The following is a 72089-nucleotide window of genomic DNA, read 5'->3' on the forward strand; positions in this document are numbered from 1 at the left end:
CCGGTAATTGATGGATACCACTTCACACGAGTCCTGATGGACGGCGGCAGTAGTTTAAACCTGATATATCAGGACACAGTCCGCAAAATGGGGATAGACCCAACAAAAATCAGCCATAGCAATACTACCTTTAAAGGAGTAACGCCAGGCCCAGAAGCTCATTGCACGGGCTCCCTGCTACTAGAGGTTATATTCGGCTTTCCCGATAAGTTCCGTAGCGAAAAGTTAACCTTCCACATCGCTCCGCTCCAAAGTGGCCATCAAGCACTACTCAGACGCGAAGCTTTGGCTCGCTTTAACGCAATACCACATTACGCTTTTCTCATGCTTAAGATGCCCGGTCCACGTGGCATCATTACAGTAAATGGAAATATTGAGCGCTCCTTGCGCGCGGAAGACCGTGCGGCTGCCTTGGCAGCCGCACAATAGACGGCCTCACCAACTAAAGCATCTGACAAGTCGTTAAGACCACGAACACGGTTAGATGAGTCCGGTGGAGCTATATATAATTGATACAAGTTTGATGGCTATACCACTATAACAATACAAGGGGCTCAACACGTGTATACAAGTGCCAATTAGGCTCAACTTTACTCATCTTGAACTGTACATGGTTTATTTAGTATAACCTACCTTTTGCACGACAACTTTTCAACTAAGTTCCTCTCTTTTATAGATGACCATCGTGCTACACCCGTCCAGGATACAGCACAACGGAGACACAGGCGCAGACGTGCAGCAGGGACCCGTTCCAAGGATTCTTTTTCAGATTAAGACCCTGCGTAAACCTTTTTTACTGTCTCTTGTTGATACACATCCCCCGGATTCTCAATACAATTGAGAAGGATGCTGACGTATTGGCATGTGGCCACGTCATAATATTGCACGTACCAGGACACCAGGGGCTTATTACAAAGGGCACTGTTTAGCCCGGTTTACATCATAAAGACCGAATACCTTAGGAAGTGTTCGGCGTCGCGAGTTTGGCCTTATATGCATCAGCTCCGAATCATGTCTATGGTCAAATGTTGGGTTTGCCCGGCTCCTGTGTTTTGTTGCCTTACGTTCCGCTCTATCGACTAAGGCGGCACCAGGAGAACTACTGCGATTGTGCCCTGGTTCATCCGGACGAGCACCTCAGTAGAGAAAGCCGAAAATTGACTATCATGATATAGCGTGAGACTGGTCAACCACTCGATGACCTAGCGGAATCTTCAGGATTCCTCCGCCTTAACAAAGGGTCGTTTCCCGGCCAAGCATGTATGCGCCCCGAATTCGGATGAGCGCGGAGCCACCAGGGGCTATATAGTAGCCCCACTGTCAAACTCCTCTGGCTAAGTGAAAGTGTTAAAGCATTATAGTCCAATTGCCTAGTTCGCTACGCTATCACCTCCTTAATGGACCAAGACGTTGGATCAAGTGTGAACATGCGTCTTCTGCGAGCACCCCCGCATTATATGCGTGGGGGCTGAAGCCTTCGACTGCCATCTTTCAGGTTATATACATATATACATAAACGGCCGCACAGGAGGCATCATAGTACTTTCGGGCAAAAGTATAAATACAGCCTTGATAAACTCAATAAAACATTGTTTTTACAATGGGAATACATGTCACTCAAACATAATATTCTTCGAGCACTGAGCCTCTATCGAACGAGCGCCTTCAAGAAGTTCTTCAAAGTAGTGCTCAGCAGCCACTCGGCCTATGGCCGAACCCTGTGAAGCAACAGTGGCGGCATCCATCTCCGCCCAGTATGTTTTGACACGGGCAAGGGCCATCCGCGAGCCTTCTATACACGCCAACCTCTTTACAGCATCGATGTGTGGCACAACACCAAGGAATTGTTGCGCTAAGCTAAAGTAGCTATTCGGCCTTGGCCCTCCCGGCCACAGATGATCCACAACGGACCTCATGGCAAGTCCGGATAATCTATGGAGCTCGGCCCACTCGGCCATTTGCTTATTCAAAAGCAGCGGACGGGCTGGAGCATGAAACTGTGACCAAAACAGTTTTTCCACTTCGTGATCTTTCTGATCCTTGAAGTACTCGGCTGCATCAGCAGCACTTGCAGCCAAATCCACGTAGGCATCCGCAGAACTCCATAGCCGGTCCAGAGGTGCATACTTCGGATCCCCGAACTTAGTCCGCAACAAGAAGGGCTTCCCAGATACAATATCCACAGCTTGATGCAGCTCCTCCTTCGTCGCTCTAATTTTGGAGCGGGCTTCCTTGGCAGCCACCCGGGCCTTTTCCAGGTCCGTCGCCTTCGCCCGGTTTTCTTCTTCAAAAAGCTGGTAACGGTCAGCAGCATCTTTTAATTCTACAACCATCTTGGCTATTTTTTCTTTGCTCTCGCAATGCGCGGCCTGTTCGGCCCTTAACTCTTTGGCTGCCTTTAAAGCGGCCGCATTGCTACTCCTTGCTTGCTCCTTAGCTCGGGCAAGCTCCGCCCGAAGGGTCTCCACGGTGGCAGCTCCATCTGCAGTCACAACATATTAAAGATACTGGCATCATGCTGCTCTTGCCCTACCTGCTCTCAGGGTGTAGAAGATACGAAGCACTTGCTCTTCCTATGTAGAAAAGCGAAGGAGGTTTGGATAAGGCTAGGGTTGGATATGATTATTGAGAGAGCTTGTGAGATTGATCGTGCTGGAGAGGCAACATTGGAATACCTATTACTCCTTCCAGATCAAGTCCTGCGCATTATGGGCCACGAAAATGTTAGAGAAATGATAGCTATCTCAGTTTGGTATCTATGGTGGGAAAGACGGAAATTAGTGCACCAGGAACTAACTCAAAATGCGACTCAGATCTCAATCGGGATCATAGCTCTTACATATAATTTTGTAAATGCATCATCTTCAAAGGCGTAACTCCGCCTATGTTGTCTCAACATAGCCGGTCCCAAGCCCGGGTAAAGGAGGAGGGTTGTGATAGGCTTGGAGAGCCAATGTAAAAACTCAGCCACTCTTATGGAGATGAAACCCAAAATATTTTCGTTGGGGCGTAACCCTCTCAGCGACGCGCTACATCGGAACCCGGGTGTGGTGGAAAATGGGCAAGGGCCGGGCCGTCACCCCCAAGGTGGCGCGCTGTATCTTGATCCGGATACGATGGCAAGTGAGCGAGGATCGGGTCGTCGCATCCTTAGTGGCGCGCTACATCGGCGCCCGGATGTCGTGGAAAATGGGCAAGGGTCGTCGCATTTGACTCGACGAATGCGAAGGGTAAGGAAGCTAGCCAAGCCTAGGAAGATTCGCTTAGGTAGCTGGAACGTAGGGTCTCTGACGGGGAAGCTTCGGGAGCTAGTTGATGCAGCGGTGAGGAGAGGTGTTGATATCCTTTGCGTCCAAGAAACCAAATGGAGAGGACAGAAGGTGAAGGAGGTGGAGGATACCGGCTTCAAGCTGTGGTACACAGGGACGGCTGCAAACAGAAATGGCGTAGGCATCTTGATCAACAAGAGCCTCAAGTATGGAGTGGTAGACGTCAAGAGACGTGGGGACTGGATTATCCTGGTCAAGCTGGTAGTTGAGGACTTGGTTCTCAATGTTATCAGCGCGTATGCCCCGCAAGTAGGCCACAATGAGAATACCAAGAGGGAGTTCTGGGAAGGCCTGGAAGACATGGTTAGGAGTGTACCGATTGGTGAGAAGCTCTTCATAGGAGGATACCTCAATGGCCACGTGGGTACATCTAACACAGGTTTTGAAGGGGCGCACGGGGGCTTTGGCTATGGCATCAGGAATCAAGAAGGAGAAGATGTCTTAAGCTTTGCTCTAGCCTACAACATGATTGTAGCTAGCACCCTCTTTAGAAAGAGAGAATCACATCTGGTGACTTTTAGTAGTGGCCAACACTCTAGCTAGATTGATTTCATCCTCTCGAGAAGAGAAGATAGGCGTGCGTGCCTAGACTGTAAGGTGATACCTGGAGAGAGTGTTGTACCCTAGCATAAGCTGGTGGTTGCTGACTTCCGCTTTCGGATTCGTGTCCAGCGGGATAAGCGTGCCAAAGTCGCTAGAACGAAGTGGTGGAAGCTCAAGGGGGAGGTAGCTCTAGCGTTCAAGGAGAGGGTCGTTAAGGGGGGCCCTTGGGAGGAAGGAGGATATGCGAACAATGTGTGGACGAAGATGGCGACTTGCATTTGTAAGGTGGCCTCGGAGGAGCTTGGAGTGTCCAGGGGAAGGAGAAGCGAAGATAAGGATACCTGGTGGTGGAATGATGATGTCCAGAAGGCGATTAAAGAGAAGAAAGATTGCTTCAAACGCCTATACCTGGATAGGAGTGCAGACAACATAGAGAAGTACAAAATGGCGAAGAAGGCCGCAAAGCGAGCTGTTGGTGAAGCAAGGGGTCGGGCATATGAGGACCTCTACCAACGGTTAGGCACGAAGGAAGGTGAAAGGGACATCTATAAGATGGCCAAGATCCGCGAGAGGAAGACGAGGGATATTGGCCAAGTCAAATGCATCAAGGACGGAGCAGGCCAACTCTTGGTGAAGGACGAGGAGATTAAGCGTAGATGGCGGGAGTACTTCGACAAGCTGTTCAATGGGGAGAATGAGAGTTCTACCATTGAACTGGACGACTCCTTTGATGAGACCAGCATGCGTTTTGTGCGGCGAATCCAGGAGTCTGAGGTCAAGGAGGCTTTAAAAAGGATGAAAGGAGGCAAGGCGATGGGCCCTGGTTGTATCCCCATTGAGGTGTGGAAAGGTCTCGGGGACATAGCGATAGTATGGCTAACCAAGCTTTTCAACCTCATTTTTCGGGCAAACAAGCTGCCAGAAGAATGGAGACGGAGTATATTAGTACCAATCTTCAAGAACAAGGGGGGTGTTCAGAGTTGTACTAATTACCGTGGAATTAGGCTGATGAGCCATACAATGAAGCTATGGGAGAGAGTCATTGAGCACCGCTTAAGAAGAATAACAAGCGTGACCAAAAATCAGTTTGGTTTCATGCCTGGGAGGTCGGCCATGGAAGCCATTTTCTTGGTACAACAACTTATGGAGAGATATAGGGAGCAAAAGAAGGACTTGCATATGGTGTTCATTGACTTGGAGAAGGCCTATGATAAGATACCGCGGAATGTCATGTGGTGGGCCTTGGAGAAACACAAAGTCCCAGCAAAGTACATTACCCTCATCAAGGACATGTACGATAATGTTGTGACAAGTGTTCGAACAAGTGATGTCGACACTGATGACTTCCCGATTAAGATAGGACTGCATCAGGGGTCAGCTTTGAGCCCTTATCTTTTTGCATTGGTGATGGATGAGGTCACAAGGGATATACAAGGAGATATCCCATGGTGTATGCTCTTTGCGAATGATGTGGTGCTAGTTGACGATAGTCGGACGGGGGTAAATAGGAAGTTAGAGTTATGGAGACAAACCTTGGAATCGAAAGGGTTTAGGCTTAGTAGAACTAAAACCGAGTACATGATGTGTGGTTTCAGTACTACTAGGTGTGAGGAGGAGGTTAGCCTTGATGGCCAGGTGGTACCTCAGAAGGACACCTTTCGGTATTTGGGGTCAATGCTGCAGGAGGATGGGGGTATTGATGAAGATGTGAACCATCGAATCAAAGCCGGATGGATGAAGTGGCGCCAAGCTTCTGGCATTCTCTGTGACAAGAGAGTGCCACAAAAGCTAAAAGGCAAGTTCTATAGGACGGCGGTTCGACCCGTAATGTTGTATGGCGCTGAGTGTTGGCCGACTAAAAGGTGACATGTTCAACAGTTAGGTGTGGCGGAGATGTGTATGTTGAGATGGATGTGTGGCCGCACGAGGAAGGATCGAGTCTGGAATGATGATATACGAGATAGAGTTGGGGTAGCACCAATTGAAGAGAAGCTTGTCCAACATCGTCTAAGATGGTTTGGGCATATTCAGCGCAGGCCTCCAGAAGCTCGGTGCATAGTGGACGGCTAAAGCGTGCGGAGAATGTCAAGAGAGGGCGGGGTAGACCGAATTTGACATGGGAGGAGTCCGTTAAGAGAGACATGAAGGATTGGAGTATCACCAAAGAGCTAGCTATGGACAGGGGTGCGTGGAAGCTTGCTATCCATGTGCCAGAGCCATGAGTTGGTAGCGAGATCTTATGGGTTTCACCTCTAGCCTACCCCAACTTGTTTGGGACTAAAGGCTTTGTTGTTGTTGTTGTTGATCATCTTCAAAGGCGTCCATGAAAAAGGGGGGTTGGCAATGTCCTCCTAGGGGATTTGTGAAAACTCAATGTTGACGCCTCTTTTGATCATGACTTGCTGGAGGGTACGATGAGGGCAGTATTGAGAGACGACTAAGGTAGGTTTATTGCAGGAGGGAATGGAAAGATAGACCACTGCGCAGATGTTCTCATGGCGGAGGCCTTAGCTCTCAAATTTGGCCTAAATTTAGCGCAAAGGGCGGGATGTAATCGCCTAATCATCAACTCGGACAAGCTGGAGGTGATTGAGACCATGCAGGACGAAGGACAGTCAGCGGGAGCGGCGGCGGCAATCTTCGATGACTGCTATCACTATGCTTGTGATTTTATCATGTCTAAATTCGAACATTGTAATAGAGAGGCTAATAAAGTAGCACATGAACTTGCTAGATTAGCTAGATTTTTTTCTAATTTCGGATTGGTTTGAGGAGCCTATTAGTGAAATTGTAACGCTTCTCACAAACAATGTATTGGTTATTGCTAATGAATAAAATCTCGTTTTATTTCAAAAAAAACTACTGTGCATCGGGCCCTAGTGGCCCCAGTGCACAGCCGGCCCAGCCCATTCACGCCTCCTCCTACCTCCTGTTCACCTCGCTCCCGAGGACGCCCATGCGCCGTCCAGCACGCGGATGTCGCGCTGCCGCCCATCCCGTGGTTGACGAGCTGTATAAGAGCCCTCCCTCGACGCCCCTCTCTCTGCCATGAACCCTAGCTCCCTCAATTTTCCCCTCTGGCACCGTTTTCCATCAAATCGAGCCGCGTCCGAGAGCTCCCATGGCTGCGCCATCGACGTTGGCGCGGACATCGGCCTTCCCTCGCCTATCTAGTAGGTCCAGGAGATGCGCACCTTCACCCTCTTCGTCTATGACAAGTCGCGCGAGCAGGGACGCCCTCACGCCACCATGTGCTCCCTGGTGAGCACCCGCGCCGATTCCCCTCGCTTGCCCCCTCGATTCGTTGCGGTAGCCTCCGTCCCTGACCTCGTCGGAGCTCACGAGTACGTGTGTACTTCCGCTGCTCCCAGTCGAGCCCCGTGCTCGCCCCGCCGTGGCCTCACGCACGCTCACCTGTGCGTCGCCGCGCCCTACTGCTCCACGCCGTGCGAGCTCCGGCTGAGCTCGCGGTCAGCCCGACCGCCGGCACGCGCGTGGTCGTCCCTCCCGCTGCTGCAGCCGCCCGCATGCGCGCTCGCCGCCCTGGCTACGCCTCACGCGTGCCCAGCCGCGCGAGCCCCGACCGCTGTTGCCCGACCGCATCGTTCCCCCATGCCAGCGCCTTCCCGTGCCCGCAACTGCCTGACGCTGCCCGTCGTCCCCACGCCTCCCTACTCGCGTACCTCGCCGCCTAGCGCCGCCACTTCCCGCTGGTCGCCGCTCCCATCGCTGGGCGCCCGTGCCCCCTGTCACCTGCGCCGCCCGCTTCACCTTGCCGTCGCTACAAGCACGGCCTTGCCTCCCCTACTGCAGCGCCCCCGCATGCTTGCTCCTCCTCTATACTGTACTACTGCTAGCTACTAGCTAGCTTTTCTAATTATACACTAACTGACCCTCTGGACAACCCATAAACAGCGACTAAACGACTTTTAACAGGAGTAAAAATAATATGAGTTGGTAGTACACTTGACAAGGCTCAAATGTTTCCATTGGACCAAATCCGTTAGATACATGGATTAAATCCTACTAGCACAAATGTCCGTGCGTTGCAACGGGAGAAAAGTGACGGGCTGCTAATGACAAAAACGATTGACCAATTGAAAGTAGGGTTCTTCGGGATGCCGGTACGGGATATGTGATATTTATTCTCGTTGTCCCAAGTCCTAACCTAAATCTGACCATAGGCTCCTATATTTTCAGAAACATTGTGCATCATATGAGCTGTGGTATTATTTGAATCTTGGTGCAAAAATTCAGACCAATGTATTCTACCTACTGTTGCTTCTCAGCTTCAACATCATTTGAGCTAGGCAAATTGAGCGTTGTTACCATGCTTAGAAAATTACACCGACTGAAGAAATAGCAATGCAATGTACATCAGATTGGACAAAATCTAAATTTATACATATACTTGCCATCCATTGTGATATATGTGCTGAAGTTACCTGTACCAACATAGAAAGAAACAAATAAAACAAACTGCCATAGTACCACACGTCTTCCCATGCACATGATATGCCAATGCATTTGTTCCACGTAGGAATGTTGATGCATTTGAGGGTAGATTTGTCATGTGAAACAACAGTCAAACCTTTTTTAGGAAAAAATGGGACCTTTGAAAAGCTTACACTGATTTTACCTTTTTTGCATTGTGCAATAGATCCAAACAACAGTATTTTCTGCATCCTTTCAAAATTTAATAGGTTTTATTGTTATTTCTGTCAAATTTGAATATAGATGCTAGTGTAGTATAACTATCACTCAAACGTTTGGCTATGTGTAAGGCGAAACCTGATCGAGTTACATGGTTCAGTTTAGCAACTGAATTACAATGAGCAATCTTTGTTCCTCCATATCTCTTGATTTTTCCGTAACACTCTAATTTCACGCCCGGGAGGTGGCGAGCTGCGGGGTATAGAAACTGAGAGAGGCTAGTTGTGGTGTGCAATGGTCATCTGGGGACAGTGGCTGATAAGTGGGGGGCGCCGCATGGGGTGGTGACTAAGGGGCAGGCACTCGGAGGGTGGGCAACCTTGGAGAAGTAGGCGGGATAGGGGCATAGGCGGCAGAGGCATGTTGTGAGGGGCAATGGTGGAAACCATTTGGATGGAGGTGGGGGCTATAAAATAAAGAATGGGGAGGAGAAGATGGGCGGCTGGAGCGCCGCCGTCGTCGTCGGTGAACCACCGCCCTGCCGTTGCGCGACGTCGTCAACTGAGGCCCTCTGAAAGCCACGAGTTCAAAATAGACAGGAGCAAATATGCAACTTTGCAGTGTATTTTTTCTCTAAATAAAAGGGTGGTTGTACGATGAATTTCCTGAAAGAATTTGAATGTGAATCTGAATATACAGAGAAGCAAGTACATGAGCTAAGCATCTTGACTTGATCTCCGGCCAGATGTGCAAGCAGCACAAGCATGCGACAACACATAAAACACACATACATAGAACAATTTTCTGGACACATGAAGACTCCTAAATGCTTATCAATTTTAGGAAAAAGCATATTTCCTTCATGCCACTTATTAACATGACATTTCTGGGGGTGAAATGAGACACCAATAAAGGGAAAAAGAAATAAAGATAGATATGTCATATGTGACAGATAAAAGTGCTGAACATCATGTTAACGAGGAAGCCAAGATAAGGTATCTAACTGGCTACCTATCTGGAGGGAACATAGTAAAGACTAAAGATAATCAATACAAATGTTGTTCAACCATAAATTATGAGGAAACAAGGTCTAGTCTTTTGCATAGCATGAAAATATTAGTCAGAATATCTATACAGATACATGTAAACCTGAAGGAAACACATTTGTCTAACTAAAATAAGACAAATAAGATATGCTTACTGTAATTGCATTCCCAACCAAGTGAAATACTACGCCTTGCATGCCTATGAGCTCATCAAAACGCACATCCTCGGCACCATCCATGTCATCTAGACCATCTAACATATGCTCAACTTGGCCTATTAGAGTTATTTGGATGTTTGTCAGAAAGCTTCTTCACCCAGCTAGCAAGTCTTCAAATCAAGCATGCAAATGTAGATTCTTTTCCTTTACAACATTTCATGCGTGATCAATAATCTATAGTCCGATGATCTGCTTGCCAAAAATCAAATATCAAAATTAATCGCAGGTTAATTAAGCAGTGTAGGAGTAAAGCAACAGACCTATCAGTTACACAAATCGTTTCAGGTTTTCAACCACAGAAGTGTACAGAAAACATCAGAGATCTCCAGACAAATTGTCATTGGTAAGTCGCTCGGTCTACCATATGTTTAACACTAACTACTTCTTTCTGCGCCAAAAAGAAAAACAGTAAATGCAATTCTGAATTCAAAGCTCGTATACTGATCCAAAATTGCAAATAGATATTTGATCTACAGGAAACACATGACCACAAACACTAATAATTGGCACAGATCATCTGAAGCGCAACATTTTCTGATATATAAGATGTACATGAGAAAAATTCCCCACTGCATTATCTAACCACGTATAAGACACTACTCCAGACCATCAGTTACAGAAAGTAAATTTTGCAAAATTGTTCGTACATACTTAGTCTTGACACAGGATTCATTAGTCATATAAATAGGAATTTTCAGGTTGGGATAGGGCGTAATTAAAAAGCAGATGAGATGTGAGCTTGGCTTCAACAACCATGAAGATATATCAGGAAATTGCAAGGTTTGCTTCAGTGAATACTTAAGTGCAGAACCGACAGATGGAGTTCCGACAAAGTCTGGACCAGGGGCGAACGCCGGGTGGTGTGCCGGCAGCTCGATCCTCTCCTCCCTCCCTTTTGCGCCGCACCAGGAGAGGAGCGCCGCGCCCCTCGGGCGCCTGCACGTCCCGCCCGGCAGTGGCTTTGACGCCGACGAAGTCCTCGCACCTCGGGGGAGTGGAGACAGAGATATCAAGGAGAGCCGGTGGTATCCTTGGTCCTTGCACACGGCAGTGCGAGGAGATGGCAGAGATGCTGGGGGGAGTCGCGCGGTGGCGAGGTTAGTCGCCTCGGCGGGGTCCTCGCCCACGATCAGGACGTCCACCGGCGCTCCATCGTGAATATCGGCGGCCGCTGTGCTCCAGGGAAACGGTGGCTAGGGCTCCTTCAAGGCTATTTACCGGCGGGGGAGGACTACAACGGCGATTGGGGACGGAAGATGGTGGCGAGGGCTGCCGGAAGCGGCGGCATGGCGGCGAAGGGAACCCTACCGTCAGGGCGTCTCGTGTCCTCATACAGGGGAGAGAGGGCCTCTGCAATCTTTTTTTTCTGACTTAATAACAGATGAAAGCTTGTGTAGTGCGGGTTGATTATCCACAAAAGCAGGGTCTTTTATGCAAAACTGCAGCGACAGTGAACCCGACAAACTTAATCCGTGCTTTATTATTATTATTACTAGCAAAAGTGCCCGTACGTTGCAACGGGAGAAACAAATTATCACACTTAGCGCCCCATCCTTGTTACCACTTATTTTTTTATCCTCATTGTCGGTCACGCTGTCCACTACACGGCGAACGTTCCACCTAAGCTTGGAGCTAATGAAGAATCGTCTACATACACAGACCAGCGAACAGTCGCGTTTGAGATCCCGGCCACATCCGCGCAATCTAATGATTGCACCTTGTGTTTGTGCTATCCATATTTTACATCGTAGCAGTTCAGTACCAATCCGTAAAGGACACAAAAAATCTTCAAATTTAACTTTAGTTTAAAACAACCAACACCTTTTTTTGTGGGGTAAAACGATCAACACCAAAGAACAGGGGAGGTTGCGAGTTTGATTTATGTCACGGTCAACTATTTTTGCCTCATCTTCTAAATGGGCTGGTGGGTCTGATTTGTTGGGCCGGATCGCACAGACAGGTTGGGAGGGCACTTTTTTTCATTGGTGGAATGTAACACAGACGAACGGGGCAGAGGCCCGACGGCCCAGGACAGACGATTTTTAGAATAGCCTAGCTGAGTATGGAGAAACGCTATTGACATACCAAATGGGAGGCCAAATAATATTATACCTCCATTTATATAAAAAAAAATAGCATATATGCCCGTATGTTACAACAGTAAAAAAAAGTGATATAAATTTAGTGAGGATTGTATGCACAAACATAACATTCAATGTGTTATAAAGTTGGCGCAAATTTAGTAAGTATCATAAGTGGGTCTGCTGCAACCGAAGAAAAAATAATGTGAATTTAGTGAGGATTGCATGTAGGAAAAAAATGCCACATCATTTTTATTCATAAGATATGGATGAGGCCAGTACACCTGTCATTGGTTCAAATTAAATTCCATGCCAACCAAATATGGTGCCCACAAATCCTGCACGTCCTATCCATTTGGTAGGGATCCTCCCTCAATCTTTCTATAATTACCGTATATTTCCTTATTGTGTATTTCTTCTCTTTCTTTCCTTATATATCAAGCATGTCATGAATCTCAGTGGCCACCCGGTTAATTACCACATAATGACTTTATATTTCCTTTCTCTCCCTTCCCTTTGGCCTTCCTTCTTTATTTCTCATGCAATATCCACGCCTTATTCTTTTCTTTATTTCCGAAGCAGCTCGATGCCTGACAACCTAAGAACGTATATAAACTACAAAAAACTAATATAAAATAGTAAGGTGGGACTATTTAATAATATGTAAACAATTATGAAAAAGCCTCCAACCTGCTCCTTGTCCGTCCCATGGGCCGCAACACCCGTCTCGGCCCAGCATTCCGTGCCCATCAAGCATCCAACTCCCTCAGCCCGAGTATGCTTGTTTCCTATTCTTTATGTTAAGGAGCCAGACGCCCAAATAGGCACATCCATGAGCCTAGCTAGACTGGTTTGCTATCTTGGCATCTTCACGGCAAACCATGGTTCGAATCCCAGTTTTCTTATCCCGACTTTGTTTTTCTATTTAGATTCAGACTAAAAGCGTAAAATCACAGAAAAAGGCGTATTGTGACGGTGAACCCACGGAGTCAATCCATGCTTTATTATTAGGGATAGACTAGCACAAATGCCCGTGCGTTGCAATGGGAGAAGAAGAAAAAATAAACATACTTTCTGAACCCAATAGCTCAAGACCCTTCCCCCTCTTCCTTCTCCCACGACCGACTGTCAGACATGGTAACATTAGTAAACTCTTTGAAATCTTCCACATTGCCGCATGAGAAACAACATGGAAAGATGTGTTGTGCAAAAACATAACCGTGAAAGGAATTTGTAAGTGTATTGTAGGTGTGTGCAATTTAAATCCATCTGGTCGCGAGTATCTTTTCACATATTTGTTGACGTTGTTTAGTGATGCCCCAAAAATAGCGCACTATAATGAAAATAGTAAAGTCTTAGTACAACGTTCTTGCTTCACTATGGGGCAACAAATATTTCCATGAACCAGTGTTGGGTAGGTTTAGGGAATGGGTAGCATAGCATTATTTGTGTTGAACGATATTAGAAGCATTTTTTGCAGGGTAATGTTATTAGAAGCATTTTTTGCGGGGCAATTATATTAGGAGCATTGTACAAATATCCTCCATCAGTGGCTAATATAACAAAGTAAAGTGCGGAGTTTGTGTCGCACACAACAGGGAGTTCACCTACTTGTGCTTTGGTGACCAACATTGTAAGAGTTTGTGACGAGCGCTAGCGGGTCGAGGAGAAAAATAAGAACAAAGATTTTTTTTTGGAGACCGCCCTCTTTCTTTCCTTCCTTATTCTGCCATACGACATGAAATCCCCCCTCCTCTTTTCACATGAAATCCGATCCCTCTTTCCTTCTTTATTTTTCTTTCTTTTCTTCCTTATCTGTCAAGAGTCATGAAATCCCTCCTCTTTCCTTCTTTATTTTTCTCTCTTTCCTTCTTTATTATGAAGGACTTATTTCCTTCTTTATTGGTTCCCGAGATGGCTCCTTGATACCGAGGAAACTCATGAAATCGCCCTCCTTTTTCCTTCTTTATTTTTTCTTTCTTATCTTCCTTATTCTGTTAAGAGACATGAAATCCCTCCCTTTTTCCTTCTTTATTTTTCTCTTTTTCCTTCTTTATTATGGAAGGACCTATTTCCTTCTTTACTGGTTCCCGAGATGGCTCCTTGATACCGAGGAAACTCGAAGATGTATATAAATTACAAAGATTGAGTTTAAGGTAGCGGTATGGGACTATTTAAAAGGGTTTAGAGTTCGATTCAGCCCACCATCGAATACTTTTCTGCACCAGGCTTTGGGCCAGCTTTGCCTGTTCGGTTGTGTGGCTTCCCTCGGCAGGGTGGGCCGGAATAATGAGGCGACCGAAAATCCTCCTTGCGTAGTAGACTAAATGGGTAATCCTTGTTTTTCCAAACATACAATGGGCCAGCTGAGTTGGTTGCTCGCTCTACGCACTTTTCTAGTGAGCCGCGTTCGAATCCTCAAAATACAACTTTTTATGTGTGGCCATTTTTTAAAGAAGCGACAGTAAAAAAAGAGGATGTGCTGCGCCCAACCCTGAAATTTTGTACAAAGTGATATATATAAATTTCCCTAAAAAAAGTGATATATATATATAGATAGATAGATTAGTACCACCTTGGATTTTGGAAAAAATATGAACGTGTTGAAAAAAAATTGAAAGCGTAAATTCACAGGAAGAAGCGTATTGTGACGGTGAACCCACAGAGTCAACCTGTGCTTTATTATTAGGGATAGACTAGCAAAAGAGCCCGTGCATTGCAACAGGACAGAAAAAAACACACGCTCTTAACCCAATAACCACGACTAGAGACCCTGATAGGTAGACGTTCTTTATTTTAAAATGGCATCACATTTGTGTCCCCGACGGTGGTCTCAATGCTCACACAACGAAAACGCATTTGAATGTGGTCAGTCCTAAGGCATCTCTTTATCTCTCACACACACACGCGCGCGCTCGCACGCACACAATCGGTCGGCATAAGATGAGAAAAATGTTGCTTTTTCCTACGAGGTTTTTCAGAGTTGTGCATGTGTGGTTATCAATGTTTTTTTCCTCTCTTAATCTAGTACAAATGCCCATGCGTTACACGGGACGATAAATGTGGCAGAACTTACTTCATGGGTCCTTTTTTGCCACTTGATATATCTACGGGTCTTTTTTTTATTCTCATTTTTTCATATGCGGCCAGCACAGTGCCGTTGTTGTGGAGAGCGAGATAATTTTTGCTGTTGTATCTTTTCTGAGAAATACCTAGACTTCTCAGTTAAAATTGCTATCTAACTTATTGAGTTGTAATATCTTTGTGGTTTATTTTTTTGGAAATTGGACGGTACTTTGTGTTCTCCTATTTGTCTTAGATGGATTGATCATGCACGTCGCGCTCCGGAGCGAAAAGTCAGGATTTATTGTAGAGTCGGGATTTGAACCAAAATTATGTGGTCATTTTTTTTCTTGTCGAAGTTAGATCAAGCCTGCTAAACTCTGTAGCCTGCTTAAATTAAGTGTTTTTATGAACATATTCTCGTTTAGCCCTTGAGAATTAAGTAAATATACTAATCCAAAACATTAATTTTTTCATCAACACCATACATGTACGTACACTCTACAGTGACGTTAGAGGGAAATACAAAGCAACTTGAATAGACCATGCAATATATATATCATTCAAGGATCTTTGACTTGGTGGAAAATATAATAGAAAAAGGACATAGATTTTCGAAAAAATGCTCCTGGCAAAGTTCAACTCAATAAAAAGGGAAGTTGAAATAAGAAGGTTTTTTTAGGGTTAGTTGAAATAAGAAGGTACTTTAGGATGGAGATAGTTGAAATAAGAAAGTCCAACCACGTAATTTGAATTGACCCCGTATATTTTCGAGGGATGGTGTCACCGACCTAGCTAGCCACTTGGGGGCCTGAGACTAACCTCACAGGAAGCCCGCCTAACCCACGATCCCCTCCCAGCGCCGTCACACACGCACAGAGGGGCCAGCGCCTCTCGATCCCGCCGCGCTCGCAGCCAGCTCCGCGCGCGTTCGTCACACCGGCGAGGCCGCTGCCCCTCCAACCTCCACTCTCCCCCTCCTCTCATTCTCTGCCCGGCCACGCAACTCCTGCTGCCTCTGCCCATGGCTCCGGCTGGGCAGCTCCGACTGCCTCTGCCCGTGGCGCCGCTGCACGGCTTGGCCCCGTCCGGCACCACACCGGCGCCCTGTCCGTCTCGTTTCCATCTGGCCAGCTGGCCATGGCACCGCCGCTGAGGTGCACTGCCACCCCAAGCCTGCTCTGTCGCTCCTCTGGGTTCGGTTCGGTTCGTTCCTCCCTTGATTTCCGTTGCCTCTTGTTGAATCACCAAGGCGCACGTATATGAATCGATGACATCAACTGTAAAGTAGCAATGTGGGATTATGCAACGAGGAGCGAGAGAGATCAATAAGAGAGGGGAAAGCAGCGGCAGATTGGCAGAGACAGACGACGGAGTGGTTTTTTCTTTCTCTTCGGGGTTGATTCCTATATGGTCTGCGGGTTGAGTCTGAGGCCCAAGTGGCAACGCTTCAGGTCAAGGCCCAGGTAGTAGTGCGGACGACAGATCATGTTCGTATGAAAATTTTGTGACATGGTTCCCCGAATTAGTACCACCTCACATATATGTTTTAAATTCAAACTAAAAGCGTAAATTCACAGGAGAAAGTGTATTGTGACGGTGAACCCGTTTTAAATTCAAACTAAAAGCGTAAATTCACAGGAGAAAGTGTATTGTGACGGTGAACCCACGGAGTCAATCCGTGCTTTATTATTATTAGGGATAGATTAAAAAAATAAACTAGCACAAATGCCCTTGCGTTGCAATGGGAGAGAATTTTTTTTAGCATGCACTCAATTTTTCTAAGAAATATATATGCAAGCACAACCCCCATGTTTCGCTATGAAAAAAGTGCTAGTTACCTTGTCCACCTAAAAACAGAACTCAAAACATCCGACTGCATGGCACGGCAACATCAGAACGTTGCCACCCAGGGAGGCGTTGCAACGGGATATTAATATCCTTGAACCCACGTATCTAAACAGATAAATATCAAGCCAAATAACTGTTACAATGAACCGCTAAATTCTGGCATGCAAACGGAAGACAATGACAATCTCCATTTATCAAAGAACAAAAAATTGTATGAAACTAAAACAATAAATTTGGTCTCATACTATGAATAATTCATAATACAACAACAACAACTTATCAGGTCAAGGGTATAAATTATTTCTAGTGAAGTGCAGAACCCATGTGTGATTGACCTTACAAATATGATAATTCTGGTAACAAAATTGCTTGTCTTTTCCATATGCGCCAAAATGATCCTTGATAGAACACATGGATATAGTTCAAAAATGAACCGAGGATCAAAAGCTTGTGGATTGACCCGTTTCAAATTTAGTATGAACATGAGTAAAATAATTATAATAATTTATGACTGGACTGGAAATGTGATCTCCTCTGTGGATCACACCTGCAAAATAATGATATAATGTACTTGAATCTAGGAAAAAACTTATATGTAAAATTTTAGATGAGACCAATACCAAGCTGTGCATGTCTAGTTGTCCTCTTGAGCTCCATCTCAGCTGCAATCTCTGGACCAACTCAGTTCTTAGCAATCAACAATGAGCGCAGGCAAGTCACTATGACAACACATGAATGTCTCACAACAGATGCATCCAATAATTCAAACCGGCAGTTAAGCATCACTATGTACATTGCCGATGAAGACCCTAATACAGTGTTGCTGATTCAGAAAATAAATATGCAAAGCCGATGCTACTATTTTCAGGTATATACACATTACCAAATAGAGGTAGATTCATCAGTGAATATGTGAGTCCTTGATTGCACTGTCATCAAAAAAGCTGCTCATTGCCCATGTTTGTCTCCCAATTAGCTACAAACAGACAATAAGGTCAACTAACAATGCACATTTTCATTGAGTTAAAAGCATAGCCTGCAAAATGAATCAGATGCCAAGATTTCACTATTCTTTAGTGCATTGAAGATCAATGGAAAACGCAAATCAGCAAAGGCCTGCAATCATGGTATTTCATTCAAGTCTGTAGCATTGTGATCAGGTCTGCAGTTATGGTATTCCATTCAGGTTTGTAGCATTGAGATCATTGTCGTGTCTTGGTAACCATCATGATGTACAACCCCGGAGATGTCAGCCGACAATACCAGCATCCATTGGAAATCTGTAACTATGTATCAGCACCTTGTGCACGTGCATGCCTGTAAGACAACTAACTCATGGGCTTCTTACCTGTTGTTCCTGATCGTTCTTCCTTGGACTTCAGTTTGGAATATTGACGACGTAACAAATCAAAAGCATTTCAATCCATCTCATCAATCAGCTTATGTGCTAACTCAGAGCGCCCAACCTTTTCAGGTCACTGATCAGTGGACGGTGGATATATAAATCAAAGGCTGGTGTAACTTACACGCACTTGGACTCGGGCATCGCCTTCAGGTCATGGTGAACACCGTCTGGTCCAGTCCGATCCCTGACCAAGCCATTGTTTGGATCGACAGGTGGGCTATGTGAGCGAGTGATGTGAGGAAGCGGACGACGTGCGCGAGTGCCAACGTGCCCGACAAATTAACTGACAACTGAAACTTTGATGAAACTGATGAACTGAATTTTCTGAATCTGATGAAACTAAATCTGACGAAACTGATGAAACTGAAACTTTCGAATCTTAGGGAACTTCAGGACAGCATAGGTGGCGCCGTAGTGGCCTCGTGCGAAGGCTGCTGCAGCCTCAGAGGGAGCTGCACGGGAGAGGGGCAGCCGAGTTGGTCGTCATCCCTTGTCGTGGATCATTGGAGCTGCGGGTCGCAGGTGGCGGAAGAGCATATCCGGGGCTGGGAGGAGTAGCCGCGGGTCGCCGCATATAGGGCGCGTCAATCCTGTACGGGCATCCAGCATACCCAATCAGGATTAAGTCACGAACCCGCAATCCTGATGAAGTCAGATCTCTCGATAATAGGCTGCCCGGTGTGATGCAAATGCTAGCAGTATGTGTACTTCTTAAATTAAGTGAAGCAAGTTCATACAATAATTAGAAGGTTCAGTACACTTTTCTGTTTCAAATTGTTTTTCTTGTGATGCGGCAAAGAAATTCTCCTACAGTTGCAAAAATCATTATTCATAGTTTAATAGTAATAATGTTCAGGCAGGTACAAATTTAGGAAAAATACCACATGAATCTGAATTAAACCATACATGATTCACAATCGCATCTAAGTACAAAACCAACAGTGGTCCTCCATCTAAGCAATCCACGAGTACACTTGATCTCAAGATTACTAACTAAAACCAAGTCTCGCAACAGTAAGAGAAGAAGACCATGACCACCAGTATCAAGTGCTGAAGAATCGTATTAGGTGTTTTACAATTACAGATAGTCGAAGAGTAGTCAAGTGGAAGCAAAGAGGAAACCAAAGCTTGCTATTCAGCTCATCTCCAGCAACAGCGGCAGCAAGGTGGCGTCAATGACGGTCAGGTCAAGTTTTGACGGACTTCAGGCTCTAACGCGTCGTGGCGTAGCTTCGAGGGGATACATACCTCTCGTGTAGCCATCACAGGACTCGGCGGGCGTTCTTGTTCCTCCGGCGAACTCGGCGCTTGTTCCTCCGGCGAACTCGGCGCTTGTTCCTCCGGCGAACTTGGCGGCGACATTGGATGTTTGTTCAAAACTTGCAATTTCGACAGGATGATGGAGATTATGGTCGAAGGGCAAAACCTGATGGAGATTCCGGCCGAGGACCCTTGCTTCTTATAGCAGCCAATCAAATCCGGGGCGGGCACTACATCAATTTGTGTTGGAGAAGGACACGGCCGGCCTCCAATTTTCCATCCAAATCACGATAGGAGCAGCGGAGGTTGACAAGGATACCACGGAGGAGGCCAGAGAGGACTGGCGGTCGGTGCCGGCGGCCGGTGTACCATCCTCCATGAACGCCCACGGCGTCCGCCTTCTCCTCCGCCTCGGCTGTAGCCGTGCAGCAAGCCCACGGCGTCCGCCTTCTCCTCCGCTTCGTCTGTAGCCGCAACCATGGCGCCGCCTTCTCCTCCGCCACGGCTAGCCGTCCGACGAAGGCGCCGCCCCTCACCTACTCGTGCTCCGCCATCGCTGCCGTCGCTGGAAAGGGAGCCATCGCTGCCGTCGCTGTCGTCGCTGGAAAGGGAGGAGTTTTGGATAAGATGAATCAGGGACTGCGGACTGAATATCAAGCACACGTAGGGTCTTTTTTGTAAAACCGAAGCGTTTTCCCAGATTCACTCAAGAAAGGACTGTGGGTTCTAATTTCGAAAAGCAAAGGGACTTTTTTATAAAAACGCCACGACGGTGAACCCGGAGACTCAATCCGTGCTTTATTATTAGGGAGAGATTAGGGAAAAATGAAAATCACAAATTGCTATGTTTTGTTAACAGAAAAACAGAAACTGAAATGCTGCAGTAGCACTTTTCCAACAAAGTTTTGATCAAGCAAATGGATGCTAACATAGCCGCACTTGTTACTGTCATCTAGATCACAGAAAATTGATCAAGATTGATATAAGTCACTACTCCATAGGATAAGTAGAACAATAGCTATAGCCTCCGGAAAACAGCTAACTGATGTTTAAAACTGTCGAATTCTCAGACTTAGCAAAATTTTAGGGATTTTCATAATATTGTTTAAATCTTTGAAAAATCATAGAAAAATATCCGTAGCTCGGATGGAAAGGTTTTATACATGAAAGTTTCTCAGAATGACGAGAGGAAATCGAATTCGCAGCCCGTTCATCCGCCACACATCCCTAGCATAGAGAACATGGTACAATCCCCCTCCGGTTTGTCTATCTGAAAACGTCAAACACCGGGAATACTTTTCCGGATGTTTCCCCCCTTCACCGGCATCGCCTAGTACCGCGTTAGGGCATACCTAGCACCGTGTATTGCCTCATTATGTTTTGTGATGCTTTGTTTGCTCCTTATTTACTGTTTCTTCCCCCTCCTCTCTCGTTAGACATCGAGACAGATGTCGCTGCTACCCAGTACGACTACGGTGTTGACGACCCCTCCTTCTTGCCAAAGCAACCAGGCAGGCCCTCCCCTTGATCACCAGATATCACCTAGTCTTCTCTCTACTGCTTACATTAGAGTAGTTTAGCATGTTACTGCTTTCCGTTTATCCTATCCTGATGCATAGCCTGTCCTTGCTGCTACTGTTGTTACCTTTACCTGCAATCCTAAAATGCTTAGTGTAGGATGCTAGTATTCCATCAGTGGCCCTACATTATTGTCTGTCTTCCATGCTATACTATCGGGTCGTGATCACTTCGGAGGTGATCATGGGTATATACTTATATACATACATGATACATGTGATGACTAAAGACGGGTTGGCTCGTAGAGTACCCGCGAGTGATTCCGGTGTGGGGGCTGAAAGGACGGGTGGTTCCATCCCGGTAGTGGTGGGCCTGGGTTTCCGACGGCCCCCGACTATTACTTTGTGGCGGAGCGACAGGGTAGGTTGAGACCACCTAGGAGAGAGGTGGGCCTGGCCTTGGTCGGCATCTGCGGTTACTTAAAAATAACACGCTTAACGAGATCTTGGTATTTGATCTGAGTCTGGCCACTGACCTATACGCACTAACCAACTACGCGGGAACAATTATGGGCACTCGACGTCGTGGTATCAGCCGAAGCCTTCGTGACGTCAGCGGCTGAGCGGCGCACGCCGAATTGGACCGTAAGCCTGCTCTTGTATTAAGGGGGCTAGGTCTGCTTCCGGCCGCCCACGCAACATGCAGGTGTGCAATGGGCGATGGGCCCAGACCCCTGCGCGCATAGGATTTAGACGGGCGTGCTGACCTCTCTGTTGTGCCTAGGTGGGGCTGCGACGTGTTGATCTTCCGAGGCCGGGCATGACCTAGAAAAGTGTGTCCAGCCAAAGGGGATCGAGCGTGTTGGGAAATGTGGTGCACCCCTGCAGGGAAGTTTATCTATTCGAATAGCCGTGTCCCTCGGTAAAAGGACGACCCGGAGTTGTACCTTGACCTTATGACAACTAGAACTAGATACTTAATAAAATACACCCTTCCAAGTGCCAGATACAACCCGGTGATCACGCTCTCATAGGGAGACGAGGGGAGGATCGTCGGATAGGAATATGCTATGCGATGATACATGGTGAACTTACCATCTACTCTCTTCTACATGCTGCAAGGTGAAGGTCGCCAGAAGCGTAGTCTTCGATAGGACTAGCTATCCCCCTCTTATTCTGGCATTCTGCAGTTCAGTCCACATATGCTACCCTTTTCCATTTGATACCAATGCATACATATGTAGTGTAGCTCCTTGCTTGCGAGTACTTTGGATGAGTACCAACGGTTGCTTTGCTCCCCCCTTTTCCCCTTTCTATACCCGATTGTTGCGACCAGACGTTGGAGTCCAGGAGCCAGACGCCACCATCGACGATGACTCCTACTACTCTGGAGGTGCCTACTTCTACGTGCAGACTGCTGACGACGACCAGGAGTAGTTTAGGAGGATCCCAGGCAGGAGGCATGCGCTCTTTCGATATGTATCCCTGTTTGTGCTAGCCTTCTTAAGGCAAACTTGTTTAACTTATGTCTGTACTCAAATATTGTTGCTTCCACTGACTTGTCTATGATCGAGCCCTTGAATTCGAGCCCTCGAGGCCCCTGGCTTGTAATATGATGCTTGTATGACTTATTTTTATTTGTAGAGTTGTGTTGTGATATCTTCCCGTGAGTCCTTGATCTTGATCGTACATGTTTGCGTGTATAATTAGTGTACGATCAAATCGGGGGCGTCACAAGTTGGTATCAGAGCCGACTGCCTGTAGGAATCCCCCTTCCACACTCCTTGGTCGAAGTTGAGTCTAGTCGATGAAAATTGTTTTACTAACATGGCTGTGCGGCCCATGGGCTCACGTCGCCATTGGGTGGTATTAGGATCTTTTATTCCTCGTCTATGCTCTGGGACTCTGATCTCTCTTCTATTCGGGTTAAATGATTTTGCTAAAAACAAAACTAACTTTAGGATCTCGTTATCACTTTCACCTGGAGAGCACCTTATTGCCGATGATCATCTGCTGCACTAGAAGATTCCTAAGATACTCTATGATGTTCTCTTGAGACTTTGCGCTATCGCTTTTGCAATTCCCATCCATCGATAAACCTCTATGGTTAACCACGTACACTTGCCATCCATACAATCATTCCTCGTTGATCTCTATTGTTTCGAGAATACTTGTGCCTACTGCCTTGCAGTTCTTTGCCACATGAATACCCCTATGGATAATTCCTCGCACTTACCGAGTATCCGCTCATCCCAGTTGACTCAAGTATTTCACAAAAGTCTTCGAAATACCATTCGATCTTTCAAAAATCCTCAACTGCATATTGCTCTTGAAATTCTTGCTTCATTATGATTAATCCCATAATTCTGGTAATCTTATTGGCATCGCTTTTCCTTATAATTTTGAGTCCGTTAATTCAATATGTTGTGAATGCTCGCAATCCTCAATCAGATCCTAGAATTCATCCTCCCGGCTCAGACATCATTTTAAACATGAGCTGGATCTCGACCAATCAAATTGCCATCGATTGTACCCCTAAGCCTACTCAGCTTATCCACCCTTAATCAGAGTGTTTGCTTTTGATCCCTTGATTTGCAAATCATAATTATTTTGCATTTGAGCTTTGAGTTAGTCAGTTGTTTCCATAATCTGACCTACTTGCATTCTTTCTTCCTCTGGTTGAGTACCGATGCTCACATCAGATCCCTTGTGGACCACCAGACCCTTTGTTGGATTTTATCTGACAGTGTCCTTCATATTGAATAACCTTGTGAGCCTTTCCCTGGGTAAATAATGCCTTTGGTAAATGGTATCCTCTGCTTTGTGACCCATGCTCTACTTTCGAACTTGTATTATTTACTCCGCAGTTTGTGGTATATGTTCCTAAGATGCCCTGATGGGTTGAACCTACGCCTTCCCTAATCCGTGTGAACCCGGAAGATTTCACGGGTCATACTTATCTGGTATTGCACCAGGTAAAAACTTTCAACAACTAATGTCATTTTCGAAATATGAGAGGTGAATGAAAGGTTATGCGTTGAACAAGTGGGAGTCGACCTTGAACCATGTGTTCATGCCCATGGACACGATGTATACCTTATCATGGAAGCTTCTCTTAAAATCATTATCCCCTTGTTATAAGTTCATCTTGTATCTGTGGACGTGGTTCCGACCATGTTTTTCCTTGATTCCATTTCTTGTGCAAGTTTGAGCACTTGTCTTCTGTAGAGAAATACCCTAGTCCAACCTCTACTTTGATCTGTCGTCGAGTATTACCCCCCTGGTATCTCGAGATTATCATGGAACTGGATAACTTCTTATGAGTTCTTCAACAACTATTATTCTTGCCGATTCCAATTTTCCATGGGTTCTGAGTTGTTGAACACTCAAGAACACCGATAAGTGAATCGATTCCGCACTCTCATTCAATAACTCTTAAGTAATTTTTGTTGCTTACGAGTTAATAATCATATAAGTCATTCCTAGCCTGATCGGCTATATCATTAGCGTGCTAAATTTTAACTATGCTACCTGGTCCTTCTTCCCGAAGCACAAATTTTGATGATGAGCTAAGCTTACGTCGCTCTTCCTCTTCATATCGCTTCACATCGAACAGCAAGCTTGATTTTGAGTTGGAGACATATTCGTGGTTCCAATAATCCTTCGCTACAACACTCCTTTTGCTTGATGCAGTCGTTGTTTGATTGCTTCTTCGTGGATCCTCTCGACAAAAAATTGTCGTGATCATCATCAACATTTGGAATCCTTCCAGAATATCTTTCAAATTCATGATGACAAGTACCATCCTTGCCCCTCAATGATTTGTGTTATCATCAGTAACATTATTGCTTTCCCTCCAACACAAACTTGTTCGTGTTTTGTGTTATACCTGGAGATCCTTGCTATCCAGAAATTATTCTTCTTTACCTTGGAGTATTACCATCTTTCATGTCAAGAATGTTGTGAGAATTTCACCACCTTTTATGAATTCTTGGTAGAAGTGATACTTCTTGCCATTTCCGTTCATTCCTTGGTCTCCATGTTGTTTCTAACCAGAAAACCGACAAATGAATTATGATGTGCGACTTCAAAGTTCTAGCAACCCTATTGCTTTGAAGTTAATGGTCTATATTTCATTCTTAGACCATTGGTTATCGAATCGCCATTCTAACATTGATCATTCTACCTAAGCTCATATTTCGTGTGCACCTTTCAACCAATGTTTAACTGTGTATGTTTTCCTCGAGCATACCTCATTACATCATTTGATCTGACAAATGTTATCTCCTTGTTCACATAAGTGTGGAAATCCATCTTTTGAAAATCTCAATGAATTGTCGCTAAGTTCATTAGCCACCTCCTCATCCTCTCCTTGGTTTAATGATGAACTCATGATTCGGAACTTGCTTCCATAATTCATTATCGAGAATCTTGCAATGCCATCTCATCAAATTGTGTTACACCCCTTCCTTCTCAGGCATCATGAGTCTGAGGTATCCTGACACCAATCAGACCTGAAACTCGGTCAGATATGATGGTTGGAACATTTTCCAAGAGTCATAACATTGGTCCTTGAATAACCCGGTAAGGTGATGTCATGCCTAGCAGACCTTGATAGAGAACCTATTGTTATAGATTCCTTCTCAGCAAGGTTATCCATTCTTCCATGGGGAAATTGTAAGACTTATTCTACATGTTATTCCTGATGGATCCTTTGTGTTTCCAAAGTCTGATCTTCACCTGTTGACCATGTCAATGCTATCTCGAAGCATGTCTATGGTATTCTGATTTTCAACAAGAACATTTGAAGCCCAATGCTAAATGTTTCCTGCTCAAATATCCAAACACCGTTGTATGGGTAATGTCATGAATTTTGTCTCCCCTTACCTAAAGGGTTTTCTACTTTATATCATGTCGTGGATATCATGCCCTACTTGTCCGTGGGAAGGATATACCCATGAAAAATATGTTTAAACACATTTTCCTTTCCATTGTTCTATTTAATCTGATGATCACCTTTTCCTTTCCATTGTTTTGTTTAACCCTCTGGTGATTTATATGGTCTAAGCAGTAATAATTCGTTGCTTATGTAAACACCCTGTAGTACAACCTTGTCGGTAAGACCGTGTTGCTATTGTTGATGACATTTCGGTAACCACCGATGGACGAGAACTTAGCCTATTGGTCCGCCTCGTTTCAACGAGCAGGAAAATGGTTCACTTCGTCCCTCGCCCTTGATACCAATGATGCTACCAACATAACTAACCAGTTATTCTCTGACATGCCTTTCTATCATGACCGTGCAAGATGTCAATGCCCTTCCTTCTTTTAACCCACATGGTGGGCCCATAACCCACAGTTCAACAGGATCGAAACCTGACTCTCCTGTACACTCCTGTTTCTAAAGTTATTCCTCATGCTTGGCTTCGTAGGTAATTCACGAGCCACCTTCCAAGAGATCATCAATTCTAGTATCAGACATAATACTTATTCTCGTTGCTCTGGACCCCTTTCACACTTTGTTTCAGGCATCGAATGATTGCCTACCCGATTGAAGCTTCTTATTGCACCTCCTTACCTTGCTCTTGACGTCTTTCTTGGATGTCAACTCAAGAGGTGCCTCTATGCCACGTTCAGTGAGATAGCCCCCAGGTACCTATCTTGTGTTGAGCTCCGTCCTTCCCGAGTCTCTCCCCCTTACTCCACCCTTTAAATCTCGGGACGAGATTTCTTATAGTGGAGGAGAATTGTGACGCCAGGATAATTAACCTACAGTAACCCCCCTAATGGTGGTCATGTCATCGTGATTACTATGAAAATTTCCATTTGTTCTAAAGTCCAAGTCAAAATCAAATTTGAAGTCCAATTCAAATAATTTCTCTAAACGGTAAAACAAAAATGTCTGTTGGGTTCAAAATATTCACTAAATAATTATCATATAAGAACCAACATTATTTGAGTATCTGAAATGCCATTAACCTATTTTGACTTGGACCAGTAGCATTTAATTTATCAATTGCAATTTAAATAAATGGTGAAACTTCTCCAAATAAATTGAGACCTTGTGTGCAGCTTCAGAATCCTACCTAGTAATTACGCGCAAAGTTCCACCTATAAATAAATTCATTTAGTAGTATCTCAAAATAATGCAAAACAGAGATGAACTAAAGAAAAGCAGAAAATAAAACAAAAACAAAAAGAGCCCAGCTAACTACTGTGCATCAGGCCCTAGTGGCCCCAGTGCACAGCCGGCCTAGCCCATTCACGCCTCCTCCTACCTCATGTTCACCTCGCTCCTGTGGACGCCCGTGTGTCGTCCAGCACGCGGATGTCGCGCTGCCGCCCATCCCGTGGTAGACGAGTTGGATAAGAGCGCTCCCTCGACGCCCCTCTCTCTGCCATGAACCCTAGCTCCCTCCATTTTCCCCTCTGGCGCCGTTCTCCACCAAATCGAGCCGCGTCCGAGAGCTCCCATGGCTGCGCCGTCGACGTTGGCGCGGACACCGGCCTCCCCTCGCCTATCTAGCAGGTCCAGGAGACGCACACCTTCACCCTCTTTGTCTAAGACAAGTCGCGTGAGCAGGGACGCCCTCACGCCGTCGCAATCGTCCATCCCCATTGTTGGCCGTTGCTTCTACCTCGTCGTCGACCCGCCGCTGCCTGCGCTCCCGTTCATTCGAAGAGCAACTATGTGCTCCCTGGTGAGCACCCGCGCCGATTCCCCCTGCTTACCCCCTCAATTCATTGCGGTAGCCTCTATCCCCGACCTCGTCGGAGCTCACGCGTATGTGTGTAATGTGGCTGCTCCCAGTCGAGCCCCGTGCTCACCCCGCCGTGGCCTCAGGCATGCTCACATGTGCGTCGCCGCGCCCTACTGCTCCACGCCATGCGAGCTCCGGCTGAACTCGCGGTCAGCCCGACCGTTGGCACGCGCGTGGCCGTCCCTCCCACTGCTGCAGCCGCCCGCATGCGCGCTCGCCGCCCTGGCTACGCCTCACGCGTGCCCAGCCGCGCGAGCCCTGACCGCTGCTGCCCGACCGTGTCGTGCCCCCATGCCAGCGCCTTCCCGTGCCCGCAACCGCCTGACGCTGCCTGTCGTCCCCACGCCTCCCTACTCGCGTACCTCGCCACCTAGTGCCGCCACTTCCCATTGGCCGCCACTCCCGTTGCTGGGCGCCCGTGCCCCCTGTCAACTACGCCGCCCGCTTCACCTTGCCGTCGCTACACGCACGGCCTTGCCTCCTCTACTGCAGAGCCCCCGCCCGCTTGCTCCTCCTCTATACTGTACTACTGCTAGCTACTGTAGATGTAGCTAGCTTTTCTAATTATACACCAACTGACGCTCTGGACAGCCCTTAAACAGCGACTAAACGACTTTTAATAGGAGTAAAAATAATATGAGTTGGTAGTACACTTGACGAGGCTCAAATGTTTCCATTGGACCAAATCCATTAGATGCATGCATTAAATCCTATGAAAATCACAAATTGGTATGTTTTGTTAACAGAAAAACAGAAACTGAAATGCTGCAGTAGCACTTTTCCAACAAAGTTTTGATCTAGCAAATGGATGCTAACATAGCCGCACTTGTTACTGTCATCTAGATCACAGAAAATTGACCAAGATTGATATAAGTCATTACTCCATAGGATGAGTAGAACAATAGCTATAGCCTCCGGAAAACAGCTAAGTGATGTTTAAAACTATCGAATTCTCAGACTTAGCAAAATTTTAGGGATTTTCAAAATATTGTTTAAATCTTTGAAAACTCATAGAAAAATATCCGTAGCTCGGATGAAAAAGTTTTATACATGAAAGTTTCTGGGAACGACGAGACGAATCCGAATTCGTGGTCCGTTCATCAGCCACACATCCCTAGCATAGCAAACATGCTACAATCCCCCTCCGATTTGTCTGTCCAAAAACGTCAAACACCGGGAATACTCTCCCGGATATTTCCCCACTTCACCGGCATCGCCTAGTACCGCGTTAGGGCATACCTAACACTGCGTATTGCCTCATTATGTTTTGTGATGCTTTGTTTGCTCCGTATTTACTGTTTCTTCCCCCTCCTCTCGCGTTAGACACCGAGACAGGCGTCGCTGCTACCTAGTACGACTACAGTGTTGACGACCCCTCCTTCTCGCCAGAGCAACCAGGAAAGCCCTCCCCTTGATCACCAGATATCACCTATTCTTCTCTCTACTCCTTGCATTAGAGTAGTGTAGCATGTTACTGCTTTCCGTTTATCCTATCCTGATGCATAGCTTATCCTTGCTGCTACTGTTGTTACCTTTACCTGCAATCCTAAAATGCTTAGTGTAGGATGCTAGTATTCCATTAGTGGCCCTACATTCTTGTCCGTCCGCCATGCTATACTATCGGGTCGTGATCACTTGGGAGGTGATCATGGGTATATACTTATATACATACATGATACATGTGATGACTAAAGATGGGTCCGCTCGTAGAGTACCCGCGAGTGATTCTGGTGTGGGGCTGAAAGGACGGGTGGTTCCATCGCGGTAGTGGTGGGCCTGGGTTCCCGACAGCCCCCGACTGTTATTTTGTGGCGGAGTGACAAGGTAGGTTGAGACCACCTAGGAGAGAGGTGGGCCTGGCCTTGGTCGGCGTCTGCGGTTACTTCAAAATAACCCGCTTAACGAGATCTTGGTATTTGATCTGAGTCTGGCCATTGGCCTATATGCACTAACCAACTACGTGGGAACTGTTATGGGCACTCAACGTCGTGGTATCAGCTGAAGCCTTCGTGACGTCAGCGACTAAGCGGCGCGCGCCGGATTGGACCGTAAGCCTGCTCTTGTATTAAGGGGGCTAGGTCTGCTTCCGGTCGCCCACGCAACATGCAGGTGTGCAATGGGTGATGGGCCCAGACCCCTGCGCGCATAGGATTTAGACGGGCGTGCTGACCTCTCTGTTGTGCCTAGGTGGGGCTGCGACGTGTTGATCTTCCGAGGCCGGGCATGACCTAGGAAAGTGTGTCCGGCCAAAGGGGATCGAGCATGTTGGGGAATGTGGTGCACCCCTGCAGGGGAGTTTATCTATTCGAATAGCCGTGTTCCTTGGTAAAAGGACGACCCGGAGTTGTACCTTGACCTTATGACAACTAGAACCGGATACTTAATAAAATACACCCTTCCAAGTGCCAGATACAACCCGGTGATCGCTCTCTCACAGGAAGACGAGGGGAGGATTGCCGGGTAGGAATATGCTATGCGATGATACATGGTGAACTTATCATCTACTCTCTTCTACATGCTGCAACATGGAGGTTGCCAGAAGCGTAGTCTTTGATAGGACTAGCGATCCCCCTCTTATTCTAGCATTCTGCAGTTCGGTCCACATATCCTACCCTTTTCCATTTGATACCAATGCATACATATGTAGTGTAGCTCCTTGCTTGTGAGTACTTTGGATGAGTACTCACGGTTGCTTTGCTCCCCCTTTCCCCCCTTTCTATACCTGATTGTTCGACCAGAATTGGAGTCCAGGAGCCAGACGCCACCGTCGACGACGAGTCCTACTACTCTGGAGGTGCCTACTTCTATGTGCAGGCTACTGACGACAACCATGAGTAGTTTAGGAGGATCCCAGGCAGGAGGCCTGCGCCTCTTTTGATATGTATCCCTGTTTGTGCTAGCCTTCTTAAGGCAAACTTGTTTAACTTATGTCTGTACTCAGAAATTGTTGCTTCCGCTGACTCGTCTATGATCGAGCTCTTGTATTCGAGCACTCGACGCCCCTGGCTTGTAATATGATGCGTGTATGACTTATTTTTATTTGTAGAGTTGTGTTGTGATATCTTCCCGCGAGTCCCTGATCTTGATCATACACATTTGCGTGTATGATTAGTGTACAATCAAATTGGGGGCGTCACATACGTACATACGGGCAGGGTCTCGAACGCCTACTCGCGCATACGTATGGCCAGGGCTCGTGTACATGGCTGGGTCAGAACGGAGAAACAGCGTCGTCGTCGTGTTCATGGGGACCCAACTGGCTGGGTCAGAACGGAATGCGTCATCGTGTTCATCGGGGGGGGGGGGGGGCTTGGACGGAACAGCTGATGGAAACGAGGCCTGGCGTACCGCAGAACGGAGGAAACGGCCTTGTGTTCGATCGGCCACGTTCGAAACGGGATCCTGTTCATCGGGAGGGGTCTGGCGTACCGCAAAATGGAGGAAACGGACCTCCTACGGTCGAAATGGGGGTCCTATTGATCGGGAGGGGTGTGGCGTACCGCAAAACGGAGGAAACGGACTTGTGTTGGAGCGCTATGGTCGAAACGGGGGTCATGTTCATCGGGAGGGGTGTGGCGTACCGCAAAACGGGACTCCACGGGATGCTGTTCATCTCCACCGTCGACCCCCTCCAGCCTCCACGGGCTACTGTTCATCCACCATCGACCTCCTCCAGCCTCCACCTGCGACTGTTCATCCACGGGCTCCTGTTCATCCACCCTCCACCGTGCGCTACTCCACCGGCTACTGTTCAACCAGCCCTCTCCACGGGCTCTTTGTCAACCACCCCTCCACGGGCTACTGTTCATCCAACCCTCCACTGTCTACTGTTCATCCAGCCCTCCACGGGGTGGTCCTGTTCATCCTGCCCTCCACGGGGTCCTGTTCATCCAGCCCCAACCGGCTCGATCTATCGGGGTCTTGTTCATCCAGAGGCAACATCACGGGGTCCTGTTCATCCACCCCCACCAGGAACTGTTCATCCAAACCCCCCGGCAACGCTCACTGTTCATTCAGAGGCAGCATCGATCGGCTTCAGTTAGCAGCAGTAGTGAAGGAATCGCTCGATCGGGTTCAGTTAACAGCCATCGATCGATCGCTCAGGTTCAGTAACGCGTAGCCTACAGTGCAATTGCTCGGGTTCAGTTAGAGCCCAACGCCTCGCTCGGGTTCAGTTAGAGCCCAATGCCTCGCACCCACGCGCGTGCGTGTACGAGAGAAATGCGCATCGCTCGGCCCCGACCATCCATCGTAACCGGGAACACCCCGATATTTTCCTCGCCCTTGCTTCTACCACGGTTTTTTCCATCATGGACGACCCAAAGAATGTCATGCAGCTGTGTCTCCGGCCCGCCCAGGACGAAAAGCCCATTTTCTGTCATGATTTTTTGTCATAGAAGTAGGAGCCCACCACATCTATGATGATACCGGGTTTTGTCACAATTATCGTCGTAGAAGTGTCATAAGTATGACAGAAATTTTTTCGTTTGGCCCAAAATGTCACGGATGTGTCTTTTTTGTAGCGCTTGCTCACAAGGACTAGGGTATTTTGAGGAAGCCCATCATTGGAATATACAATCCAAGTTCTATAATGAAAATCCCACTAGTATATGAAAGTGACAAAATAGGAGACTCTTTATCATGAAGATCATGGTGCTACTTTGAAGCACAAGTGTGGTAAAAGGATAGTAGCATTGCCCCTTATCTCTTTTTCTCTCATTTTTTTATTTGGGCCTTTTCCTTTTTTATGTCCTTTTTTTCGTCCGGCATCTCATCTCGACTTGTGGGGGAATCATAGTCTCCATCATCCTTTCCTCACATGGGACAATGCTCTAATAATGAAGATCATCACACTTTTATTTACTTACAACTCAAGAATTACAACTCGATACTTAGAACAAAATATGACTCTATGTGAATGCCTCCGACAGTGTACCGGGATATGCAATGAATTAAGAGTGACATGTATGAAAGAATTATTAATGGTGGCTTTGCCACAAATACAACGTCAACTACATGATCATGCAAAGCAATATGACAATGATGAAGCGTGTCATAATAAACGGAACGGTGGAAAGTTGCATGGAAATATTGTCGGATTACGGATTCCGGCAAAACCCTTGAGGTTCGAACTCTGGGGTGTGCAAGAAGATCTCCCCTCCCCCTAGCTCACACTCTCACCACAATTTCAAAGCTCAGCATGTCAAACTCGCAAAACAAAGGACACAGGGTTTATACTAGTTCGGGCCACCGATGTGGTGTAATACCCTACTCTAGTGTGGCGTGGTGGATTGCCTCTTGGGCTGAGGATGAACGAGTACAAGGTATGAACAGCCTCCTGAGGAGAGGTGTTCTTGAGCTCGGTGAGCTTGTATGGTGGCCTTGGTGGAATGGGTCCAGTCCTTGATCAGATGCCTCCCTACGGTGGTGGCTAGTCCTATGTATAGAGGCCCTGGTCCTCTTCCCAAATATTGGCGGGAAGGGATCCAACAACGGCCAAATACGAAGGGAGAAAACTAGTACAAGTTATCCTGACAAAAGGTGGTCTTCGCCTGCCAAAGGCTCTGGTGGTGACGCCGTCCTGGTCTCCATGGTGACCTCTGTCCTGCCGTCTTGCTGGTCTTGGTCTTGTTGCACCGATATGGAAACCTTTGCCTGATGCCTCGGGACTCCTCGCCTGTGCTTGCCCCTTTAGCACCAAACAAGAAACAAGTACACTGCACACGCTGGCGCCCGCCAGGCGCCCGCCTGGCCTTGGTCATCATGGCTTGTGTCACAGGGACCTCGCGAGGTGCCCCCTGCCTTGATCTCTCCGCCCCTCGCGAGCCTGCCTGGTGAGGCTGCCCCCGAGGAGGTCTCGTGTCGTCCGCCTCGCGAGGCTTGGCCCCTCACGAGGGTCTTCAGTGTTCACTGCTGAATATGGGCCGTACAAGGCCGCTGGTGGAGCCACACCATGGGCCGCAGGCAGGCAAGTCTGGGGACCCCGTTCCCAGGACGCCGATAGTAGCCCCCTGGCCCAAGGCGCGCTCGGACTTGGCTTCGAGGCGAAGCCAAGAGGCAAGTGCGGAGCACCACGGGCCCCAATAGCCTGCGGCCTCGGCTGACGCATGGCGATTGATGGGACGTGGGCGTCTCCGCTTCCCCATGCTGCCTTGATTTCCGCCTGGCTAGGCGGCCACCATGACCTATGCAGTTATTTCCTCGTTTCTGGCAACACACTTCTCCAATTCTTCCGCCTCCCAAAACAACAACCTCCTCTCCTAACTCGACTTGAGCTCGGCCCTCCCCGTAGCCATGGCGCCGAGCCGAACGGAGGAGGGGAAGAAGAAGTCCTGATACGTCTCCAACGTATCTATATTTTTTGATTGCTCCATGCTATATTATCTACTGTTTTGGACTATATTGGGCTTTATTTTCCACTTTTATATTATTTTTGGGACTAACCTATTAACCAGAGGCCCAGCCCAGAATTGCTGTTTTTTGCCTATTTTAGTGTTTCGGATAAACAGAATATCAAACGGAGTCCAAACGGAATAAAATCTTTGGGAACGTGATTTTCTCACCGAACGTGATCCACGAGACTTGGACCCTACTGCAAGGGATCAAAGAGGAGGTCACGAGGGTGGGGGGCGCCCCCCCCTAGGGCGTGCCCCCTGCCTCGTGAGCCCCTCGGTGCTCCACAGACGTACTCCTTCCTCCTATATATACACACGTACCCCCAAACGATCAGAACAGGAGCCAAAAACCTAATTCCACCACCGCAACTTTTTCTATCCATGAGATCCCATCTTGGGGCCTGTTCCGCAGCTCCGCCGGAAGAGGGCCATCATCACGGAGGGCTTCTACATCATCATAGTTAGTAGCTAGATGGCTTCTTCTCTCTCTTTGAATCTCAATACAAAGTTCTCCCCCTCTCTTGTGGAGATCTATTCGATGTAATCTTGTTTTTTGCGGTGTGTTTGTTGAGACCGATGAATTGTGGGTTTATGATCAAGTCTATCTATGAATAATATTTGAATCTTCTCTGAATTCTTTTATGTATGATTGGTTATCTTTGCAAGTCTCTTCGAATTATCCGTTTGGTTTGGCCAACTAGATTGGTAGTTCTTGCCATGGGAGAAATGCTTAACTTTGGGTTCGATCTTGCGGTGTCCTTACCTAGTGACAGAAGGGGCAGCAAGGCACGTATTGTATTGTTGCCATCGAGGATAACAAGATGGGGTTTATTTCATATTGCATGAATTTATCTCTCTACATCATGTCATCTTGCTTAAGGCGTTACTCTATTTTTAACTTAATACTCTAGATGCATGCTGGATAGCGGTCGATGAGTGGAGTAATAGTAGTAGATGCAGAATCGTTTCGATCTACTTGTCATGGATGTGATGCCTATATACATGATAATGCCTAGATATTATCATAACTATGCTCAATTCTGTCAATTGCTCAACAGTAATTTGTTCACCCACCGTAGAATACTTATGCTCTTGAGAGAAGCCACTAGTGAAACCTATGGCCCCCGGGTCTATTCTCATCATATCAGTCTCCGTCACTTTAATATTGTTTTGCTTTTTATTTTGCTTTTACTTTTTACTTTGCATCTTTATACCAAAAATACCAAAAATATTATATCTATCAGATCTCACTCTCGTAAGTGAGCGTGAAGGGCTTGACAACCCCTAATCGCGTTGGTTGCGAGTAGCTATCGCTTTGTGCAGGTACGAGGGAATTGAGCGTGGGCTCCTACTGGATTGATACCTTGGTTCTCAAAAACCGAGGGAAATACTTACGCTACTCTGCTGCATCATCCCTTCCTCTTCGGGGAAAACCAACGCAAGCACAAGACGTAGCTAGAAGGATTTCTGGCGCCGTTGCCGAGGAGTCTACGCAAAAAGTCAATATACCAAGTACCCATCACAATCCCTATCTCTCGCATTACATTATTTGCCATTTGCCTCTCGTTTTCCTCTCCCCCCAATTCACCCTTGCCGTTTTATTCGCCCTCTCTCTCTATCCTCCCTCTCTATTTGCCTCTTTTTGCCCGCTTGCCTTTTGTTTGCTCGTGTGTTAGATTGCTTGTTTGTCGCGATGCCTCAAGATACTACTAAATTGTGTGACTTCACCAATACCAATAATAATGATTTCCTTAGCACTCCGATTGCTCCTCTTACCGATGCTGAATCTTGTGAAATTAATACTGCTTTGTTGAATCTTGTTATGAAAGATCAATTCGCTGGCCTTCCTAGCGAAGATGTCGCTACTCATCTGAATAGCTTCGTTGATTTATGTGATATGCAAAAGAAAAAAGATGTCAATAATGATGTCGTTAAATTGAAGCTATTTCCTTTTTCGCTTAGAGATCGTGCTAAAGCTTGGTTTTCATCTTTGCCTAAGAATATTATTGATTCATGGAACAAGTGCAAAGATGCTTTTATCTCTAAGTATTTTCCTCCCGCTAAGATCATCTCTCTTAGAAACGATATAATGAACTTTAAACAACTTGATCATGAACATCTTGCACAAGCTTGGGAGAGAATGAAATTAATGATACGTAATTGCCCTACTCATGGTTTGAATTTGTGGATGATAATACAAAAATTTTATGCCGGGTTGAATTTTGCTTCTAGAAATCTTTTAGATTCGGCCACGGGAGGCACTTTTACGGAAATCACTTTAGGATATGCTACTAAACTCCTAGATAATATTATGGTTAATTATTCTCAATGGCATACTGGAAGAACTTCTAATAAAAAAGTGCATGCGATAGAAGAAATTAATGTGTTGAGTGGAAAGATGGATGAACTTATGAAAATATTTGCTACTAAGAGTGTTTCTTCTGATCCTAATGATATGCCCTTGTCTACTTGGATTGAGAATAACAATTAATCTATGGATGTGAATTTTGTTGGTAGGAATAATTTTGGTAACAATGCTTATAGAGGGAATTTTAATCCTAGGCCATATCCTAGTAATCCTTCTAATAATTATGGGAATTCCTACAACAACTCTTATGGAAATTATAATAATATGCCCTCTGATTTTGAATCTAATATTAAAGAATTTATTTCTTCACAAAAGAATTTTAATGCTATGATTGAAGAAAAATTGCTTAAGATTTATAATTTGGCTAGGAACGTTGATATAATTGCTCTTGATGTTGATGCTTTGAAACTTAGATCTATTCCACCTAAGCATGATATTAATGAGTCTCTAAAAGCCATGAGAATTTCAATTTATGAGTGTAAAGAAAGAACTGCTAGGATGCGTGCTTCCAAAGATGCCTTTATTAAAGCGTGCTCTTCCAATTCCTATGAAAATCAAGATGAAGATCTAAAAGTTATTGATGTGTCTCCAATTAAATCTTTATTTTGCAATATGAATCTTGATGAAACTGAATATGATCTTCCTTTACCTAGAAGGCGTTCTAAAAATTTGGAGTGTTTAGATCTTAATGATGATGTTTAGATCTTAATGATGAAATTGATGAAAGTGGGATTGAAAGAAATAAAAATCTAGATGTTGCTAAACCCACTATATTGGATTTCAAGGAATTTGATTATGAAAGTTTCTCTTTGATTGATTGTATTTCCTTGTTGCAATCCGTGCTAAATTCTCCACATGCTTATAGTCAAAATAAAGCCTTCACCGAACATATTGTTGATGCCTTGATGCAATCTTATGAAGAAAAACTTGAGTTGAAAGTTTCTATCCCTAGAAAACTCTATGATGAGTGGGAACCAACTATTAAAATTAAAATTAAAGATCATGAGTTTTATGCTTTGTGTGATTTGGGTGCTCGTGTCTCTACTATTCCCAAGACTTTGTGTGATTTACTAGATTCCCGTAATTTTGATGATTGCTCTCTAAACTTGCATCTTGCGGATTCCACTATTAAGAAACCTATGGGAAGAATTAATGATGTTCTTATTGTTGCAAATAGGAATTATGTGCCCGTAGATTTCATTGTTCTTGATATAGATTGCAATCCTTCTTGCCTATTATTCTTGGTAGACCTTTCCTTAGAACGGTTGGTGCGATTATTGATATGAACGAAGGGAATATTAGATTTCAATTTCCATTAAAAGAGCATGGAACACTTTACAACAAAGAAAATAAAATTACCATATGAAACTATCATGAGATCCACTTATGGATTGCCTACCAAAGATGGCAATACCTAGATCTATCCTTGCTTGTTATGCCTAGCTAGGGGCGTTAAACGATAGCGCTTGTTGGGAGGCAACCCAATTTTATTTTTATTCCTTGCTTTTTTCTCCTGCTTAGTAATAAATAAATTATTTAGCCTCTGTTTATCCTCTGTTTTTTTGTGTTTAATTAGTGTTTGTGCCAAGTAGAACCGTTGGGAAGACTTGGGGAAAGTCTTGTTGAACTTGCTGTAAAAAACAGAAACTTTAGCGCTCACGAGAACTGCTGTCATTTTTATTTTAAGAGTGATATTTAGTTAATTCTTTTTGAAGATGATTAATAGATAAATTCCTCACGTCCAGCAATTTATTTTAGAATTTTTGGGGTTCCATATCTTGCGCTAGATACAGATTACTACAGACTGTTCTGTTTTTGACAGATTCTGTTTTTCGTGTGTTGTTTGCTTATTTTGATGAATCTATGGTTAGTAAAATAGTTTATAATCCATAGAGAAGTTGGAATACATTAGTTTTAACACCAATATAAATAAATAATGAGTTCATTACAGTACCTTGAAGTGGTCTTTTGTTTTCTTTCGCTAACGGAGCTCACGAGTTTTCTATTTTGAGTTTTGTGTTGTGAAGTTTTCAAGTTTTGGGTGAATTCTTTTGATGGATCATGGAACAAGGAGTGGCAAGAGCCTAAGCTTGGGGATGCCCATGCCACCCCCAAGATAATCCAAGGACACCAAAAAGTCAAAGCTGGGGGATGCCCCGGAAGGCATCCCCTCTTTTCGTCCACTTCCATCGGTAATTTACTTGGAGCTATATTTTTATTCACCAACATGATATGTGTTTTGCTTGGAGCGTCTTGTATTATTTGTGTCTTTGTTTGTTAGCATGCCACAATCATCCTTGCTGTACACACCTTTTGAGAGAGCCATACATGAATTAAAATTTGATAGAATACTCTATGTGCTTCACTTATATCTTTTGAGCGTAGTAGTTTTGCTCTATGTGCTTCACTTATATCTTTTGAGCGTTATAATTTTGCTCTATGTGCTTCACTTATATCCTTTGAGATAGATAATTTTGCTCTATGTGCTTCACTTAAATCTTTTAGAGCACGGTGGTGGATTCGTTTTAAAGAAATTATTGATCTCTCATGCTTCACTTAAATTAATTTGAGAGTCTCTTAATAGCATGGTAATTTGCCTAATAATAATATGCTTGGTATTCAAGATTTGTGAAACTTTCTTTTGAGTGTGTTGAATACTAAGAAAAGATTGAAGCATGATAATTGTTTTGAGATATGGAGGTGATAATATTAAAGTCATGCTAGTTGAGTAGTTGTGAATTTAAAGAATACTTGTGTTGAAGTTTGTGATTCCCGTAGCATACACGTATGGTGAACCGTTATGTGATGAAGTCGGAGCATGATTTATTTATTGATTTTCTTCCTTATGAGTGGTGGTCGGGGACGAGCGATGGTCTTTTCCTACCAATCTATCCCCCTAGGAGCATGCGCGTAATACTTTGCTTTGATAACTTCTAGATTTTTGCAATAAGTATATGAGTTCTTTATGACTAATATTGGTTCCATGGATCATACGCACTCTCACCCTTCCACCCTTGCTAGCCTCTCTAATACCGCGCAACTTTCGCCGGTATCATACACCTACCATATACCTTCCTCAAAACAGCCACCATACCTACCTATTATGGCATTTCTAGAGCCATTCCGAGATATATTGCCATGCAACTTTCCACTATCTAGTTCATCATGACACATCCATCATTGTCATATTGCCTAGCATGATCATGTAGTTGACATAGTATTTGTGGCAAAGCCACTGTTCATAATTCTTTCATACTTGTCACTCCTGATTCATTGCATATCCCGGTACACCGCCGGAGGCATTCATATAGAGTCATACTTTGTTTTAGTATCGAGTTGTAATCATTGAGTTGTAAATAAATAGAAGTGTGATGATCATCATTCAATAGAGCATTGTCCCAAAAAAAGAGAAAGGCCAAAGAAAAAAAAGAAGGCCCAAAAGAATAAAGGGGCAATGCTACTATCCTTTTTTCCACACTTGTGCTTCAAAGTAGCACCATGATATAGCGAGTCTCATATATTGTGCTTCAAAGTAGCACCATGTTCTTCATATAGAGAGTCTCATATGTTGTCACTTTCATATACTAGTGGGAATTTTACGTTATAGAACTTGGCTTGTATATTCCAATGATGGGCTTCCTCAAATTTCCCTAGGTCTTCGTGAGCAAGCAAGTTGGATGCACACCCACTAGTTTCTTTTGTTGAGCTTTCATACATTTATAGCTCTAGTGCATCCGTTGCATGGCAATCCCTACTCACTCACATTGATATCTATTGATGGGCATCTCCATAGCCCTTGATACGCCTAGTTGATGTGAGACTATCTTCTCCTTTTTGTATTCTCCACAACCACCATTCTATTCCACCTATAGTGCTATATCCATGGCTCACGCCCATGTATTGCGTGAAGATTGAAAAAGTTTTGAAAAAGTTAGAGTATGAAACAATTGCTTGGCTTGTCATCGGGGTTGCGCATGATTTAAATACTTTGTGTGGGGAAGATGGAGCATAGCCAGAATATATGATTTTGTAGGGATAACTTTCTTTGGCCATGTTATTTTGAGAAGACATAATTGCTTTATTAGTATGCTTGAAGTACTATTATTTTCCATGTCAATGTAAACTTTTGTCTTGAATCTTTCTAATCTGAATATTCATACCACAATTAAGAATATTTGCATTGAAATTATGCCAAGTAGCACTCCGCATCAAAAATTCTCTTTTATCATTTACCTACTCGAGGACGAGCAGGAATTAAGCTTGGGGATACCTGATACGTCTCCGACGTATCTATAATTTGTGATTGCTCCATGCTATATTATCTACTGTTTTGGACTATATTGGGCTTTATTTTCCACTTTTATATTATTTTTGGGACTAACCTATTAACCGGAGGCCCAACCCAGAATTGCTGTTTTTTTGCCTATTTCAGTGTTTCGGATAAACAGAATATCAAACGGAGTCCAAATGTAATAAAATCTTTGGGAACGTGATTTTCTCACCGAACGTGATCCAGGAGACTTGGACCCTACTGCAAGGGATCAAAGAGGAGGTCACAAGGGTGGGGGCGCCCCCCCTAGGGCGCGCCCCCTGCCTCATGGGCCCCTCGGTGCTCCACCGACGTACTCCTTCCTCCTATATATACACACGTACCCCCAAACGATTAGAACAGGAGCCAAAAACCTAATTCCACTGCCGCAACTTTCTGTATCCACGAGATCCCATCTTGGGGCCTGTTCCAGAGCTCCGCCGGAAGAGGGCCGTCATGACGGTGGGCTTCTACATCATCATAGCCCCTCTGATGAAGTGTGAGTAGTTTACCTCAGACCTTCGGGTCCATAGTTAGTAGCTAGATGGCTTCTTCTCCCTCTTTGAATCTCAATACAAAGTTCTCCCCCTCTCTTGTGGAGATCTATTCGATGTAATCTTCTTTTTTGCGGTGTGTTTGTTGAGACCGATGAATTGTGGGTTTATGATCAAGTCTATCTATGAATAATATTTGAATCTTCTCTGAATTCTTTTATGTATGATTGGTTATCTTTGCAAGTCTCTTCGAATTATCTGTTTGGTTTGGCCAACTAGATTGGTAGTTCTTGCCATGGGAGAAGTGCTTGCTTTGGGTTCGATCTTGCGGTGTCCTTACCCAGTGACAGAAGGGGCAGCAAGGCACGTATTGTATCGTTGCCATCGAGGATAACAAGATGGGGTTTATTTCATATTGCATGAATTTATCTCTCTACATCATGTCATCTTGCTTAAGGCGTTACTCTGTTTTTAACTTAATACTCTAGATGCATGCTGGATAGCGGTCGATGAGTGGAGTGATAGTAGTAGATGCAGAATCGTTTCGATCTACTTGTCATAGACGTGATGCCTATATACATGATCATGCCAAGATATTCTCATAACTATGCTCAATTCTGTCAATTGCTCAACAGTAATTTGTTCACCCACCGTAGAATACTTATGCTCTTGAGAGAAGCCACTAGTGAAACCTATGTCCCCCGGGTCTATTCTCATCATATCAATCTCCATAACTTTAATATTGTTTTGCTTTTATTTTTTATTTTGCATCTTTATACCAAAAATACCAAAAATATTATATCTATCAGATCTCACTCTCGTAAGTGACCGTGAAGGGCTTGACAACCCCTAATCGCGTTGGTTGCGAGTAGCTATCGCTTTGTGCAGGTACAAGGGACTTGGGCGTGGGCTCCTACTGGATTGATACCTTGGTTCTCAAAAACTGAGGGAAATACTTACGCTACTCTGTTGCATCATCCCTTCCTCTTCGGGGAAAACCAACGCAAGCTCAAGACGTAGCAAGTCCCAGTCTTCAGCCGAGCCATCTCCGGGCATTGAACCCGCCGTTGGTCGGTCGTTGGTGCTCAACCAGGAAGCCATGGACAAGGTTCGTCCAACGCTCTCCACCGGCTTCAACGAATGGGGGAAGACGGTGGCCTAGCCTGCATCTCACGCCTCTATTGATAGGATAGCAACCGAGGTCCAATTATTCATTGACGCCCTGTGGGCTGGCCTGGTTCCTCCCTTTTCCACCTTCTTCAACGTCGTGCTTTCCCACAATCAGATCCATATGCTGCACCTAGATCCCCAATTTGTCTCCCTTCTTGCCGTTTTCGCCTTCGTCTGCGAGGCCATGGTGGGCATTGCTCCTTCCGTGGCCCTACTGCGCCATTTCTTCTCGATGCACCTGACTGATCCTCCGCAATGCTCGGAATGCCTAAGCTTCCAGGTCGTGGATGCGACGATCGGCTCGGGGATTGACTTTGAGCTCCCACCCTGTGCGAGTGGCTTTCGGACACGGTGGGTGTTTGTGGACGTCGGTGTGCTCAGCCCCCTGCTCTCGCCCCCTTTAGCGCTCGCCATCCCCAGCTCCGGTTGGGGCCACGAGAGGCTTGCTGACCCACGCCTTGCCTTCGTCTGGCTCCGGTTGAAGAGGCTGAAAGATCTCGGCGTGATCGCGCCCATGGTGATGAAGGAGTTCCTCCGACGCCGCGTTGCTCCACTCCAGTGCCATTCTCGACCGATGTGGGCCTTGTCCGGTAGCAAGGATCATATGAGGCTCCATGAGTCGGGGCTTCCTTTGTACTGCTGCTCGAACAGGGTGGAGTTCATGAGGCAGATGCCCCCCTTCGACGAGTGGGGGCTGCGTCCAGTCGGCCTTGAAAGGCCTCGCGAGAACCCTGTCTGTGTGTCTCCCCTCCTTGCCGCTAGTGCTAAGCTCGCCCAGAGAGTGGGTGCGGGGGGGGGGGGGGGGGAGGGGGAGCGCTGCCGAGGGCTAGAGACGCGGTTGTTACGGTGCTGAGTTCGCTCGAGGCTACCGAGGCGCCATCCCCCGGGCTCATGATCTTCGCCCTGAGGTGGCGGTCGAGGGGGCGAGACGATCCACTGCTCCTGAGGCCGAAGCTCCCGATGCCCCGACGGGTCACCCTGAGGCGGAGCCCGAGGGCTCCCCTCAGCCCAGCACTCCCGAGGTCGTCCCCTCAGGAGCCTCACCAGCCGTGCCCAGCATTGGTGGCCGCGTCCAGGGCTTCGGCCGGCTCCGACTGGACTTCGATGCGCTCCGTAAGAGGAAGGGGTCTCCAAGCTGCAGCCGTGATGCCTTCCGGCCATTGAAGCAGAGCAAGTATATCGCCGTGGACGAGTGAATACCTTATCTTTGTAATTTCTTAGGTGCCATATTCTCTTCTGATAGTGGTTTCTCAGGCCCCCTTTCGCTAGGATGACGAAATATCCAGAAGAGCAACCTCCTCCTACCTCGGGCCCTCTATTGACTCTGAGTGTCTAGCGCCAGCCCGCCGCGCCGTGCTACCTCTTGAGCACTACGTTGAATTTCCCTCGAAGAGGAAAGGGTGATGCAGCAAAGTAGCGTAAGTATTCCCCTTAGTTTTTGAGAACCAAGGTATCAATCTAGTAGGAGGCCACATGCAAGTCCCTCGTACCTACACAAACAAATAAGAACCTCGCAACCAACACGATAAAGGGGCTGTCAGTCCCTTCACGGTCACTTACGAGAGTGAGATCTGATAGAGATGATAAGGTAACATTTTTGGTATTTTTATGATAAAGATTAAAAGTAAAGATTGCAAAATAAAAGGTAATAGAAATAGCTTGTTGATGGAAGATTAATATAATAGAGAATAGACCCGGGGGCCATAGGTTTCACTAGTGGCTTCTCTCAAGATAGCATAAGTATTACGGTGGGTGAACAAATTACTGTCAAGCAATTGATAGAAAAACGAATAATTATGAGAATATCTAGGCATGATCATGTATATAGGTATCACGTCCGTGACAAGTAGACCGACTCCTTCCTGCATCTACTACTATTACTCCACACATCGACCGCTATCCAGCATGCATCTAGAGTCTTAACTTCATAAGAACAGAGTAACGCATTAGGTAAGATGACATGATGTAGATGGATAAACTCAAGCAATATGATATAAACCCCATCTTTTTATCCTCGATGGAAACAATACAATACATGTTGTTTCCCTTTCTGCACTGGGATCGAGCACCGCAAGATTGAACCCAAAGCTAAGCACTTCTCCCATTGCAAGAAAGATCAATCTAGTAGGCCAAACCAAACTGATAATTCGAAGAGACTTGCAAAGATAACCAATCATACATAAAAGATTTCAGAGAAGAATGAAATATTGTTCATAGATAGACTTGATCATAAACCCACAATTCATCGGATCTCGACAAACACACCGCAAAAAGAGTTACATCGAATAGATCTCCCAGAAGATCGAGGAGAACTTTGTATTGAGATCCAAAGAGAGAGAAGAAGCCATCTATCTAATAACTATGGACCCGAAGGTTTGAAGTAAACTACTCACACATCATCGGGGGGGCCATGGAGTTGATGTAGAGGCCCTTCGTGATTGATGCCCCCTCTGGCGGAGCTCCGGAAAAGGCCCCAAGATGGGATCTCTTGGGCACAGAAGGTTGCGGCGGTGGAAATAGGGTTTCGTGGTGCTCTTGGATGTTTTCAGGGTATATGAGTATATATAGGAGGTAGAAGTAGGTCGGTTGAGCCACAAGGGGCCCACGAGGGGGAGGGCGCGCCCCCTGCCTCGTGGCCTCCTCAGTTGTTTCTTGACATCCACTCCAAGTCCTCTGGGTCACGTTTGTTCCAAAAATCACATTCCCGAAGGTTTCATTCCGTTTGGACTCCGTTTGATTATCATTTTTTGTGAAACACAGAAATAGGCAAAAAAAGCAATTTGCACTGGGCCTTGGGTTAATAGGTTAGTCCCAAAAATAATATAAAAGTGTATAATAAATCCCATTAAACATCCAAAACAGAATATATAATAGCATGGAACAATCAAAAATTATAGATACGTTGGAGACGTATCAGCTCGGCGCAAGATCGGCGGGGGAGATGGGCGTGCCGGCCTGGCGCCTTGATCCTGCGCTCCTGCTGCCCTTCCTTCTCGGCCCGGTCCGGGATGCGGGGGGTGTGCCAAGGGCTCCACCCCTGTTCGTGGACGGAGGCTAGATGACCTCAATCCTGGCTTCTTCTTCAAGCAACGGGCCCTCACCCATCGGGCCCCCACCGAGGCCAAGACGGCGACTGGGGAAGCGCCGGCCTCCAGCCCCCTGCTGGGAGGGAGCAAGCCGCTTCAGATCCCTTCTTCAACCCCTGCTGTGGGGGATGGACCTGGTTGCGGGCTCAAGTTTGTGCGTGAGCGGGGTGTCGTCTGCCACGAGCTTTTCAGGAGGCAATGGGCGCGCTGAGCCGACTCGGCGGAGAACTCGCGGATGTTGACGCTTGCCTTGAAGCCGAGGGTCTCCGGCTGGCGGAGGAGTGGCATCAACTGAAGGTGGCTACCAACCTCAGGCGCCTCTTGCGTGAGCACGCCAATGAGAAAGGCGAGGCATCCCTGGCAACCTCGCGGGAGGCCAGCGCCCGGGCCTTGGAGGAGGCCAGGGAGGCAGATAACCGCCACGCGGCCGCCGAGGAGCGTAGGCGGGAGCTCCAGGCCTTGAACGCCTCCCTGGAGCAGCAGGTGGAGGCGCGCAGAGTTGCCTTGGCGTCGATGAAGGGCACACCGTCCGACGAGGAGGAGATCTCGAGGCGCGAGGAAGCACTGTTACTGGAAGCCACGGAGCGCAGCCTCGAGCTTGAGCGGTTGGAGACGAGGGAGCGCCAAGTCGCGCAAGCATAGGATGGTGTCGGCGCGCGTGAGGCCAGGGCCTAGGAGGAGGTCGACCGCAGGGTGGCCGAGGCTCGCGCGGATCTTGCTGGCAGGTACGACCTGAAGCTGAAGCTCGTGGAAGCCGAAGCTGTGGGTAGGACCTCTGCCCTCGGGTCACGGTTGGCCGAGGCGAAACAGCGCGAGAAAGCCGCCGTAGCCGCCCTGATCTCAATGCAGGCTGAGCTGGCCTCCGTCCGTGTCGAGCTGCTCTCTCTTTAGCAGCGGGTTGCCAGCGCCGAGTCCTTCGCACAGCAGAGCAGGGAGGAGGCGCTTCGTCGGCAGTCGCTACTGCGTGAGTATATTCCCATGCTTCGGGACCTCAAGACAAGGGCCAATCAGACACTTGGTACCATCTGCAATGAGCACGCTCGCCACCCACACACCAAGGACTACGCCAGCCATCTTTGCTTCTTCGACGACGTCGTGACGCGTCTGGAAAACCGAGCTAAGAGGGCTCGCGAGCTTGTGGCCGAAAGAGCCAGGGCCTCCTCGGGTGCGCATTCTCCCGCGTCCTCAGCCATCTCCTGAACGCCAATCATGACTTTGATTTTGACGCCACCATTGCCCCAGTGCCTGAGGTCATCCGGGACCACTCCTAGGAAAAGGCTAATTAGTGGCGCACCTGTTTTGGCCATTAATGGCGCACTACAGGTGCGCCACTATCATCACGCCACTAGTAACTAATACTAATGGCGCACTCCTGGTGCGCCATTAGTATACCAGACAATAGTGGTGCACCAGGGAGTGTGCCATTAGTATGTCAAATGGTGCGCCATTACTATGCCTCCCAGGGGGCCATATTTACCTTGTGCTCTGGGTTACTAATGGCGCACTTCTAGGTAGTTCGCCACTAGTGTGTTTATTGCAGTGCGCCACTAGTATGAATATTAGGATTTTTTATTTTCTGATATTTGCACAAGTTACAAAATATATTAATGCACAGAATATAGATAGCACAACATATAAACAGCAGATTCATCGAATACAATAGTCTCCGAATACAATTCATCATATTAGTCTCCGAATTCAAAAGACCGAACAAAGTTAGAACATTACAAGTCTCGAAACCACGAGTAGCGAGTTTGTCTTCACATTACAAGTCGATATTGATCATCTAAACTACCATCACATAGAAGAGAGTTGCGGTCATCACAATGAGCATCATCGCGATGAAACTGGTCTTCATCCGGTTCCTCCTCCGCTCCCTCCTCTCTCCCACTAGATAGTGCGCGTATCTAGCTTCCGCCTCAGCCCTAGTGGTGTACCCTTTGTAACTGTTACCGCTGAAACGGTGAACCTGTCTCCGACACTCCTCCCAGTCGTCGTAGACTCCGGGAACCTTACCCTTGTACACGACATACGACGTCATCTCTATGCACTAGCCAAACAAAACATTAGTAGCAATTCACAAACGATACATAAGCAATATATAAGTATGCAACAAAAGGATCGAAAGAGAAAAGCAAGACATTAATAGCACGATTGTCCTACTAATAAATAGCATCGATTACATATAAGTTGAACGACTGTCCAAACCAAAGAGACATACAAGTTCATTAAAGTTTATTTACAACATGAGCTAATTGATATTTCAGAACTACACATAGCATCACTACTTTCGACTCGACTCAGGGACCGGAGCATGGATGAAGCCGCCGTCTATTGTGATGGTCATGAAATCGCGGGCGTTGTCAGCCTGCATTTGTAGCGTTGTTTCTATCTCACTGTTGGACGGTTGATATCTGAGGTAGAACTGCCCCGAGGTACTAAGGACATCTTGATGGATGATTTCTGCAAACTCAGACTGGATGCGAAAGAATTCTTGTCTAATGTCTGTGTCCTGGGTTGCCTACAAGCTTGCGGCCCAATCTTTGAGATTATTTGGTAGCAGAAGGTGATTATGGTCCTGTACGATCGCCCGCATGTGATGGAGGGCATAGTAGGCATCCTTCTGACTGCCAGGAGGCTGCTTGACGTAGGGGAACGTCGTATTGTGGGCGAACACGTGCTTGTCGTACCTATGAATTGGCCTGCTGAAGGTGCCTCCAGATCTGGCGTAGCCGGGGAGAACATCATCAAGAACTTTCTTGATATTTGTGTAGTCTTTCTTCGACTGACGGTCCGAGTCGAAATACGTGGCCATGGAATATTTCGGGCTTAAGAGGATGAGTGTGCAATGTGTGTCACTGCACAAAACACGGAATGTTAGAAAAAAAAAAGAACGATCGAAATCTAAGAAATCATATGTTACGGGGCGGTGAGGGGATGACTTACTTGGGAAAGTAAGGCACGAGGAAGTTATCCTTATCTGGGTTTGCCAGAATGACGCCTTCGAGGTATGAACTCGTGACTTGCCGGTCCCCAGCGCTGCCCAAGATCTTGGCACGCATGTAGAAGGGGTCGACTATCACCATGTCCGGGGTCTTGTCCCTAATGATCTGCATCTCCATACTCAACGAAAATAGCCGAACGAAGGTGTAGTGCAGCGGATGAAGGTTAAACATAGTGAAGATGTCATCAAACCGTAGGACGATCATACCCCCGATGGCACTATCCACAAAGCCCTTGCCCTCTGGCACCTTGGCCACGAAAACCGGGTATGCCACATCATTCTCTCGGAGACGCCGCTTCTCCAAAGAAAGAACACTGTCATGCAGACTCCGCATAGCACCGGTTGCAGCATTGAGAAGATTAGTCGGTAGCATCGGCCTACCCGCCACATGCACCCTCCTCGAGATATCCTTAGGTGAAGGTGGCCCGTCTTGAGCACGGATCGTACTCGGTGCTGGCTGGCTCGCACCCTTGTTACTCTTCCTTTTCCGTCCCTTCTTCTTCTGCTGTAATGGGATCGAGTTCTGCTCACAGACAGCCTTCTTGAGTGTGTTGGGGCTGATAATATTTTGCACCTCGGCTATCTGAGGCTTGGTGAAGGTGGCAACTGGAGGCGTCTCCTGAGAACTGAACGCCAGACGATGCCTGTTGCAACTGGGTTTCTCCGTGGTACCAGCTAGATCGTCTTTTGCAGGGTTGTGTTCTTGAGAAGGAGGCCCCAAGAATTCGTCACCGTACCCACGTTCGTTGAAGTACTTATCGATGTTGGTAAATGTATCGTCGTTGTCGTCGTCGTCCGGATCCTATGCCATATGCATGTTTGGATCCTGTGCCATATCCATGTCCGGCATGTCCTGTAGCGTTGCGGGGGTCTTGCCATGGCTTGGCACCGGCACGACTGGCGGTGTTGTCTGTGAGGTGGTGTCCCCCGCCCCCAAACAAATCTGGCTCTTCGGCCAAAGCATGGGCCAGCTTATGCAGGCGCTGAGGGTCATCACATCATCTTCATCGGCCCCATGGGGTCGATACGGAGGTAACATGTCGTCGAAGCCCGGCAGCACCCGAACCAGTTGAACCCTATAAACGGTGGGTGGCATCTGATTACCGTGGAACACGCGGCTGGCTAGTTGAACGATTCTACCCTTGGCGACATCGACCAACTCGTCGTTCACGAAGTGCAGGAGAGTGCACGGAACGTCGGCGGCGCCCTGCGAACACATGTAGGGAGTCAGGGATGCCCAGTCACAGGCAAGGAGATGAAGTCATCGGCCGAGAGGCTTAATTAGTTACTGTGATTGCGTCGAGCTCGGCTAATGTCGAGGCACCGCCAACGGCAGGCGTGCAAGTGACGGAGGGGCCGCTTGCTGCCGAGGTGTCGGCTGGTGTATTCTTTGCACACCCGGGTGTATTAAGCAGCAATGCCGGCGGCGTGGCGAGAGACACCAATGCCGCCGTCGGCGCGTTGCGCGAGTTGCTTCCCGTGAAGCTGGGAATCGGGGGCGGCCCCTGTTGGCCGCCCGCAATCCACGGCTGCAGCCCAGAAACCAAGGTAGGCATAATGGCGGTGATCGTCGCTCCCAGTTGGTCTCGCACTTGCTCTTCGATGATCTCCGGAATCTGCGCCACTTGTGCCTTGAGTTGTTGAACCTCGCGCTCCTGGCTTTCCGAGCTAGTCTTTCTCTCCTTTCGCCCAGTGGTATAGTACCCCAACCATTTCGTGGACAAGCCTTTGCCAGCCCCTCACCAGCCGACGACGGCTTACTGAGCTTATCCTTGTTTTTCATTAGGTTCAACGCCCTATTTAAAGGGGTGTTGAAAGGGGAGCTCTGAGACGACCCCGCAATACTGCTTTCAGTGTCCTGCGGAAGGAACGTGAACCATTTAGAAAATTGGCTTCATTAATTAGAATGCAACCATATGGAGCTAATTACGCAGGAGTGTATTCCTTACCAGAACATGCTCAAGCGCCCTGGTCTTCGGATACGTGGTAAGCTCCTTGGTTACCGGTTCCACCTTGTACCGGGCCCTGACATAGTTCTTGGTCTGCTTGTCACGGTATTTCTCGAAGAGGGCGGTAGGCCTTGCTCGGCATGCTCCGCGTCCTCCTTGTTCCATATAGGTTCCGTCACTCTGTAACCGCCGGGACCGAGTTTGTGGACCCCTAAGTTCAAGTCCCGCATCTCTTTCCCCCACTGACTTGATTCCACGGTTGCGTCGCTCTTGCACTTGATCTTGAACTCCAGGTAGTCATCTTCGCTGATCGAAGGATGTTTCTCCTTGATCTTCTCATAACTATCACATTTTCGAATCATTCTCTTCACCGTGGCTCTCCAAGTAGCCAGGGCGGCACTGTTCACTTTATTCCCTGCAAGGCTTGTGTTTGTGAACTCACCGAGGAACTTGTATCGTTCGTGCAGCTTCGTGAAGAGGAGGTTGCGCAAATTCCCTCGGTCACAATGCCTTAGGTTATCGATGTTGATCGAGACGGTGCTCCGGAGAATGCACCCGAGCTGTCCCGCGTACCCCTTGACTATTGCTGGGGCGTCTTTGGATGCCCCTCAGAGGACACTTTAGTAAATTCCTCCTTGACGGTGCCGAGCACGTTCGGGCACCGGTCCTTCCGTTGCCTCTTCGGTTGGCTGCCATCTGTGCATGCGCTGCCATCATCAGTGGTGGCATCCTCCGCGGCACCATCAGTGGTGTCATCCCCGACGCCACTAGGGGTTGTGTAGTCAGTATCAGTGTCTTCCGCGGCATCCTCATAGTGGTGAGGTTCTTCCTCCATCTCTTGGGACAGCTCCCAGAATGCCTTGCCGAACCGCCGGCCTCATTGTTGTGGGCCATGTTTCGCTCTAAATAGGAAAAAAGTTTGGTCAAAAAGTTGGTTATTGTCAAGGAACAAGATGTCTAAGTTGACCAAATAACCTAATTCTCGAGCAATGTCGCCAAAAATTTGGCTTCGGTGTGCGGTACAAAACTGAATTTTGGAAATCTACAGAATGAAGAAGCTAAGGGCTGCAAATGCCCGCAAGGCTTCAAGGGTGACGACATAATGGCTTAGTGTTATTTAAGGGTTGGTTTGTGAGGAATTATCATGGTCGCATCATTTAGGGTTTGTCGGCACCGAGGCATCCTAAAAGCTAAGCTTTTTATCATTTAGGGTTTGTCGATGCTGAGGCACCCTAAATGCTAAGTTAAGTTTTCATCATTTAGGGTTTATCGATGCCGAGGCACCCTAAAAGCTAAGGTTTTACCATTTAGGGTTTGTCGACGCAGAGGCACCCTAAAAGCCAAGGTTATATCATTTAGGGTTTGTCGAGGCACCCTAAAACATTTCTTTCTTTAAGCATGCTACATCCATCTCAAGTATTTATGGTCAAGGGTTAACAGGGCCATCCAAATAGAATATGTGGCATGGGCTTTTTTAGTAGGTCATCCTACCGGATTAGGGTTTATCGATGATGAGCAACTGACATTAGTAATAACTATGAGTTGATATCACACTTCCATATGTATAACACAAGAGGCAGTTGATCCTACTTAATTAAGTACTAAGATACCCCGACCCATGCATTGGTAGCAAGTACCCCATATGTCCTATTTTTAGCAAAGTCGTGCTAAAATTCACGGAAAATTTCAGCATGAACTTTGCTGAAAATAGGACATATGGAGTACCTGAATTTGCCGGAACGGAAGTTAATCGACATTCTGACAAACTCAAGGGCCTCTCGGGGTACCTGCAAAATCGTCACGACACGATGGTCGGAGACAAAACCCAGCAAACTAGCAAAGTTACTGACGTGTTTACAGAAATTGTTTTTTGTAAAAGATGATCATCATCTTTACAAGTCTTTCTCAATGTGATCACAGAAACAAACAGCACCACATTATGCCTCTACTTTCATATGGATGAAAAGGCCACAGACCATATGGTCCTCTACTTTCATATGGACAAAATAAAAAGTTCACACATATAAATGGAAAAGAAAAAGGATAGTAGGAAATGAAAAAGAATGATGCTCAAAGAACAATGGTAACAGCAAAATATTGAAACCTTTGGTAAGCATTATATTACAAAAAAACAAGATATGCAGTACTATACAATATCCATAACCAGAAAACAAGACATGCATAGGCTATATATGAAACAAGATATTCTGCCGATCTTTGTTAACTGAAGCTAAGATGATAAGTATATCTAGAGTGCATTAGCTATTGTTCTTATCTAGCTAAAATAAAAGGAGAAAATTGCTTATTTACACCTCACAAATATTTTGGCTTGCTGATCTAGGTAGAAGGAATTTTTGTCATCGGTGCTAGTCAGATCTGAACCTTATATCAAATACACTTCTCAATGTTCACTGAAATTTAGATAATAGATTGAGAGAGATAGCAGCAGCAAGAAGTTGAGGTTCAGACTCTGAAGAGGAACAGCAGGGGTGCAAGGAGATGGAGTAGAAGTAGTAGACAGCGGCAGCAAGCAGTAGAGAGCGGCGGTGCACCATCTCCAAAAAGAGACGCCTCTCAGCATCAGCATCACCATCAACATCCAGGGAGGAGCTACATGACACCATCTCCAAAAAGAGACCACCACAAAGCCAGAATGCTTTGCTTTCTTACTCTTCTTACTCCTCCTTTTAACACAACCAGAAAGCTACCACCACCTAAATAACAAACACCTCCTTGGATATGCTAAAATAACAAAATGATCACAATAGTGTGTTTGTGGCATCTGTGCCTGTGCCAAGATATGCTAAAACTTAGCTCAGCAACCAACAGAAAGTAACTTAGCCCAAGAACAAGCTTTGTGAAAACCAATAAGTCACACATATAAAACCACCTCTGTGAAAACAGTCCACACCAGAACAGAGTCCACTCACATAAGTCACACATTATGTCGATTCAACAACTACTACCCTTTACACTAGCATCGATAGAGCCTGATCAATCAAAAATTACATAAAAACCATCCTAAAAGAACTTGTGTATAGAAAAATCTCAAAAATTAAACAATTAGTACATGATGCATGTTCTATGAACCCTGAACATGTACATTGGGAACTATTACAAAAACTGAGAAAACATTATGCATGCTCTCTGAACATGTACATTGAAGAATGAAAAACAACTATCTGGTGAGGGCTCTTTTGCTCTGAATTCATTCAAGAATGGCAAACAACTATCTGACCATTAGCAGCAGCAGTAGCTAGGGGCAGCAGGCAACACTAGCAAAGAAGCAGCAACGCAACAAGCAAGAGCAGCAGCAGTGCAAGAGTGGCGGCAACGGCAAGAGCAGCAGGAAGCAAAAGCAGCAATGGCAGTGGCGCTATAGGCAGAAGCAGTAGCAGGCGAGCAGCAGAAGCAGAGTAGCAGCAACGGGCGCGTGCGAGGCACAGCCAGGAGAGGGCGTGGGCAGATGCGGGCGACGACATGCACGTGGGGACGTGGTGCAGCAGCGGCAGCAGGTCAACATGGCAGCGACAGCAACGATAGCCACACACGCACATACACGTGTACGAAAGAGCTCGGGTGAGCTCGGGGACGGCAAGCGTCGACGAATCGAGGCGAAGTAAAGGGGGATTCGAAGGATAAGCTCACCAAGAAGCCGGGGACGTGGTCGGGGAGGCCGGGGACGGACCAGAGCGAGACGGGTCTAGGGACGTGGTCGACGTGGTTGGGGACGACGACGGCGATGTACAACGACGGGGCCACGCGCAGGAAGAGACGGCGAGAGGTGGCTACTACTCCTCGCCGAGGTGGACGCGCTGCTGCTTCTCCTTGTTGACGGGGGTCATCGACAACGGTGGAGAGCGGGCGCGGGGGTGAGGGAGGGGGAGGGAGGGGATCGATCTGGCGAGGGAGGGGGAGGGAGGGGGATCGATCTGGCGAGGAGGAAAGGGATAGAGGGGGGAAGGTTAGCAATGGCGCACCACCCAGGGGTGCGCCATAAGTACATCCATAGCAATGGCACACCACCGAGGGGTGCGCCATAAGTAACTTTTTTTATTGTTTTTAGTTGCTTCTAATAATTTTTTAGAAAATGACTATCAAATTTGAAAACATTTATGAATGTCAAAAAATATCATCAAATTTGTTATTTGAAAATATTTATGAATATGAAAAAATATCATCAAATTTGTTATTTGAAAATATCATCAAAGTTGTTATTTGAAAATATTTGAAAAAATCATAAAAATTGGTATACCAATGGCGCACCTCCTAGGGGTGTGCCATAAGTACATTGATAGCAATGGCGCACCTTCTCCTGGTGCGCCATTAGTAACTTTTTTATTTATTTATTTTTAGTTACATCTAATAATTTTTTAGAAAATGACAATCAAATTTGAAAACATTTATGAATGTGAAAAAAATATCATCAAATTTGTTATTTAAAAATATCATCAATATTTTTTTGGATTCTTAGTTGCATTCATTTGTGAATTGGTAAAACATTTATGAATATGAAAAAATATCATCAAATCTGAAAAAATATTCATGAATTCAAAAAGTGCCCATGAAATTTAAAAATATTCATGAGTTCAAAAAATATTAACAAATTCAATACTTTTTGTGAGTTAGAAATTCAATACCATAATAAACATAAATAAATATTTGTGAGGACTAGAACAGAAGAAATATCATTTCAATATGTCGAAATACAATTGAGAAATGAAGACTATGATTTAAATACAATCAATCTTAGCTAGCTATATTTTCACAATCGTTTTGCCCTTCTTTTTCGCAAATGGAGTTCTTCTGTTGAACGGACGTCCTTTATGTAGGGTGGTCCTGCTTCTTCTTGTGGTGTATGGCACTTCATCATCGTCGTCATGTTCCATCTTCGGGTCACCGTACTTGTCGAAGTCTCGCTCATTGGTGACTCCATCCATTCTGATGATCTTCCTTTTGCCTCTCCTCATGACAACACGACTGGGCTTTGACGGGTCGGTAATGAAGAAGCATTGGTCCACTTGGGAAGCCAGTACCCATGGCTCATTTTTCGCGGTGACGTTTGCGCCCGCGGTCTTGGATTTGGCTTTGGGTATAACCATGGTGGTGAAATACCGGTCTTGTTTTAGGACGCTCTTGGCCCATCTGACACAGAACATCGGGACCTTCTCTCCAGCGTAGCTCAGCTCCCAGATCTCCTCGATCCTTCCGTAGTATCTGTCCTTGTCGTTACCGGTGTAGGATTCCATCGTTACCCCGGAGTTCTGATAACCATCGCCCTTCATGTCCTTGTCCTCAGTGTATAATGTGTAGCCGTTGATATCGTACGCCTCATAGGTCATCAGGTTGTGCTTTGCGCCCTGTGACAAGGCGAATATGAGTTTTTCTTCCGCGGAAGAATCCTCATGTAAAGGGTACGACAGAAGCTTCTCCTTGAACCAACGTGTGAAACATGAGTTCTACTCTTTGATTATATATCCGTCTGTCCTCTGTTGGCCTCGGTCATTGTACGTCTTCTCAATAAAGGTTTTGTGCTCTACCCCCAAGGATCGACCACGTCTATGTGTTGTAGCGCGACTAGGTTTGCTCTTTCAAAGTTGGCGAGTCGACCCTCGAAGTCGACATGCATTTCGCGGAGACCATCGCGGTGACCCCATCCAGCGAGCTTGTCGAGGTGCCTGTTGACGGGCAGACCAACGGGATTCTCGATGCCTAGATAATTCATGCAGTAGGAGATGCACTCTTCGGTCAGAAAGCCCCTGGTTATGCTTCCCTCTGGACGTGACATGTTGCGAGCGTATCCTTTGATGACACCATTCATCCTTTTGAACGGCATCATGCTGTGCAGGAACGTCGGCCCGAGTTGGATGATATCCTCCACGATATGGACCAGCAAATGCACCATAACATCAAAGAATGCGGGTGGGAAGTACATCTCAAGCTCGCATACTATCACCACGATCTCTTCCTGTAGCATTCTGAGTTGCCTCACGCCAACCGACTTCCGAGAGATGATGTCGAAAAAGTTGCATAGGCCAAATAGCATTTCACGGATGTGGACGTCCATGATCCCACGGATTGCAACTAGAAGTATCTGCGTCATCAGCACGTGACAGTCGTGAGACTTCATCCTGCTGAACTTCTGCTTCACTGAGTCTAGGTATCTGCTTATATTCCCAGCGTAACCGTAAGGAAGTTTTACTCCTACGAGGCAGGTGAAAAACTGCTCAATCTCCTCCTGACTTAGAGTGAAGCACGCGGGAGGGTAGTCATTACCGGTCTTCTTGGCCTTTTTGCCTTTGCGACGACTTTCCGTGTCCTGCTTCGCCTCATCATCATCATTAGCGTGAAGCTCCTCCCTGATGCCCATTGATTTCAAGTCTGCCCTTGCTCTCGGCCCATCTTTCACTACAAAAAAAAGATACATCTGTGACATTTTGGGACAAACGGAAATTTTTCTGTCATACATATGACACTTCTATGATGATAACTGTGACAAAACCCGGTATCATCATAGATGTGGTGGGCTCCTACTTCTATGACAAAAAATCATGACAGAAAATGGGATTTTCGTCCTGGGCGGACCGAAGACGCAGCTGCATGACATTCTTTGGGTCATCCATGACGAAAAAAACCATGGTAGAAGCGAGGGGGAGGAAAATTTCGGGGAGTTCCCAGTTACGGTGGGAGGTCGGGGGCCGAGCGATGCGTGTTTCTCCTGCACACGTACGCGCATGTGTGCGAGGCGTTGGCTCTAACTGAACCCGAGCGAGGCGTTGGGCTCTAACTGAACCCGAGCGATTGCACTGCAGGCTACGCGTTACTGAACCCGAGCAATCGATCGATGGCTATTAACTGAACCCGATCGAGCGATTCCTTCGCTACTGCTGCTAATTGAAGCCGATCGATGCTGCCTCTGGGATGAACAATGAGCGTTGCGGGGGGTGGATGAACAGTGAGCGGTGGCGTTGCCTCTGGATGAACAGGATCCCGTGGTGTGGAGGGCTGGATGAATAGTAGATGGTGGAGGGGTGCCCGTGGAGGGGTGCTTGAATAGGACCCCGTGGTGTGGGGGGCTGGATGAACAGTAGACGGTGGAGGGGTGGTTCAACAGTAGCCGGTGGACTAGCGCGCGGTGGAGGCTGGATGAATCGGAGCATGTGGAGGCTGGAGTAGGTCGACGGTAGCCCGTGGAGGCTGGAGGAGGTCGACGGTGGAGATGAACAGTACCCCGTGGAGTCCCATTTTGCGGTACGCCACACCCCTCCTGATGAAAAAGACCCCCATTTCGACCGTAGCGCTCCAACACAAGTCCGTTTCGTTCATTTTGCGGTACGCCACACTCCTCCCGATCAACAGGGCCCCCGTTTCGACCGTAGGAGGACTGTTTCCTCCATTTTGCGGTACACCACACCCCTCCCGATCAACATGACCCCCGTTTCGACCGTAGGAGGTCCATTTCCTCCATTTTGCGGTACGCCAGTCCCCTCCCGATCAACAGGACCCTGTTCCGAACGTAGGAGGTCTGTTTCTTCTGTTGTGCGGTACGCCAGGCCTCGTTTCCATCGCCTGTTCCGTCCAAGCCCTCCCAATGAACATGACCACGCATTCCGTTCCGACCCAGCCGGTTGGCTCCCACGCGTTCCGTTGCCTCCCGATGGACACGACACATTCTGTTGCCTCCCCATGAACACGACGCATTCCGTTGCCTCCCCATGAACACAACGATGATGCTGTTTCTCCATTCTGACCCAGCCATGTACACGAGCCCTGGCCGTACGTATGCGCGAGTAGGCGTTTGAGACCCCGCCCGTATGTACACATACGTGGAAGTATTTTCTTTCTTGCACCCTGGACGTTGTACGTATGTGTACATGCTACGTGCGCGCCTCTACTACGACACGTACGCGCCTCTACTACGACATGTGCATGCCTGTACATCCACCAGTATATATGTATGTACACGATCGCGACCAGAATGACAATGCTACGTACGCTTCGACCAGGTGGGTCCCGACTGTCAGGCACTTCCTTGCCTGTGAAGATGTAGCTGGTGGGTCCCAGCAGTCAGGGGGCGAATCGTTTTTTTGCCCGGACACACTTCCTTACATGCGAAGATGTAGCTGGTAGGTCCCGGCAGTCAGGGGGGCGAATCATTTTTTTTCGGACGCACTTCCTTGCGTGCGAAGATGTAGCTGGTGGGTCCCAGCAGTCAGGGGGAAACGTTTTTTCGTGAAATACGGTGGCCTGTCCGATGGGTCCCCGCTGTCAGGTGGAGGAATAATTATTTTGCACGTAATAAGGAGGCACTTCCTTGCTGCGGTCGTGGACCCAACTGTCAGCCTCTCCACGTATAATCCACGTCCGATGGAAGCCGTTCCTTGACCACGTTGACCACGCTGTGCCGAGAGCACCAGGGCGGTGGACGACAGTGAGGCCTAGGAAGGGGACGACGTGGAGCCGAGGAAGGCGCGGCAGTGGATGCCCACGCGTAGAGGAGTACGAGGGTTCACTACTTCGCTGCGGTGTGAGGCTGCCGTCGCCGCAGAATAACATGGGGTGTGGGTGAGTAGAGGGATGGCCTGGCCAGCGGTGGGAGTAGTAGGGGGCGGTGAGGTCTCCGCCGCATCGCAGACGGCCACGGGAGGCAGGAACACGAGGCACGACCGACGCTGGTTTGGGCGGCTGGAGCAAGAAGACCAGAGGTTGAAGAAGCACTACGATCGTTGGATGGACATCGTACGGTCACTAGAGCTAGAATCATGCATATTGACTAATTTGACAAAGCCCTCTGTCCCTGTCAACTTAGTAGGCCCACAAGTCAGCCTGCCACTATACTGGGTCCCAGCTAACAGGGGGAGTATTCATTTTTTTGTGCGTAATAAGGAGGCACTTCCTTGCGTGCGAAGATATAGCTGGTGGGTTCGAGCTGTCAGCGGCGGTAACGTTTTTTGGCGAAATACAGAGGCCCTTTCGGTGGGTCCCTGATGTTAGGTGGAGGAATCATTATTTTGCGCATAATAAGGAGGCATTTCCTTGCGTGCGGCCGTGGACCCAGCTGTCTTCCTCTCCACGTACAGTCCACTTCAGATGCATGTCGGTCGTTGACCATGTTGACCAGGCTGTGCCGAGAGCACCAGGGCGGTGGACGACGGCGAGGCCTAGGAAGGGAACGACACGGAGGCAGGGAAGACTCGGCAGTTGTTTCCCACGCGGAGGGGAGTATGACTGTACGAGGGTTTACTGGTTCGTCTGCCGTCGCCGGAGAATAACAACAGGTGTGGGTGAGTAGAGGGATGGCTAGGCCAGCAATGGAAGTACGGTGGGGCGGTGAGGCCTGAGCGGCAGCAGAGCCGGCCGCGGGGAGGAGGGAGCAGGCAGGCCCGCCGGCGCTTGTTTGAGCGGCTGGAGCAGGAAGAGCAGAGGTTGAAGAAGCAAGACGGGCGTTGGATGGCCATCCAACAGTGTGCATCAACATTTTTTTAGGAAAGCCTCAAATCTGTGGAAAATAGCATGCAGCCCATCTGCCATTATTTCTAACAATTTACAACCCATTTGCTAATTATTAAGGTTTTTTTGGAGCCCATATTCTTTTTGTTAGCATTACAGCCCATATTGTGGCCACGGTTAAAAAAATATACGAAATTTTGCATATTTCGGTGCGGTCCGAACTGTTTTTAATCCCGAAATTTCGACTCACATTCAAACTGATTTTAAAATAAATGTATATCAATATAAAATCCAACAAATTCTCCACGCATAAAAATAATGTAATTTAAAATCTCGAAATGAAAAAATAGATATTTGAAACTAATTGCCGGTTTGATGTGTTTTAAAAATGTACAACCCATTTCTCATTACTGATGGGACATTTTCTCGGCCAGCCGAATGAAATCTCTCCTCGTCTTGAAAGATTTGCAACCCAACAGGCCTGACAAAGCGACTTACTTGGCAAATCACAAAAAAACTAGGTTGTGGCTGTGGACCCAGCTGTCAGCCTCTCCACGTGCAGTACTCTTCCGATGGAATGTCGTTGACCACATTGACCACGCCGCGCCGAGAGCACCAAGGTGGTGGACGATGGCGAATCCTAGGAAGGGGACGACGCGGAGCCGGGGAAGACGCGGCAGTGGATGCGGGATGCCCACGCGGGGAGGAGTACGAGGGTTCATTGGTTCGGCTGCGGTGTGAGGCTGCCGTCGCTGCAGGGCCTGGCGAGCGGTGGGAGTAGTAGGGGGCGATGAGGCCTCAACGGCAGCACAGCCAGCCACTGGAGGCAGGAGCAGGCGGTCTCCCTGGCGCTGGTTTGGGCGGCTGGTGCAAGAAGAGCAGCGATTGAAGAAGCAACAGGACCGTTCGATTCAAATCCAACGATTACTGCTCCTAGAATCGTTTGTTGACTAAGTTGACAAGCCCTGTGTACGCGTCAACTTAGTAGGCCCACAGGTCAGCCTCCCAGCCGGTGCGCCCCAGATGTCAGTGGGAGGAATCATTTTTTCGCATAATAAGGAGGCAGTTGATTGCGTGCGGCCAGGCCAGCGGAGGGAGTAGGGTGGGCCGGGGAAGCCTGCGAGGCATCACAGCAGGCCACAAAAGGTGGGAGCAGGCAGTCCCGTCGGCGCTAGGTTAGGCGGCTGGAGCAGGAATATCAGTGATTGAAGAAGCACGTCGGCCGTTGGATGGACTCCCAACAGTCACTGCTGCTAGAATCGTGTGTTCACTGACAAAGCCTTGCGTAAACAAGTCAGCCTCGAAATCTATGGCGTGTACAGCCCATTTGCTATTATTTTCATAATTTTTACTCATTTTCTAATTCATATGGAATTTATTGCAGCCCGTTTTATATTTTTAGAATTCCTGGCCATTTTCTGGTCAGTACCAGGGTCAAAAAATTAACTAAATATGTGGGAAATTTTGAAAATTCACAAATTTTTGCTCGGGGATGAAATATTCTTAATCCAAAAATTAATAGCCATACTAAAATAAATTTAAAAATAAATTAGTACTATGTCATGTTAAATCCAATGAAATATGTATAAGATATCAGTGAAGAACAAAAACAAAAAAAGAAACTTATATCCCATTTGCTATAAAATTTTTGGAATTTTCAACCCTTTTGATATTACTTTTAACAGACATTGACCATACTCTTAAGCCAGGCCGGAATGCATCCCCCCTCGTCTTGAAATATTTGCAGCCCAGTAATTCGTGGAAAACAAATAGGCCTAGCTTGGGTATTCTTCAAAAAGATCTACTGGGCTACCTATTTTCCCAAAGAACTGGTGCATGAGCATTTAGCTTTATTTATTTATTTACTTATGTTTAGGGGACCATGAGCATGTACCTGGGCCGGATTCATGTGAGAGCCTCCCTTCTAGTTAATTATGGGCTTGTCTATTGGGCCTTCATCAGTGGGCTGCACGTTATCAACAAGTGGAAAATGTGTTCCGTACGAAAAATACTAAAGGATCGAACCGTGCAACGACTTCCAAAACATTGTGTTTGTCGTTCTAACAACACATTTATTCAACCAATAGACGAAATATACTACTGATTGTACATTGAAAATAGCAGCAACAACAACCAGGGCTGGGGGTGCAACAGAAGCAGTAAGCAGGCCAGAAGAGTGAAAACGCAGCTCTCTCTTCCAAACGAAACATCAGCCATCATTACAAAAGGGCTACCAAAAAAGAACAAGTGTATGCATCAAACTAAATAAAGATCCTACTACACCAAGTGTACGCATCTAACTAACTGGCTCAGTTAGACGTTACTATTTATTAAGCTGTGGAGATTGGCTGACGGCTAGAACCAGATGGGTGCCTGACGGGGGAAACTCCAGCCAGCAGGTCGAAGTCTGATACTTGCGACCCTCTCTCCTACTTTGTGTTGCAGAGCGTGGTGGCACATATCAGGGTATGGTGCATGCAGAGACGCATGGTACGCTGTGTACACACAGTTTTGCGTGATGAACGAAACCGCGCTGCCATCATGATCCTTGCCGTCGGTTATCTCCTGGTTAATTGGATAATTCAGTCTGACAAATAGAGAGCGTGTACCAAGGCTACTTACCAGCCTCCAGTCAAAAATTCCTGAAGGCCCAGAGAAGCTAGGATCCTGCTCAAAGACCTTGCAGTGACTGTGATTGTATTCCGCGAAACAACACGTCCGGTACGTGCGAATGATCATCAATCTTTCGCCGTCGTCTGATTGAGCCAGGAACCACCTGCATCTACCATGCCGCTTTTCTTTGAAAGGTTCTGGGATTAGGAAGGGTAGGGACACTAGGCGGCCTACATCATATCAAGTTGGAATCAAATACAAAAGGGCTCTTGATTTAGTCAATCTTAAGAACAGCATGTTATGAGCATGAATATTTTTTCAGCAAATGTTGACAGTAATATAAGCAAGCCATCATGATATCATAGGAAAGTAACATACTACTGTAACAGCTGTTTATAGCGATGACTAGAGTAGGCCAGCAATACGTCCAGCCATAGAAGGAGTCGACAACGTAAATGAAGCCCTTGTGTTCAATGGCATCAGAGAACCATGGAGGATGTATGATCCTGCGATGGACGTGCAGATTTATCCACTTACCGCAGTGACCTGTCAGATAGGCGAGACCGCGGTTGAAGAACGCAATTAGCCTGAAGCGTTTATAATTCGCAGATCTTGTGGGCACTTGGTAGATTACAACCTTGAGCAATCAAACTTGGTATCATGTTGTCTACTGTAAGATTCCGAGTATTCTGGGCCGCGGTGCCAAAGCAGTGTAGTGTTAATCGAAGGAAGGGGGATCAATCGCCGGGTGTAGACCTCCACAAGCATCCAGCTGCCGCGACCGTCGACGAGCACCATCCAAGACGTGTTCATGCTGACCCAGTACATACCGTTAATGTAGTTGAGGCTGACGGGGATCGGATCGCAGTCAAGGGGGTTGATGCTCGCCACCCTATGATCGTTATGCTATGTGGCACGCCGTTTCTGAAGATCAGGCGGCATCAGCAAGCAAGGAGCTGGCTTAAAAAGCTTCAGCCTGAGGGCTTTGAGTAAACGATACAGCCCCAACAAGCACGCGACGAGCGGCATGGTACTGAGATTGTCCACACGCGAAACAATGAGCTAGATTACCTTTGTGGGGAGCGAATTCCAGCCATTCTTTTGGCGGACGCTGCTCGGTTCTACCATTGTTAGTGCTTGGGTTTCGGACAAGGGGGGAGGCGCCTTAGCGGGGATGGAAGATTGGACGAGATTATGTGCGGACAAAGATGGAGAAGCGAATATGTGCTGCGGGAAGTGGACAGGTGATGATGACTACAACACGCCGCTTGACTTACGAGACACATACCAGCAGCGTAGGGTCATGTCGATGCCAGACAACTTGCTTGAGTGATCATAGTACTGGTACTCCCTACAGTGCTATCCCTAACTTGCTTGAGTAGAGTAGTAGAGTAGGACTCTGCTCTACTACTAGCACCGGAGGAGTAGTATATTCTAATCTAAAATAGTTACAAACTTCAATGCACGAGCGTGGAACGACTACGAACCATGCTCAAAGACCGTGTCTACGTGGTGTTTGGACATGGGCAACAACCTCAATGCCAACGGTGCTGCTCCCGTTGCACCGTATGTGTTTTTGTCCTTCCTGTTCGAAATCCAAGGAGGTTCACCTGGACATACGCATTATCAAGTTAAATGTTGATCATTAGTCTTCGCTCAATGTAATCCGATGTCTAAGCATGTGGAGACTTCCATGCAGGATCTTGCTCTATTGGAGTATCGCGCATGAATAAAAGTGTATCCGTTTATGGTTTAGTCTAGAATCTTCCATGTATTAATTTTTACTACAGTACTGGTGAAAGACTTACGATGAACCATTTCTTACATCTCCTCTGCCCGCTTGCAAGTCATCCTGATTTAATCCCTCCGTCTAGGTGCATAAGGGCATGGTTAATATTACTTAATAGTATAGCCAACTGTTGACTATAAGAAATGCCATGTCATCTGTAGCCAACATGTATAACAATCGATACTCAAAAACTAATTCTTAAAGATCATTTCTTGCAAAGCACAATAAGTGTTATTTCTTCACAAGTTTTGGATGCAGGTTGAATAGTTGAACGCTTTTGTTTGCAAAAGATACCTTTTTATCTATTTCACCCGGATGTTTGTGAGCTCAAGAGATGAAATAATATCTGAAGAAACCTATCGATACCCGTTACACATGAGATGAGCCCCACATCCTTTGTCAAAATAAACAACTCCCCGATCAATGCATTTCACTCTTCGGTGCAACACACGGGCACCTTACTACTCCCTCCGGTCCTTTTTAGTCTACGTTTAAGGAAAATCCATTTTTCCCGCAATGCTCTGCGTATTAGCGTGTTGGGGCTGTTCTTTCCAACTTTACCTCTCCTTTATGTTCGCTCGCATGCATGCCTGCAGTTACTCCCATCTCTCTCTCTCCCATGCATGTCCTTCACGCCTTCCCAAGGCAGCCAGCCACCTACCTCTTACTCTCCTTCCCAGTCCCTAGCGGTCCCATCTCACCTTCCCATTCTCCCATCTCTGCTACATCCCGTACATCTCCATGGATGAAATGCACCCATCGTGGTTGTGGTAGGATAGCCAACCCTAGTGAGACCATGGATGAAAGCTTGCTTGACGTGGACGACATCGAGCTCGTGTACCGAAGCATGCTCCCGCTCGTGGACGACGACGCACTTGTGGAAGACGGGGCGCTAATTGACGACAACATGTTGCAGCTAAGCGATGTGTTCCAGGTGTGCGGCGCGTCCGCGGACGGCGACGCACTCGTGCAAGGCGGCGTGCTCGCAGATTGCAGCATGCACCTGGATGACGGTGGCGTCCACGCGCTTGAGCACGTCGTACGGGTGCTGTCGAGCTGCTAATCTATGGCGGGCTGTTCAGTTTAGGAGGGAGTTGAAAATTTTGGCGGAAAGATTTCATCTATCAAAATTAAACGAATTGTTTGGCTCCAATTCCACCAGTATCAAGCGATGATTCTGTTCTTCTTGCCTCGGTGTTCTTCATGCTCAAACGCCATGCAATGGGTGAGAGATTGGCGCGGATGCTGAGAAAATTTTGCACACAGAGAGCGAGAGAGACGCATGCGCTTGCATGCAGAGATTGAGCGAAGAGAGAGAACCCGCATGCATGCAGAGAGGTGGACAAAGGAGAACGTGGGCGCGAGAATACAGGGTGTCGAGCCAATCGTTGCATGTGCACAATAACTACCCAGCATCCCTTCTGTAGCAAACCATGGGCAAAACAGTCTGATTTTTGCTGCTCTCTCCTCTCCTTGGTATGCGGGCTAAGCATAGAACGCAAAGAAAAAAGGACCAGAGGGAGTACTATAGATTAGTACAACCAAAAATTGAACTAACATTATATATAGTACGATAAATGTTGATGCATGTCACCTAAAATTATATCATTCAAAACTATGTTCAAATATGAATCCCACGATACAGTTTTTGTTGACATGCACTAACATTTTGTTAGTTAAATCTTCAGTCAAATTCAATGGGGGACTAATAAACCACGACCGATGTAGTACAAGTGTAGAGGGCGGTGCTGCACGGGAGTCTCACCTCTCACCCCGCTCGTGGCGCGGCAGTAAAGCCGTCATATCACAAAACCCAACCACTCCCAGTAATAAGTGGCCTGGTAAACGGACAAGCAACCATCACATCCCTCCGTCTTTTTTGTTGGAAATATGCCCTTGAGGCAATAATAAAATGGTTATTATTATATTTCCTTGTTCATGATAATTGTCTATTGTTCATGCTATAATTGTATTATCCGGAAATCGTGATACATGTGTGAATACATAGACCACAACATGCCCCTAGTGAGCCTCTAGTTGACTAGCTCGTTGATCAACAAATGGTCATGGTTTCCTGACTATGGACATTGGATGTCATTGATAACGGGATCACATCATTAAGGGAAAGCTGTGATGGACAAGACCCAATCCTAAACATAGCACAAGATCGTGTAGTTCGTCTGCTAGAGCTTTTCTAATGTCAAGTATCTTTTCCTTAGACCATGAGATTGTGCAACTCCCGGATACTGTAGGAATACTTTGGGTGTGCCAAACGTCACAACATAACTGGGTGGCTATAAAGGTGCACTATGGGTATCTCCGAAAGTGTCTGTTGGGTTGGCACGAATCGAGACTGGGATTTGTCACTCCGTATGACGGAGAGGTATCTCTGGGCCCACTCGGTAAGACATCATCGTAATGAGCTCAATGTGACTAAAAGGTTGGTCATGAGATGATGTGTTACGGAATGAGTAAAGTGACTTGCCGGTAACGAGATTGAACGAGGTATTGGGATACCGACGATCAAATCTCGGGCAAGTAACGTACCGATTGACAAAGGGAATTGCATACGGGATTGCTTGAATCCTCGACATCGTGGTTCATCCGATGAGATCATCATGGAACATGTGGGAGCCAACATGGGTATCCAGATCCCGTTGTTGGTTATTGGCCGGAGAGTTGTCTCGGTCATGTCTGCATGGTTCCAGAACCCGTAGGGTCTACACACTTAAGGTTCGATGATGCTAAGGTTATTAGGAAGATTTGTATGTGATTACCGAATGTTGTTCGGAGTCCCAGATGAGATCCCGGACGTCACGAGGAGTTCCGGAATAGTTCGGAGGTGAAGATTTATATATGGGAAGTCATCATACGGTCACCGGAAATATTCGGGGGTATGCCGGTATTGTACCGGGACCACCGGAGGGGTTCCGGGGGTCCACCGGGAGGGTCCACCTTCCCCGGAGGGCCTTATGGGCGGTAGGTGGAAGGGAACCAGCCCCTAGTGAGCTGGGAGCCATCCCACCCTAGGGCCCATGTGCCTAGGGTTTGGGGGAACCCTAAAGGGGGGGCGTCACCCTTGCTTGGGGGGCAAGCCCCCTCCCCCTTGGCCGCCCCCCTCTAGATCTCATCTAGAGGGGCTGGCCCCCTTCCCCCTTGTCCCTATAAATAGAGGGGCGAGGGGAGGGCTGCAGTACCACATCCAAGGCGCAGCCCCTCCCCTCCCCAACACCTCTCCTCCTCCGCGTGAGCTTGGCGAAGCCCTGCAAGAGAACTGTCACTCCATCACCACCATGCCGTCGTGCTGCTGTTCGAGCCTTCTTCCTCAACCTCTCCCTCATCCTTGCTGGATCAAGGCGCGGGAGACATCAACGGGCTGCACGTGTATTGAACGCAGAGGCGCCGTTGTTCGGTGCTTAGATCGGATACAGCCGCGATCTGAATCACTACGTGTACGACTCCTCCAACCGCGTTCTTGCAACGCTTCCGACTCGCGATCTTCAAGGGTATGAAGATGCACTCCCTTCTCTCTTGTTGCTAGTTACTCCATAGATTGATCTTGGTGATGCGCAGAAATTTTTTAATTTCTGCAACGATCCCCAACAGTGGCATCATCAGCTAGGTCTATGCGTAGTTTCTATGCACGAGTAGAACACAAGTTGTTGTGGGCGTCGATTTTGTCAATTTACTTGCTGTTACTAGTCTTATCTTGCTTTGGCGACATCGTGGGATGAAGCAGCCCGGACCGACCTTACACGTACGCTTACGTGAGACTGGTTCCACCGACTGACATGCACTAGTAGCATAAGGTGGCTAGCGGGTGTCCTGTCTCTCCCACTTTAGTCGGATCGGATTCGATGAAAAGGGTCCTTGTGAAGGGTAAATAGAAATTGTCATATCACGCTGTGGTTTTGGCGTAGGTAAGAAACGTTCTTGCTAGAAACCTATAACAGCCACGTAAAAACTTGCAACAACAATTAGAGGACGTCTAACTTGTTCTTGCAGCATATGCCGTGTGATGTGATATGGCCAAAAGGATGTGATGAATGATACATGTGATGTATGAGATTGATCATGTTCTTGTAATAGGAATCACGACTTGCATGTCGATGAGTATGACAACCGGCAGGAGCCATAGGAGTTGTCTTAATTTATTCATGACCTGTGTGTCAACATAAACGTCATGTAATTACTTTACTTTATTGCTAACCGTTAGCCATAGTAGTAGAAGTAATAGTTGACGAGACAACTTCATGAAGACACGATGATGGAGATCATGATGATGGAGGTCATGGTGTCATGCCGGTGACAATGATGATCATGGCGCCCCGAAGATGGAGATCAAAAGGAGCAAAATGATATTGGCCATATCATGTCACTATTTGATTGCATGTGATGTTTATCATGTTTTACATCTTATTTGCTTAGAACGATAGTAGCATAAATAAGATGATCCCTCGCAATAATTTCAAGAAAATGTTCCCCCTAACTGTGCACCATTGCTAAGGTCCGTTGTTCTGAAGCACCACGTGATGATCGGGTGTGATAGGTTCTAATGTTCGCATACAACGGGTGTAAGCCAGATTTACACACGCAATACACTTAGGTTGACTTGACGAGCCTAACATGTACAGACATGGCCTCAGAACACGGAAGACCGAAAGGTCGAACATGAGTCGTATAGAAGATACGATCAACATGAAGATGCTCACCGATGATGACTAGTCCGTCTCACGTGATGATCGGACACGGCCTAGTTGACTCGGATCATGTATCACTTAGATGACTAGAGGGATGTCTACCTGAGTGGGAGTTTATTAAATAATTTGATTAGATGAGCTTAATTATCATGAACATAGTCTAAAATTCTTTGCAATATGTCTTGTAGATCAAATGGCCCACGCTAATGTTGCCCTCAACTTCAACACGTTCCTAGAGAAAACCAAGCTGAAAGACGATGGCAGCAACTACATGGACTGGGTCCGTAACCTGAGGATTATCCTCATAGCTGCCAGGAAAGCATATGTCCTTGATGCACCGCTAGGTGAAGCACCTGTTTTCCCAGCAGAACAAGACTTTATGAACGTCTGGCAGACACGCAGTGATGATTACTCCCTGGTTCAGTGCGGCATGCTTTACAGCTTAGAACCGGGGCTCCAAAAGCGTTTTGAGCAACACGGAGCATATGAGATGTTCCAAGAGCTAAAAATGGTTTTCCAAGCTCATGCCCGGGTCGAGAGATATGAAGTCTCCGACAAGTTGTACAGTTGTAAGATGGAGGAGAATAGTTCCGTCAGCGAGCACATACTCAAAATGTCTGGGTTGCACAACCGCTTGTCTCAGCTGGGAGTTAACCTCCCGGATGATGCGGTCATTGACAAAATCCTTCAGTCACTCCCACCTAGCTACAAGAGCTTTGTGATGAACTTCAATATGCAGGGGATGGAAAAGACCATTCCTGAGGTATATTCAATGCTGAAATCGGCGGAGGTGGAAATCAAAAAGGAACATCAAGTGTTGATGGTGAATAAAACCACTAAGTTCAAGAAAGGCAAGGGTAAAAAGAACTTCAAGAAGGACGGCAAGGGAGTTGCCGCGTCCGGTAAGCAAGCTGCCGGGAAGAAGACAAAGAATGGACCCAAGCCTGAGACTGAGTGCTTTTATTGCAAGGGAAACGGTCACTGGAAGCGGAACTGCCCCAAGTACTTAGCGGATAAGAAGGCCGGCAATGTCAAAGGTATATGTGATATACATGTCATTTATGTGTACCTAACCAGCGCTCATAGTACCTCCTGGGTATTTGATACCGGTGTGATTGCTCATATTTGTAACTCAAAACAGGAGATGCGGAATAAACGGAGACTGGCGAAGGACGAGGTGACGATGCGCGTCGGGAATGGTTCCAAGGTCGATGTGATCGCCGTCGGCACGCTACCTCTACATTTACCTACGGGGTTGGTTTTAAACCTCAATAATTGTTATTTAGTACCAGCTTTGAGCATGAACATTGTATCTGGATCTCGTTTAATGCAAGATGGATACTCATTTAAATCTGAGAATAATGGTTGTTCTATTTATATGAGAGACATGTTTTATGGTCATGCCCCGCTGGTCAATGGTTTATTCTTATTTAATCTCGAACGTGATGTTATACAGATTCATAGTGTGAATGCCAAAAGATGTAAGGTTGATAATGATAGTCCCACATACTTGTGGCACTGCCGCCTTGGTCACATTGGTGTCAAACGCATGAAGAAACTCCATGCAGATGGACTTTTGGAGTCTCTTGATTATGAATCATTTGACACGTGCGAACCATGCCTCATGGGCAAAATGACCAAGACTCCGCTCTCCGGAACAATGGAACGAGCAACCAACTTATTGGAAATCATACATACTGATGTGTGCGGTCCAATGAGTGTTGAGGCTCGCAGAGGCTATCATTATGTTCTCACCCTCACTGATAACTTGAGTAGATATGGGTATATCTACTTAATGAAACACAAATCTGAGACCTTTGAAAAGTTCAAGGAATTTCAGAGTGACGTTGAGAATCAACGTGACAGGAAAATCAAGTTCTTACGATCAGATCGTGGGGGAGAATATTTGAGTCACGAATTTGGCACGCACTTAAGGAAATGCGGAATTGTTTCACAACTCACGCCGCCTGGAACACCTCAACGTAATGGTGTGTCCGAACGTCGTAATAGCACTCTATTGGATATGGTACGATCTATGATGTCTCTTACCGATCTACCGCTGTCATTTTGGGGTTATGCTATAGAGACTGCTGCATTCACTTTAAATAGGGCTCCGTCGAAATCCGTTGAGACGACACCGTATGAATTGTGGTTTGGTAAGAAACCTAAGCTGTTGTTTCTGAAAGTTTGGGAATGCGATGCTTATGTCAAGAAACTTTAACCTGAAAAGCTCGAACCCAAATCGGAAAAATGCGTCTTCATAGGATACCCTAAGGAAACTATTGGGTATACCTTCTACCTTAGATCCGAAGGCAAGATCTTTGTTTCCAAGAATGGATCCTTTCTAGAGAAAGAGTTTCTCTCGAAAGAAGTAAGTGGGAGGAAAGTAGTACTTGATGAAGTATTGCCTCTTGAACCGGAGAGTGGCGCAGCTCAAGAAAATGTTTCTGAGGTGCTTGCACCGACTAGAGAGGAAGTTAATGATGATGATCATGAAACTTCAAATCAAGTTGCTACTGAACTTCATAGGTCCACAAGGACATGTTCTGCACCAGAGTGGTACGGCAACCCTGTCCTGGAAATCATGTTGTTAGACAATGGTGAACCTTCGAACTATGAAGAAGCAATGGCGGGCCCGGATTCCGACAAATGGCTGGAAGCCATGAAATCCGAGATAGGATCCATTTATGAAAACGAAGTATGGACTTTGACTGACTTGCCCGTTGATCGGTGAGCCATAGAAAATAAATGGATCTTTAAGAAGAAGACAAACGCGGATGGTAATGTGACCATCTATAAGGCTCGGCTTGTCGCTAAAGGTTATCAACAAGTTCAAGGGGTTGACTACGATGAGACTTTCTCACCCATAGTGAAGCTGAAGTCCGTCTAAATCATGTTAGCAATTGCCACATTCTATAATTATGAGATGTGGCAAATGGACGTCAAAACGGCATTTCTTAATGGTTTCCTTAAGGAAGAATTGTATATGATGCAGCCAGAAGGTTTTGTCGATCCTAAGAATGCTGACAAGGTGT

The 72089-nt window shown here is 46.8% G+C and overlaps 2 long non-coding RNA genes across 2 annotated transcripts; both read right to left on the reverse strand.

Annotated features, from left to right (window-relative positions):
* Positions 1 to 9439: 9439 nt before the first annotated feature.
* LOC125536856 (uncharacterized) lies at positions 9440 to 11257 on the reverse strand. The gene is made up of 2 exons (XR_007295249.2): positions 10588 to 11257; positions 9440 to 9978 (listed from the first exon to the last, which is right to left on the reverse strand). It is a non-coding gene; the product is annotated as an uncharacterized LOC125536856 (long non-coding RNA).
* A 4331-nt stretch (positions 11258 to 15588) lies between these two features.
* On the reverse strand, positions 15589 to 20095 carry LOC125536858 (uncharacterized). Its single transcript, XR_015616145.1, has 3 exons — positions 19438 to 20095; positions 17405 to 18779; positions 15589 to 17331 (listed from the first exon to the last, which is right to left on the reverse strand). It is a non-coding gene; the product is annotated as an uncharacterized LOC125536858 (long non-coding RNA).
* Positions 20096 to 72089: the final 51994 nt, after the last annotated feature.

The sequence above is a fragment of the Triticum urartu genome, chromosome 2A (assembly GCF_056163025.1).
Source record: "Triticum urartu cultivar PI428250 chromosome 2A, HENAU_Tu73, whole genome shotgun sequence".
Taxonomy (NCBI): domain Eukaryota; kingdom Viridiplantae; phylum Streptophyta; class Magnoliopsida; order Poales; family Poaceae; genus Triticum; species Triticum urartu.